The following is a 62,744-nucleotide window of genomic DNA, read 5'->3' on the forward strand; positions in this document are numbered from 1 at the left end:
GACGTGCAGAAGCTTGTCATGCCTCTGCCCCAGCACTGCACCAATGGCGTGATCACTGGCATCACACATTAGCTCAAATGGTAATGTCCAGTCTGGTGCAGAAATAACTGGTGCTGTGACCAGCTTGGCTTTCAGCGTTTCAAATGCCTGCAGACACTCTGTGTCAAACACAAATGGCGTGTCAGCAGCTAGCAGATTGCTCAGAGGTTTTGTGATTTTTGAAAAATCCTTTATAAACCTCCTATAGAATCCTGCATGCCCCAGAAAGCTTCTGATTGCCTTAACATTGGCAGGGGGTGGTAATTTTTCAATTACCTCTATTTTTGCTTGATCCACCTCTATTCCCTTGTTTGAAATTTTATGCCCAAGGACAATCCCTTCAGTCACCATAAAGTGACATTTTTCCCAGTTTAAAACTAGGTTGGTCTCTTGGCATCTTTTCAGAACTAGTTTCAGGTGATCAAGACAGGAGCTGAATGAGTCTCCATATACTGAGAAGTCATCCATGAAGACTTCCAGAAATTTTTCCACCATATCAGAGAAAATAGAGAGCATGCATCTCTGGAAGGTGGCAGGCGCATTACACAGCCCAAATGGCATCCTTCTATAAGCAAACACTCCAGATGGACATGTGAATGCTGTTTTCTCTTGATCCTGGGGATCTACTGCAATCTGGTTATAGCCTGAGTAGCCATCCAAAAAGCAGTAATAATCATGACCTGCCAGTCTTTCTAGCATCTGGTCTATGAATGGTAAAGGAAAATGATCCTTTCTGGTGGCTGTATTGAGCCTTCTGTAGTCAATACACATGCGCCACCCTGTAACTGTTCTTGTAGGAACCAGTTCATTCTTTTCATTATGAACCACTGTCATGCCTCCCTTTTTGGGGACAACTTGGACAGGGCTCACCCAGAGGCTGTCAGAAATAGGATAAATAATCCCCGCCTCCAGTAATTTGGTGACCTCTTTCTGCACCACTTCCTTCATGGCTGGATTTAGCCGCCTCTGTGGTTGAACCACTGGTTTAGCATTATCCTCCAATAAGATTTTGTGCATGCATCTGGCTGGGCTTATGCCCTTAAGGTCACCTATGGACCACCCAAGAGCTGTCTTGTGTGTCCTTAGCACTTGAATAAGTGCTTCCTCTTCCTGTGGATTTAAAGCAGAGCTTATGATCACTGGAAAAGTGTCACCTTCTCCCAGAAATGCATATTTCAGGGATGGTGGTAATGGTTTGAGCTCGGGTTTAGGAGGTTTTTCCTCTTCCAGAGGAAATTTCAGAGGCTCTTTCATTTCCTTTGAATCCTTAAAATCAGGCTGAACATCTTTAAAGATGTCTTCCAACTCTGATTCGAGACTCTCAGCCATGTTGATCTCTTCTACCAAAGAGTCAATAAGATCAACTTTCATGCAGTCTTTTGATGTGTCTGGATGCTGCATGGCTTTGACAGCATTCAACTTAAACTCATCCTCATTGACTCTCAGGGTTATTTCCCCCTGTTGGACATCAATGAGGGTTCGTCCAGTTGCTAGGAAGGGTCTTCCTAGAATGAGAGTAGCACTATTGTGCTCCTCCATTTCCAACACTACAAAGTCAGTGGGAAAGGCGAATGGCCCAACTCTGACAATCATGTCTTCAATCACGCCTGCTGGGTATTTAATGGAGCCATCAGCAAGTTGGAGACATATCCGAGTTGGTTTAACTTCTTCAGTTAAACCAAGCTTTCTGATAGTGGATGCAGGTATTAGGTTGATGCTTGCCCCAAGATCACATAAAGCTGTCTTGGTGCAATTACCTTCTAATGTGCATGGTATCAGAAAACTCCCAGGGTCTTTAAGCTTTTCAGGAAAGCTTTTCAGAATGACTGCACTGCATTCTTTAGTGAGGAGAACTCTTTCAGTTTCTCTCCAATCCTTCTTATGACTCAAGATCTCTTTCATGAACTTGGCATAAGAAGGTATTTGCTCAAGTGCCTCTGCAAATGGAATCTTTATTTCAAGAGTCCTGAGATAATCTGCAAAGCGAGTAAATTGCTTATCCTGCTCCTCTTAGCGGCATTTTTGAGGATAAGGTATCTTGGCTTTATATTCCTCAACCTTAGTTGCTGTAAGTTTATTTCCTACAGAAGTGGTTGAGGAAGCCTTTTTAGATGGGTTGTCATCAGCACTTGTGTGTGTCTGATCCCTCACTGGCAATTGAATGCCATAGCTAGGAGCTGGAGTGGCGTTAGACGCCAGCTTCCCAGTTCTTCCTGGCGTCTGAACGCCAGAACTGTGCTCCTTTTGGGCGTTCAACGCCAGATCCTTGCTTGTTTCTGGCGTTGAACGCCAGTCCTGAGCATGGTCTGGGCGTTCAGCGCCAGCCTTCCACCAAATTTCTGGCGTTTTAGCGCCAGAATTATTTTTCCCTGGGCTCTTACTGTCCTCTGGTAGATTTTGGATGGGTTGCTCATTTCTTGGCTTCTTGCTGCCTTGAGGTGGGGTATTTAATGTTTTCCCACTTCTTAATTGGACTGCTTGGCATTCTTCTGTTATTTGTCTTGACAGCTGCTGCTTTGTTTGCTTCAATTGTTCTTCCATGTTTATATTAGCCATCCTTATCTCTTGTAGTTTATCCTTGAATTCAGCTAATTGCTTTGTTAGAAAATCCAATTGTTGATTGAATTCAGCAGCTTGCTTTGCAGGACTGAGTTCAGCAGTTACTGTTTTAGCCTCTTCTTTCATGGAAGGGTCACTGCTTAAGTACAGATGCTGATTTCTAGCAACTGTATCAATGAGCTCTTGAGCTTCTTCAATTGTCTTTCTCATGTAGATAGATCCACCAGCTGAGCAATCTAAAGAGATCTGAGCTCTTTCTGTAAGCCCATAATAGAAGATGTCTAACTGAACCCACTCTGAAAACATTTCAGAGGGGCATTTTCTTAGCATCTCTCTGTATCTCTCCCAGGCATCATAAAGAGATTCATTATCTCCTTGTTTAAAGCCTTGGATGTCCAGCCTTGGCTGTGTCATCCGTTTTGGAGGGAAGTATTGATTCAGGAATTTTTATGTCAGCTATTTCTATGTCCTTATGCTAGCCTTAGGTTGGTTACTTAACCACCTCTTGACTTGGCCTTTTACAGCAAATGAAAACAGTAATAATCTGTAGACATCCTGATCTACTTCCTTATCATGTACTGTGTCAGCAATTTGTAAAAACTGTGCCAGAAACTCTGTAGGTTCTTCTTGTGGAGGACCGGAATACTAGCAGCTTTGCTGCACCATGATAACGAGCTGAGGATTCAGCTCAAAGCTACTGACTCCAATGGAGGGTATGTAGATACTACTCCCATATGAAGCAGTAGAGGGATTAGCATATGACCCCAGAGTCCTCCTGAACTGTTCATTTCCACTTAGATCCATGATGGAGAAAGGGAGATGATGTAAAATAAAAAATGTATTTTTATTTTTATTTTTTTTATTTATTTCGAAAATAAATTAAAATAAAAAAATAGGTGAAGATTTTCGAAAAAATTGAGGAGAGAGAAAGTGGTCAGGAAGTTTTGAAAAAGATATGAATTGAAAAAGATTTTAAATTTTGAAAAAAAAATCTGAAATTTAAAAATAATTTTCAAAAATTTTTTTTAAAAATAGAGAGAAAAGATATTTTTGAATTTAAGGAGGAGAGAGAAACAATAAGATAGCCCAAGATTTAAAATTTTTAGATCTAATGCTCCTTGTTTTCGAAAATTCTGGAGGAAAAACACCAAGGAACACCAAACATAAAAATTTTAAGATCAAGACGCAAGGAGAACTCAAGAACACTTTGAAGACTCACAAGAACACAAGAACATGAAGAAAGAACACCAAACTTAAAATTTTTAGAAAACCAAACTAAAATTTTCGAAAAACAAAGAAAAATCAACAAGAAAACACCAAACTTAAAGTTTGGCACAAGATTTATTCAAAGAAAAATTATTTTTGAAAAAGATTTTGAAAATAAAATAGCCAATTACTAAGAACATAAGCACCACGCTCTAACTAATTGAGCTATAAATTTAAAGTGTTTTAACAAGGTATAAATAATAAAAGACTCTAAACCAAAAAGACAAATTTTTTTCCTAATCTAAGCAACAAAATAAACCTCAGTTGTCCAAACTCAAACAATCCCCGGCAACGGCGCCAAAAACTTGGTGCACGAAAATTACTTCACACTATGTAATTCCGCACAACTAACCAGCAAGTGCACTGGGTCGTCCAAGTAATACCTTACGTGAGTAAGGGTCGATCCCATGGAGATTGTTGGCTTGAAGCAAGCTATGGTTATCTTGCAACTCTTAGTCAGGATATTAATTAGTGGCTATCAATTGACTTGCAAATGAATAAGAGAGCATGAATTAAAGGTTACTTGTTATGCAGTAAATGAGAATATGTTGAGTTTTGGAGGTGCTTTGCCTTTTGAATCTCTGCTTTCTCTCTATCTTCTTCTTCACGCACGCACGTCCCTCCTATGGCAAGCTGTGTGTTGGAGGATCATCGTTGTCAATGGCTACCATCCTTCCTTTCAGTGAAAATGGTCCAGGTGCGCTGTCACCGCACGGCTAATCATCTGTAGGTTCTCGATCATACCGGAATAGGATTCGCTATCCTTTTGCGTCTGTCACTACGCCCAGCACTCGCGAGTTTGAAGCTCGTTACAGTCATCCAATCCCAAAATCCTACTAGGAATACCACAGACAAGGTTTAGACTTTCTGGATTCTCAAGGACGCTGCCAATGAATTCTAGCTTATACCACGGAGATTCCGATTAAGGAATCTAAGAGATACTCATTCAATCTAATGTAGAACGGAGGTGGTTGTCAGGCACACGTTCATAGGTTGAGAATGGTGATGAGTGTCATGGATCATCACATTCATCATAATAAGGCGCAAATGAATATCTTAGATAGGAACAAACATGATTGAATAGAAAACAGAAATACTGGCATTAACTCATCGAGGCACAGCAGAGCTCCTCACCCCCAATAATGGAGTTTAGAGACTCATGCCATCAAAAAGGTACAAAGTTTTGATCTGAAATGTCATGAGATACAAAATAAATCTCTAAAAGTTGTTTAAATACTAAACTAGTAACCTAGGTTTACAGAAAATGAGTAAACTATGATAGATGGTACAGAAATCCACTTCTGGGGCCCACTTGGTGTGTGCTGGGGATGAGACTAAAGCTTCTCACGTGCATAAGGCTGTTTTGGGCATTCAACGCCAGCTCTGGATCTAATTCTGGCATTGAACTCCAACTCCTAACTTGTTTCTGGCGCTGGACGCCAGACAGCAGCATGGAACTGGCGTTGAACGCCAGTTTACGTCGTCTATCCTTGAGAAAAGTATGGACTATTATATATTGCTGGAAAGCGCCGGATGTCTACTTTCCAACGCAATTGGAAGCGCGCCATTTGGAGTTCTGTAGCTCCAGAAAATCCACTTTGAGTGCAGGGAGGTCAGAATCCAACAGCATCAGCAGTCCTTTTTCAGCCTAAATCAGATTTTTGCTCAGCTCCCTCAATTTCAGCCAGAAAATACCTGAAATTACAGAAAAACACACAAACTCATAGTAAAGTCCAGAAATATGAATTTTTCCTAGAAACTAATGAGAATAAACTAAAAACTAACTAAAATATACTAAAATCTATATGAAATTAACCCCAAAAGGCGTATAAAATACCCGCTCATCAACAACCAATTTTATTTTCTTAAATTCATTAAAGATTCTTTAAATCATTGTTTTCTTAAATTGAATTAATTAAATAAAGTTTCTAAATCAAATCAAAACCAATTCATCCAAATTAGAAGTTCCGAACCAATTTCAAAACCAAAACCAATCTTCATTTCATCCTTAAAACTAATTTTTTAACTTTTTCCAAGACGTCGCAAAACAAAATCATTCAATCAAAATTCAATTACTTTTAAAATTCACTAAAACTCCTCCAAATAAAATTCTTAAGTCAAATTCAAAACATGCCCTTTTCATATTTAAATCAACCTTAAAACATAATACTTTTTCTAAATAATTTAAAATTGTAAAATAATTCTTTTCTAAATAAATCAAACTTAAGACAGTATAATTCTTTCCTTACCAAATCGACCTCAAAACATATACTTTTCTTAAATAAATTAAACTCAAAACATAACTATTTTCTTAATAAATCAAAAATCAAATAGTATAATTTCTCAAATCCAATCTTTTTCTAAATAAAATTTCAAACAAAGTCTTAAATTTTATAACAAAATTTCGACAGCGTCTCCCCAAAAATTCGGACTTTGCCACCTTTTTTGGGTCCCAACCAAACTATTTCCTCAACCTTTTCCAATGACTCAACTCATTTTCAAAACCTTAATAAAACCAATTCAGCAACCACCGGTTTAACAAAATTAATTAATAATTCAATTCAAATAAAAAGTCATATTCTTCCAAATCAGGCTAGACCATTCATAAGACTTGCATAATCACCAAAAATATATTTCTCACATCAATATCCATTTATAACAATTTCAAATTATAAAAATTGAGTTTTTTAGAAAAACCTTCCTCAAAAAGTCAAACCCATAAACCAACGCATCACGAAAATCTTTTATCTCAACCCGAAATCATCGGCAGTTGCAACCACAACTCCAATCACTTTTGCAACAGCAGATACAGCTTTAATTACAATATGAAACCTCGGTTACTAAATCGTAAAATATTAATATCTCAAAAACCTTAAAACATACAACAGAGTACTAACAGCGAGGGTTCCGAGACCAAGATACTTACTAGAACAACAGAACAACGCAACCGCAACTTTGAATCGACCAGGCAGCAGCTTCGACAACTATCTAGAGCGACAGCGGCAACCAAAAACTCCGGTGACTATAACAATTATGCAGTGACGATAATAATTCAGGAATTCAAAAGAACGAAAACCGAACACAAAACTCTTACCAACAGTGTTTCCCGGCGACGATAGTGGCATTCTTCGGTACAGAGGCAGCTTCTTCCTCCCCCATCCATGACTAGCCTTGATGGTGTTGGGAGCTGGCAGCAACGGTGACGGTTTGGACGAGGATGACGATGGCGACACGGACGGTAACTGGGCACATGCATCACTCTCTCTCTTCGCGAACTCTTGCTTCTACCTTACCCATGGACGATGCTGGCTTCCCTCGGCGGCGACAACGACGCGGACTGCAGCAGTAGTGGCGGCGAGCTTCAGCTGCGACAAAGGAACGGCAAAACAACGTCGTTCTTCTTCTTCTCTAGCTCCCTCTTCCGCGTCAGCACCAGCGCCCTCTTCCTCAAAATTACTTTAAAATATTATTTGTTGTATTAAATTACTAATTGGTTTTCAATCAAATACTCTAATTGAAATTATAAGGTAATATAATTAATTTTTTTATCCCTAAAACTTAAAATATTAAATTATAAAAATATAAATTATTTAAATCAAATCATATAAAATTTTTATTATTTTAAAACTACTAACTTTATAATTTAAATATAAAAAATAATTTAATATTTATAAAACTCGATAAAAATTCTAATTTAAATAGTCAAACCTTATTATTTTTAAATTTTTAAAACTTTAAGTTGTAAATAGGAAAATCCTCAATAATTATAGAATTTAGATAAAAATCTTAATTTATTTTAAATTTAATTAATTAAAATTTACTTTAATTATCTTTAATAAAATAATTTTTAAAATTAAGGTTATAAATAAATAAATGATTTAAAATTTGTTCATAATAAATTTTTTCAAAAATTTTGAGTCTTACATAAATTTGTATGAAATAATGGTGGTATAATAGAAAATTATAAATAGTTAATAATATTTACAAGGTTTAATTGGATTCCTGCACCAATTTTTTTTTTCAATTAGGTCCTTCTTTTAGCAGTAATTGGCTTAATTTTATAGGAACTAAACTAAAAATAAAAAAATTGGTACAGAGACCTAAATAAAAGAAAAAAAAGTGTAGGAATTTAATTAAAAAAAATTTGGTGCAAAAATTCAATTAAAAAGAAAAAAAGTATAAGAACCTAATTAAAAATTTTATAAAATTATAGGGACCAACAGAATAAATAAATCTATTTACAAAGATTACCGTGGTAAAAAAGATTTTTTAAGGATGATATTAATTACATTAGAAGAAGAATAATTTAGTATAGTTTTTATTATAACTAAGTATAAACTTCCGAATAAAAATTTAATGATCCTATTAATTACCTTCTTTATATATAATGATTCTAAAGTGATTGCACGAATAAAATTTTAACCCAATGATCTTATTAATTATCCGTTAATAAAATTTAAATTCAACTAAAAATATTATTAGATATTTAAAATTTTAATAAATAATATTATTGATAAATTTTAACTATATTATTAATTATTTTATCATTTATATGCAATAATTTTACATAATTGATAGAAATAATTGTTATGTTAAAGGTATTATTTATTATTAGTAGATTTGAACTTAATTATTATATTATTTTATCATTTATACGCAATAATTTCACATAATTGATAGAAATAATTGTTATGTTAAAGGTATTATTTATTATTAGTAGATTTGTTAACTTAATTATTATATTTTTTACTTAGTTAAAAATAAAAATGAAAACAAATTTAAATTACGAAAAAAATTTCATATTAAAAATTTAAAAATAACATATTCAAAAATAACAGTCGTAATAATATTAATTGAGACAACAATTTAAATTTTTCTAAAATTAATTTAATCAAATACTAATATTAGAACTAAATTATTTAAATAATATTTAAGTTATTCTAATCCTTACACAAATATTACAATCATTTTCGAAACGATATTTTCAAAATGACAACCAACTGAAACAACGTCATTTGTTCAAACATTTAGAATTTGCGCAAATTTTAGATCATCCTCTTGTTAAATAAGCTTTATCATATACTATCCATGTAATAGTCATATTGAGAAACTAATTAATTGATCTTTGTTTCTATTAATGGCATTGTATTAATGCACCACCAGAAGATCGGTAGTTTTTGAAAAAACTTACAATATATATACACACATGTTATAAAATTATTTTTATTGCGAAAAACTTAAAAGAAGAAAATTTAATACAGTACTAATATTTAAAATTGCATATCCAAACTTGACACAAATTTAATAAAATTGAACTTAATTGAGAAAATTCAATCTCATTATTATATACTCCACTTTAAAGATTTTCGAGTAGACATAGAGCATGAAAATGATGGAATTTGAACTTGGCCTGTAAAACTTCTTAGAAGCAATTGCTCAATTAAAAATCGAGTTTCTCTTAAAAAATTAACTTGACCCATATTCCATTAGGTTGGTTATAATATATGAGTAAATCCAATCATCCTTCCATAAAATAGAGTTAATTACCCTTCATTGAACTCTTACATCTATGTAATTAGAACCTGAAACTCTTGCATCTATGTAATTAGAATCTGAATGAGTGAGTACAACTTGAGATGATATTTGATGAATGTGGTGTATTGTAAACATTTTTAGCAAAAGATAATCACGCCTTAATATATGACGAAAAGAATAAGTTTGAGTAAGAATAATTATCAAAAGAATAATAATAGAATGATTACATAAAAAATTGTAATTTGTACCTTAAAAAGATCAATTTTGATGAAAAACGAAGAATACGTTCTTATTCTATAAAATAATCAAAGAAGAATATCAAATTAAAAACTTAAACAAAATGCTTTGGCTATCAAACTTTAGACCCATAAACTACAAAAGAAATAATATATATAACCTTTAATAGTACAAAATTAATTATAGAAATTTATTATTGATATCAATTTCAATTTTTCATTGATTATGTTTGATTAAAATTATATTATGATGATTGATAATTAAAATGATTGATAATTAATATAATTAAAATGATTGATAATTAAAATGATTAATAATTAATATAATTATTTATTAAATAAATGCTAACTTTTATATAATTATAATAAAAATATTTTTTAAAATAAATTTAAAAAAGAGAAATATACATACTAATATCAGAACACACACATTAACATTTTTAAAGTCAAAATACAACCTATTGTAGAATGATATAATGAGTAATACGTACAGAAATCCAAAGTAAAAATTAATTCATTGTGAAAAAAAATGATACTTTCTCTTTTTCTTTCACAAAACCTACATTTTTTACCCTACAAGCTTAAAATAAGCCATATTTAACCCATTTTATGAGAACGCCCTTAGCCTCGACATTAATTATATAGGTGTAGATTAGCGATAATTTTGTGATTTATTCAAATTATAACAACAAGACAAAATATTTATTTTATTATTATAAAAAATATTTTAAATATTTTATCACATGATAAAAATATTTTAATTTTCATAAAATTTTTAATTTAATATTTTTTATAATTTTATTATTAATTATAAAATATTGAAAATAAAATACAAATTTTTGTCGCATTAATAAAATACATATTATTATTATTATTATTATTATTATTATTATTATTATTATTATTATTATTAACACAAAAATTATCACTAATCTGTATGTGGAATGGCATTTTCGTAAAATGGATTATAATGTAGTTTATTTTAAATCTTATAAGATAAGGGAGCGTAAATTTTGTAAATGGAGGAAAAGAAGTGTTATTTAGATATCCATTAATTCTACTACTCTCTTATTTATATTATAAAAGACTTGGAGGATAGTAAAAGAAAAAACTACCAAATTAACAATAGTTTATTAATTCAATTATATATTATATGTTATCAGTGAATTATACAACTATTTAATAACATACATTATTGTAACACCAATAAAGATAAGTACCTTTAAAATATATTACTCAATAAGTATTTAAATAAGAAATTAACTAGAAAAGAATTTAGTTTTTATTCTATCAACTATCAAAACATGAAAAATAAATTTATATGTATACGTTAAAAAATATATATATAATAAGGGGCAAAAAATCACTGCATGATGAATTTATATGAATGACATGTAGCGTGTACTACATTATTTCAAGCTTTGAACGTGGAATTGCTTTTCAATAATGCTCGATTCGTTGCATTTCTTGTATGAAATAGTAGCATCGTTGCATTGTTGTTCAATGTTCATATCCTATTCAAAGTAATTTCAAATTATAAAATTTATATGATTTAAAATGTTTTTATTTCTAATTTAATTTTTTAATTATCCATAAATTAAAGAAATTATTTTTTTTAAGTAGAGATTACGCTAGAACGCAAATAACCTAGGTATTAGGCGATCTGTAATTACATTCCAACTCAAAAAACAATAAATTTGGGTAATTAACGATATTTTTATTTGTTTTTTTTTTTAAAATATATTTTAATTTATTTCAAAAAAATTTCCGAAACACCTAACCACCACTAACATATATATGTTACAAGGCAGCAGCTTAATTTGGTTATTAGAAGTAAACTAATTAAAACTCCACAAACATTCTCAGCCGAAAAAAGATAATAATTCATTGCGAAATTCTCAAGGTTCACCGATGAAACATATGTTTGAAAAACGAGGATAGCATGATATGAAAATTGATTATGGAATTTCATTCTTCTTATCTTTTCAAATAAAATAAATATATTATCATGTACATTATTGAACTTAGGATCTCTGCATACAAAAAAGTGTATACTATTATTGCAAATATTATTATCTCATTAGTATTCAAAGATTTTTTTTCTAAATTTCTATCGTTCATCAGTTTTTTTTGGGTACAGAATAAAAATCAGATAAATTTTTGAATTACTCTTAAAAAAATAGATGTTATAGTGTTGTCAGAAGGTAAATTCAGTCTAGCAATGAGTTCTATAGTATTTTTGTTATGATGTCTAAATTATCTAACTTCTTTTTTAAAGTAAAAAATAAAATATTTAAAATAAAAAATAAATTATGTAAAATTTATTAAATATTATTTATTTATTTTTTTAATAATTTAAATAAAAAATAATAATCACCATAACATTCACCATTCAGTCTACTGCATCAGCGTTACCACGGGCTTCATCCACTCATCCTTTGTCATTCAATCCATCACAGAATTCTAAAATGAACAAAGCCCCTCTCACCTAATATGGTTGTCATGTTCAGTCGTCCCAACAATGAATGAGGACAAAGAATGTGGGTCATTTAAAAAAATCAATAAATTCATTGAAACAATAAATCCAGCAATGATTCATAATAATAAACAATTATGTTATATTACAGATAAATGTAATCCCTTTATATTGATTTAATGATTAGTTTATTAATTCGTTTAAATAAATATTAAAAATTTAAATTATATTTTATGTATATAATATTTTATTAATTAATAATAAATTTTTAAATAAATTTTAATCTATAATAAATTAATCTTAGTCTATTAAATAAATTGAAAGATAATATATAAAAAAAGTTACGAAAAAAATGCTATTTTCATAGTAATAATGATAGTAAAGAATATAGAATAATATAAAAATGTAATGATTAAGGTTGTAGAAAAAAAGTGCATAAATTATTATTATTACTGAATGAAAATGGAAATAGACGAAAGAGAGAGTGTCAAAGATAATTTCCTTTTCGAGTTAAGAATAAACTCTTTGATTACTCCATAAGTGCATATCACAATATATTCTTCTTCCTAACATAATTGATTCTTCTCTTCTATAAAACTCCTGTAACTAATTCTCCAGTTCAGCCTTGAAAAATAATCCCCTATTTTGCACTCTATTTCTTACTTAGCTTACTAACAAAATCCTTCATCCAAGATAGGACTTTTCTGATTTTTATTGGTTTGAGCTCTACTGTTTGCACTAACTCATTTTCATGAGTTGGCCCAATTTTCTCAATTACAGCTTGATCAATAATTGGACTTATTATGGAGCTATCAACTAGCCCACCCTCCAACACAACCTTGTCCTCAAGGTTGATCTCAGGAAAAAATCTCGTCAACTCCTCTAAGTCTTCCCACGTGATCTCGTCCCTGGAAGCCCCTTCCCAATCTACCAAGACTTGAGTTTGCACACCCTCATTAGAAGCCATGGAACGACTATCAAGGATGGCGACTTGTTGGTTTAGAACTATACTTGCAACGCGATATTTTTGTGAAAATCTTTATCGACATTTTTCCTCCATCATGCATTAACAGTGCAATTACCAAAATAGGCTAAGGAATGTCTGTTCTGCGTTAACAGTGCACCAATACCCTTATGGGATGCATCCATATCTACCGTAAAAGGCCTAGAAAAATCTAGTAATGCTAGGACTGGGGTATGAATCATTGCAGCCTTCAACTGCTCGAAGGCTCTATCCACCTCTTCACCCCAATGAAAATTATGTTTTTGAGTAACTCAGTTAAGGGAAGAGCGATTTGTGCATACTTATCCACAAACTTGCGAAAATACCCTGTTAACCCAAGAAAGCCCCTAAGTTGTTTGAGAGAACTTAGCTTTGGCCATACTTGAATTGCTTCTATTTTAGATGGGTCAACTTTCACTCCATCTGCCCCAACAATATGGCCTAAATACTCCACTTGCCTTTGACCAAAGAGGCACTTTGATCTCTTAGCGAACATCTGGTGCTGGGATAAGACAGTGAGGGTAAGCCTGAGGTGGTGCAAGTGGTCCTCCCAAGTCATGCTATAGACAAGAATATCATCAAAGAAAATAGCAACAAACTTTCTCAAATAAGGTTGAAAAACCTTATTTATAGTAGCTTGAAAGATTGAAGGGGCATTAGTGAGAACGAAGGGCATGACTACAAACTCATAATACCCTTGGTGGGTGCGAAAAACCGTCATGTGAACCGAATCCTCATTCATTCAGATTTGGTAGTAACCCGATCTCAAATCAATCTTAGAGAAGTATTCCGCACAAAAGAGTTCATCAAGTATCTCATCAATGGTCAGAATGACAAATTTATCCCGAATGGTAATAGCATTTAATGATCTATAATCGATACAGAATCTCCAACTCCCGTCCTTCTTCTTGAGTAGTAAAACAGGGCTGGAAAACGTACTTTGACTCTCCCAGATTACTCCCGCCTCGAGCATCTCTGCTACCAAAGGTTCAATTTCCTCCTTTTGAAAATGAGGGTACTGATATGGTCAAACACACACCGGTTGTGAACCCGGCAGTAGGGTGATAGCATGGTCTATGTCTCGGTTGGGTGGCAGCTGAGTTAGTTCATTGAAAACCTCTCTGAATTCTTCTAAAACTCATCGTAGTTTTGGCTGCACCAGAGTGTCTCCCTCCTCATCCTCTGTCACCACCTTAAGATAGTAGAGAGTGGTGTCAACCTCCGATGAGAGCATCTTTTGAAATATTTTGTTACTTATAACGTCAGCTTGAATCAATCATTCACCCTGTAGCTTTATTGTAAAACTTGCAAAATTAATGAATAATTAGCCAATAAATTAATTATTATTTAAAAAATTAGAAAGTTAAATTTTATATTTTAATGAAGTAAAAATAATTAAAATATGAGTTTTGAAACTAATTTTAAAGGTTTTGGTCTAAAATTTTGGCGAAACACGTCAAACCGGTTGAACCGGACCCAAACCAAACCCATGGCCCAACTTATAAAAAACAAAATTCAGTCTTCTTCTTCTTCATTATATGAAGAATGCTGAAACCAACGGGGAGGAGAAGGAAAGAAGCTTGAAACCCTAACCTCCCATTCAATTCCACGTAACTTTCAATCCGGAGCTCATAAATTGACGAGCCGTTAGCGGGCACATGTGTGTCTCGAAATTCTCTACAAAATTCATAGATCAATTTGGTAAGAATCTAGTAATTTCTTACTCAGTCACTCTTCCCTAATTTCAAAATTTAAGATTTTGATTTTGAGAAATCATGTGATTTTGATGTCTTATGACCAAACTAGCTTGCGAGAATTGTTGGGTTTTGTTCATTTGAGTCATGGGTGAGGTAAAGAACTCCTAATTCTTGGTAAATTTTCAATTTAGTGAACTCTATATTGATTATAGTGATAATATGTGATATTAGATTGAATTTGGATATTGGTTGGAGTTGATTGATGATGTGGAGCAAGTGATGCTGAGTTGAACTTGTTTGATTGAGAATTTGGAGCTTGGAGCTTGTGGTGAGAAAGACTTTTGAAGGGTTTTGTGGCTTAGGGAGGAATCGGCCAAGGTATGGTTTTGGTTTCTCGTAGATAATATATAATATTTTGTGAAAACATAGATTAGATGACCATAGGATAGGTTAGAAATGTGAAAACATGTTAATGCTAGAAACCTTGATGGAAATGTGAAATTATATTGCGAATAAGTTGATAAATGATGATTTGATTGAGTTGGTTGCAGGAATTGTGTTAATTAAAGTTGTTAATGGGAGTTGATGAATGATTATTGATAAATGTGAGTATTGATGATGAAAGATTGAGTATTGGTTGAGTTATGTGTGTGTGTGTGTGTGTGTGTGTGTGTGTGTGTGTGTGTGTGTGTGTGTGTGTGTGTGTGTGTGTGTGTGTGTGTGTGTGTGTGTGTGTGTGTTTGTTGAATAATGAATGAATTAAGAGTTGTAAATAATTTTGATATTAGAATTGGTTTGACTTATTGGAAATGATTTGAAAAGGGTTTGAAAGGTGGTTTGGTTGGGACTCGAGAAGGGTGGCAAAGTCCGAATTTTAAAGGAGATGTTGCTGAAATTTTTCTAAAAATTAGAGATTTGGTTTAAAGTATTATTTAGACAAGTATGGATAAAAGAATTATATTATTTGACTTTGATTTATAAAGAAAATAAATGCATTATGTTTTGGAACTTGATTTATTAAGAAAAGTATTATGTTGGAGTTTCAATTTATCAAGAAAAGTATTATGTTTTGAGTTTTATTTAGTTAAGAAGAGAATTATGTTTTGAGTATAAATTATTGATAAATGGAATGGGAGGTGTGATGATGATAATTGTTGAATGAATTGAATGATGATGAGGATGAATTTGATATAGAAATATTTTGTGGGGATCGTGGTTATTTATCGCCCACCAGATTTGATAAGAAATTATTTTGTGGGGATCGTGGTTATTTACCACCCATGTGTGTGCTGTTTTCCAATTGAAAACATCTGTGGGGATCGAGGTGGTTTACCGCTCACCAGGTGAGGATCGTGGTACTGTACTGCTCACTAATTTTCAAGAGGACGATGTCCGAATTAGCTACTGGACATGTCGGGTTGGCTATATAATCGACAGATGAGACTCATCAGCTATAGGGCAGGCATACATCATATGCATATGTGTATTTTGTTTGATTGTGCATTAATTGGGCTTGCCTATGTGATTATCATGCTTACCTGCTATATTTGATACCTGCTATATCTGTATCCTACTTGTGTTTATTTTGTTTGTATTGCTTATCTGTGCACCGGAGTTTTGGAGGATTGGAGGAAGGCAGAAATTAGGGCTTAAGTTAGAAAGGAATTAGAAATAAGAACTTTAGATAACCTATCCTGTTTATGGTTTTCAATTTATAAACTTTAAGATTTAAATCTGAGTGTCGGAGTTCTAAGATCACATCTGGCTTTTTCAAGACCTTATATATTATGTACGTGGGCACCATTATTCTTCGAACACGCTTTTTCTTCTTATTCTTCTTCTTCTTACTTACACACTCATCCTGTTGTTGCTGCTGCTTCTTCTTCTTCTCTTCCTTTTTTTTTTATCATCTTTCTCTTTTGTTATTGTCGTCGTGATCACTACCACCACCACCACCTCCTCCTCATCCTCGTCTGATCATCTTCTTCCTCCTTTTTTTCTTTTCTCATTTGATTTATTATTTTTCTTCTTTTTTTTGTTACTCCTTCATTATCGTCACCATCATTATCATCATCGTTACCATTATCGTTATCGTTATCGTTATCGTTATCGTTGTCATCGTCGTTATGGAAGTTATAGTTAAAAATTTCGGTGTTAGAGTGAAGATATTTCGATGTTACCTTTTAGAGATTTATGTGTTATTTTACATATTAGATACACCATCTTCTTCTTATATGTAAATATCACTGTTAATTTTTTTCCGAATTTTTGTACTTGTTCTGTTAATTTCACTGCGTTATCCACAGATTTCTTCACTTATTATCTTTTCTATTTAAAATTTGTGAATCTGCAACTCAAGTCTTCATGAAATAAGTGCTTAGTTCTATCACATCATTTTGTTGGAAATTTGGTATTAAAGTGAAGATATTTCGGTGTTATTTTTTAGAATTTAATGTGTTATTTTCTAGAAGAGATAAGCATTCAATTCAATGAATTGAATGTGTAATATTTTTTAGAAAAATTCAATATTTTTTGTGTCGTGTTACTAATTTTTTGTTGTTAATTCGATGCTATCTTATTTCATTTTATAGAGTCAATGTAATCTTTTAGTATGTAATTTATTTTCTATATTCTGTATCATTATATTTAAATTCTGGTATCACTTTAAACAAATTTTGATGCTATTTTTGTTTCTGGTAGGAATTCAATCTAATAAGTATGAACCCACATTCATTCAACTAAATAAAAGTTCAATATAGAATATACATATTAATTAAAGTCTAATATGAGAAGCAAGAAGAAGTAAAAGCAACTGAAAAGAAAGAAAGAAAAAACGAAGAAAAATAAGAAGAAAAAAAAATGCAATATCAAAGAAGACATTTTTGTGTCTTTATAGCAAATTTCAGTGTCAAAATTAAAAAAATTCTGTGTTATTGGTAAGAAATTTTGGTATATTTTTTTTTGCACAATTCAAAATTCTCCATCATTATCATCATCATCATCATCATCATCACCATTTTCTTCTTCTTTGTTTTATATTATTCTCATAATTCTTATTTCACCCTCTTAACAAGAATTTGTGTCATGATTAAGAAATTTTGGTGTCAAAATTGAAAAACTTATGGTGCTATTTTTTGATAAATTTTGCATAGCTCAAAACTAAACTTCTATGTCACGAATAAACAGTTTTGGTGCTATTTTCTGATAAATTTTGCATAACTCAAAGCTCTTCCTCCTCCTCCTCCTCCTCCTCCTGCATAACTCAAACTCCTCTTCCTCCTTCTCCTCCTCCTTAAAAAATATATAATGCTACAAAATCACCAACACTACAAGAGAAACGTTGAGTACCATCGGATTTACAGGCGGAATAATGAAAATAATCTGCCGATAAATTGATTACTGTTAGATTTTGCGTTGGATTGTATCTGATGGTATAAATCTCGCCAGTAAATATTTACTAGCAGATTTATTTTTTACAATGGTAATTTGTGGCAAAATTAGCGGCGGAATATGATGTTTAAGTTATGATGCCTAAGCATCTGTAATAATTTTTATGTTTTTTTTTATTAGTTTTTATAGTTTTTAAATAAAAAAATTCTTATGTTTATAGTGGAGTTTTAAAACTAATCAAGTATTTGGAGTTTTTTTAGAATTATTATAGATCCAAGTTATATTTTCAAGAAAATTTACAACTAAAGGGAAATCTGTGAATTGCTGTTAATCATGACCTCTTCATACTCAAGTGATCATAACTTGAGATATAGAGGTTCGAATGAGGCACTTCTAGTGGCGTTAGAAAGCTAATATCTATATCTTCAGAATGATATGGATATGTCTATAGTGGACGTTTAGTTTGAGCTGTGCACGACTAGCATCTTTTAATTGCGAAAATCAGCGCCCAAAACACCAAAACTTGAAGCCCAAGCCCATTCCACCTTCCAGGAAGTTCTAAATTCAATCGAAAGATTCAAGATTCAAGATTCAAGATTCAAATGATTAGTTGACATTAACTTCTTCTAAAAAGATAAGATTTGGCTATTAGGATTTATTTTTAGATTAGATTTGAATCATTGTTAAGATTTTATTTGAATTTAAGTAGATAGTTATCTTATATTTCCTAAAGAAAAGATTAGATTTAGATTTTGAAATTGAATTCTAGATAGAACTTAGGATATAAATAGGTAAACAAGGTTCACAAGGAAGACATCTGGGAGAGGATCTTTGGATCCCTCGTGTCTCTCTTCTTCTCTTTTGTTTTTACTTTTATTATGAGCCACTAATTCCTCTGCTAAAAGGTTAGGAGCTCTGTTTATGTTTCTATGGATTATTAATATAAGTTTCTTTTATTTTAAAATTTTGCATTGATCTATTTCATTATTGAGTTATTCATTCTTCATCCTTAAAGGATTAGTAGTATCAAAAGGTATGCTAATCCGATCTTGAATTTGTTTATTGCTTCAATAGAACTAATATTCGAATTATGCTTGAAAACTCTTTCACATGACTTTTGAATCGACTAGACATAGTGATTTTTAAAGTGTGCGACACATACATGATCTTCAATCACTCTAGTTTCGAATACGTGACATATAATTTGGATTAGAACAACTTTTGAAAATTATATTTTCTCATAAGATTCAATTAGACAAACCTAGCTTAGATACGTGACATATAATCTGACCTAAGGACTACTTTTGGATCTTATGAGGAACTGAATCGGATTTGTACTTAACCTCTTCAATTAATTGATTGACCAAGACATTGGCAGTTGGTTAATTGAAGAGAAGCCGAGGAGTCAAGACATTAGAAATTGGTTAATTAAGACTCGTCGTGAAAAGATCTTTGCATGCTTTAGAATAGAAAAACAAGGTTTGATTTTCTTAGGGCTTAAATATCTGCAAAACCCCTTAACATTCCCTATTCCTGAATTATTTTCTAACTTTCTAAGCCCTTTTTCAGTTATACTCTGCAATCCTAATTCTTTCCTCTTATATGTTTTTTCTTTTCTTCAAGATATCCACAATCATCTTGCCAAGATTTGATCGATCTAATTTGAGATTCAATTAGATGTTGCTTGCTCAATCCTTTAATCCCCCTGAGAATGATATCCACTCACCGTTGTATTACTTGAACGATTTGGTGCACTTGCCAGTATTTATGAGCAAATTCAATTTTTGCTCATCAAGTTATGACAATTTGATGTCACTTACCGTGGAATTTTTCCAACGGTAACTGTTGCGCCAAATGTTGAAACTTCGCATTGCGTTACTGTCGGAAAAATCCGACGAAAGCATTAATTTTTATTTTTTAAAAGAATCTGGATAATCATTACTGTTGGAGAATTTTCAACAGAAAAGTCAATTTTTTTTTATTTTCTTCTTCAAACTGCCGACCTAAGGGTGATCAGATCACCGGTGTCAACTACCATTTTTGAACAAGTTGGGTCATCAATTTGGTAAGGTTGCTGACCCCTCTATCATATCTGACTTGATGTAACCTCTTAGCTTAATCTTAATCACAACAACACAACTAGACTTGCATGACTCCAGATAAGGAAAAGAGTATACCTGTCGTGCATTTTGAGATAGAATAAAAGGAGTCATCACAACAGACTAACAAGAATACGCGTTACCAAAATTAGAGTTTAGTACAAATATGTCAGAGCACAAAGCTAATCTAACGTAAATAGACACCAACATGTCGCCAGCTTCAATGGAGCAGCGGCATAGAGATAATAGACAGAGAAACAAGAGAAAGGATAAGAGAAGAGAAAGAGCATTCACAGAAGTGAGGGGGAAGGGTTTTGTGTTTGAAATTTATCCAATTTTACCGTCGGATAAGATATTCGTTGTTGCCTAAGCGCCGCATTTCACTAAAACCTGTTACCGTCGAAAAATCTTGTAGTAAAATCCGACGGTAACATTGGCACTAATAAAATAAAATTTTACGCCACTATTTACCATCAGATTTAGTAACAAAATTTTTACTTTGACGATAATTTTTTCGAGGGACGAATTTTCACTCGTAACTATCGAAAAATCCGACGCTACATCCGCCGTAACGTCTAACGGTAAATCTAACGGTATTCAATATTTTTTTTGTAGTATAGAAAGAGGAGAAGGAAAAAAAATACAGCAATAACAGTACCAATAAAAGAACGACGATGAGAAAAAAAATATGCAAAAAAAATGAACACAAAAAAAAAGAGAAAAAATACAAAATATAAATATTCACGTTAATACAGAATTAGAACGTATAAATATGCTCTTACTAATTTAATTAAACTTGGTTGTAAAAAAAAATTTGAATTTATAACCAGACTATTAATCTATTATATCATTAGTCTATAACTTTGTAAAAATTATTATTATTATTATTATTATTATTATTATTATTATTATTATTATTATTATTATTATCTCTCTCCATTTATTAAAGGTTGATCGTTTATTACTATTTTTCTTATATTATTTTTAATTTTTGTTTTTTTTTAAATAATTGTATATAGTCAAACAAATTTATAATAATAATAATAATAATAATAATAATAATAATAATAATAATAATAATAAGAGAGTTGCTATTTTTACTTACCTAATGATACAATATGTATAAATAAACATAAATCTATTTAATATAATGCAATTATATTCTAGAAGGAAACAAGCATAAGATGTCAGAAATTCATTTACTTTTAAATTTGTTGAAGGTTTGAATGACCAACGGTGTCAACGAAGACCGATTGTGCATCAAATTAAAGGCTACTTCTTTAAAAAAATATTAAAATATTTTCCTTATGAATAAATAAAAAAATGAGTAAACAAAATTAATTACCAGAAGATATAGAATCATTCAAAACAAAATCTCCGAATTAAAACCAAATCTAGAGACCAAAAAAGCAAAAACACCAAACAAACGCCAGTGTTTTTGTGGTTGGTTGTTTGCGAAGGAAGACCAGTAGTGTTAAAAGTTTAAAACGCTTATCAGCTTATAGTATCTTGATACGTACGTGGGTCCGTTTTCACAACCTCCCATCTCTTCAACCTTAATATATAACGTTTCTGTCTCTCTTTGTTTCGCTGTTACACAGCAAAGTACCCAATAACCCACCACACACAAAACAGAACCATAACCAGAACGTGAAATTCATCCATATTCATAACAATTACAAAGCTAAACAACACACATCACACAAAGTTTAATTTTATTATTTCTTTCTTTTTTTCCCTGTATTATTAAGTGCAAAATAAAGAGAGTTAGTTATTGGGAATATGAGAAGGCCACAGCATCATCCACTAAGATGTTGTATGCAGAAAAACCGCACCGACAAAAACATCCACCACCACCCCCCCATGGGAGGGTTACCAGACGATCTCGTCATCTTCATCCTTTCTAAACTTAGTTCCTCGGTTTCTTCTCCTTCGGATTTCATCAACGTTCTCTTGACGTAAGTTCTCGCCAGTCATCGGTCACCACTGTATATATATGTATATTGAAACATTCTTCGTTAAAATTTACATGAATGTGCAGATGCAAAAGATTGAACCGGTTAGCTCTCGATCGACTCGTGTTATCGAAACTCGGCGCCAGGGCCTTCGCTGTGAAACCAAAAAACTGGTCAGATTCCACTGACCGCTTCCTCCGCCGCTGCGTTACCGCCGGCAACGTCGAAGCCTGCTACACTCTCGGAATGGTAAGTCTCCACCAGCCTCAACATTCTAATAAGTCATGACTGAATGAATGAACGGTTTCAATTTTCTCGAGCATTTTGCTCGTGTGTTTGTGTGATTTATAATTTTTGTTTTTTGTTCTTTTTAAGATCCGCTTTTATTGCTTGCAAAAGCGGAAGAGCGGGCTCTCGCTGATGGCGAAGGCGGCGATGAATTCTCATGCGCCGGCGCTTTACTCGCTGGCGGTGATACAGTTCAATGGCAGCGGCGCCTCAAAGAATGACAAGGATCTCCGCGCCGGCGTGGCGCTATGCACGCGTGCTTCGCTCCTCGGCCACATCGACTCGCTCCGGGAGTTAGGCTACTGCCTCCAAGACGGTTACGGTGCGCGGAAGAACGTGGCCGAGGGGCGTCGGTTGCTCGTGGAAGCCCACGCGCGTGAGCTAGCGTTAGTCATACGCGAGGTCACTCGGTCCACCACCCCCTCAAACTCCTCTATGCTGACGTGGCTAACTCGACGGTTACGCAATCTTGCGTGCCATTCAGGGTCGTTTCTTCCGTTACTGGAGGGTTACGGTGGTTACAGCGTAGCTGTTCAACCGGTGAATTGGTTTATGAGGGAGTGGTTTGAGTCCGGTAGAGGGAGGTTGGGTGAGGGGCTGAGGTTGTGCGCGCACGTTGGCTGCGGGCGGCCGGAGACGCGGCCGCATGAGTTCCGGCGCTGTTCGGTTTGCGGGAAGGTGAACTACTGCTCACGGGGGTGCCAGGCGCTTGATTGGAAGCTGCGGCACAAGACGGAGTGCTCCGAGTTTTTACCGTGGGTGGTGGTTGTAGAAAACGACGGTGTTGGTGGGGTTGCTGCAGTTGTTGGCGGAGGTAACGGTGACGTAGTGGCCTAGTGGGTGTAGAACATGTGCGTCGTATGGGGGGAGGGGAGTGGAGATTTAATTTGGTGGAACTGAACCAGAACATAAGAAAGGAAGAGAAACACAGTGGAGACTTCGCTGCGTTAGAGACTCAGGTTCGAAGACAAAGATTGAAAGTTTTAATTTCTGGTAAATCCAGACTAACATAGAATAGAAAAAAATTATCTAAAGACAGCTGAAGCCGGGGCCATTTGTGATTCTTGTTATTTTTTATATAAGGAAAAAATATGCACACATGACACCATAAAGACTTGTTCTAATAGAAACATATATATGGTGGGGATAGAACTCATTGATTATTTGGGATTTTGGGCTGCTTACTCATTCTTTGAAGTCAATGACTAATAATGCCATGTAATTGGGTCTGATAAAAATTGAGTAACAGTGAGCCACACTCAATACATTTTTTTAATTTGATGCAAACATATTTACATTCCACTCAATATCTTTTCACATGGGATGTGTTGTCCGGTATGACTTATATTTTAATACTCAGTTTAATTTTTAAATAATATTTTCAATTAAAAAATCAACTTTGTTAAATATATACTAAAATAAATCACTAAAATTAATCGGTAGTATATAATGCATTTTAAAATATAAAAATTACATTAAAAATAAAATAATAGAGAGATAATAATAATTTAAAATTATTTTATTTAATTTAACATTTATAATTTTATTCACATAACATCTAATATTATATATTTATTTTAGAAGTAATTAATAAATATAAAATAAAATAACTTCGAATTTATTTACACTAGTTTTTATTGTCTTTTAAATATTTTTGTTAAAAATAAGTTCAATTATATATATATATATATATATATATATATATATATATATATATATATATGAGTTTAATTTTGTAAAACATTTTATATAGTTGTACAATCACAACTCAATAGATAAGGTAGTATGTGATTGGATATAAATAGTTTTATATTGAAAGTACATCAAACTTAAATTCTATATTTATACAAAAATACATAGTGGTTAATTTTAATATACAAATAATATTTTGTCAAAAAAATATATTATAAAAATTAAAAATAATTTATTTTGCAAAGAAAAATTTTAAGTAAAATATTGATGTTCTAGTAATTTTAGTTAGTGGTATTTATTATAAAATATATATATATACCATAGGTAAAATTATTATAACACAAATATTTTTGAAATACTTGCACATTTTATTATTTTCCATGGTGAATGAGTGCAACTATAGTTTTTTTTTTTTTTTTTTTTTTTTTTTTCTGCGGAAAAGCTCTACATCTATGTAAAAATTATATGAATGTTATTCAAGTTCCTTCTGTAACACCCTAAGTTATATCCTATCTTTGAGGGTCTTTAAATAAGCTGCCACACTCGATAGAGAAAGAGACTGAACGTAATCGTTATGCAAGGATGGGAGGAAGTACGTGTGAAGAGGAAAACAAGTAGTACTAAAACGATGATAAATATGAAATAATAAAACTTATCCATGAGTACGGTTCAAAATAAAATGCTTAGCGGTAATTAAACAAAGAAAAACAAACTAATACGTTCTAACTAATTTCGTCGAAGAGGCTCCCATATTTGTGTCCTATCCTATCCTTGATTAGGACCCTTCAGTTATTCAGGAATCGAGGTACCAATGGTTTTCCTCCAACACCTTTTCGCGCAGTGAAGATCCGGTTTCGTTGTGCGGGATGAACTAAGACTCGACGGGGTGTCGAAGTGGGGAAATAGGGCATGTATTCCACCTTTGGACTTCCGCAAGGGTTCAATTCCTCCTTTGGATCCTCTTCCATGGTGTCTTCCTCCTGGTCAGGGTTGTTGGATTCCTCCTCCTCTGCCTCGGAATCTGATTCGAGGTGTATCACTTCAGATGACCGTTTCTTGAATGCTGAAGCGCTCTTATCTAGGAAGGTTACGACGGGCAGCTGGGGTTCTCTTTCCACGAACTCTCGACGTAAGTAGATAGTTTGGAGCACGGTAGTAGTGATCGCAACTACCCACGCGTGCTTCGAGGGGTCATACTCAGAAGTTACCTTCGGGGGTACTGCGTCGTCTCAATCCGCTGTGCCATGTTCCTCTGGAGACAGTATGGGAAAAGAAAAGGGATGAGAACTTAAGTCTCAGTAGGAGTGCTATGCAACACCTCCATATCTATCTCCGGCCCACGTGCGGGATTTTAAAAAGGGGTCATACGATATGGCATGTAATATGAACCTGTTGTAAAGCGTAAAACATATAGGTAAAAAAGAAAGAACATAGAAAAAAATAGAAGGATAACATCTTATGTATCATCAACATAATCATAGATAAATAAAAAAAAAAAAACATAAAAATCAAACTTTCATTCATGCTTTCTCTTTTCTTAACTTTTATGGAAGGTATTGAGCTCAAACCGGTATAAAAGGTGGGAGTCCCCTTCCCTTACCAAAGGTTCTTATCCCAAACATTTTGGCGATCACCTTCCCTTACCGAAGGATCATCTCGATCGATCACCTTCCCTTACCGAAGGATCATATCGATATCTTGTCTTTGGGGGTCACCTTCCCTTACCGAAGGATCATTCCCTCAGTTCAATTTACAATCAAGGTTATTTAGACATACACAAGAAGGGAATCATATCAACAAAGATATATTATTATATAAAATTGATGGGATAATCCCCTTCCCTTACCGAAGGTTCTTATCCCAAAGGTTTGCCGATCACCTTCCCTTACCGAAGGATCATCTCGATTATCTTGTCTTTGGGGGTCACCTTCCCTTACCGAAGGATCATTCCCTCAGTTCAATTTACAATCAAGGTTATTTAGAAATACACAAGAAGGGAGTCATATCAACAAAGATATATTATTATATAAAATTGATGGGATAATCCCCTTCCCTTACCGAAGGTTCTTATCCCAAAGGTTTGCCGATCACCTTCCCTTACCGAAGGATCATCTCGATTATCTTGTCTTTGGGGGTCACCTTCCCTTACCGAAGGATCATTCCCTCAGTTCAATTTACAATCAAGGTTATTTTAAGCATACATAAAAAGAGGGTCATACAAGAAGCATTCATGAAGATGGATAAAATTAGGATATACTAAATAATTAAATGTAACATGGTAAAAAGGTATGTACTCTCAACATTAAAGGAACATAAATGATATAATGATATGAAAAGTCATGTAAATGCACAGGATAAAATTAGGATATATTAGATAATTAAATAAAATATAGTAGAAAAGTATGTACTCTCAACATTAAAGAAACATTAATGATATAATGATATGAAAAGTCATGTAAATGCACAGGATAAAATTAGGATAAACTAGATAATTAAATAAAACATGGTAGAAAGGTATGTACTCTCAACATTAAAGAAACATTAATGATATAATGATATGAAAAGTCATGTAAATGCATCGGATAAAATTAGGATATACTAAATAATTAAATAAAACATGGTAGAAAGGTATTTACTCATGAATCAAGAGATTATGAATGACAAAAATAGATAGACATGGTCAATATGGATAAGGGATGAGAAAAAGGTACTTAATGCCATGAGACACATGAAAGATAGTAACCATGCATGGATGGAAGAAAAATAACTAGAGCATACTACATGCCAACATAAAGTGAGAAAGGCATAATTCCCTACTCTTTTTTCTAACGCTTCTTTGAGCTTGCCTCTTGTGTTTGCACACAGAATATATTTTTGTAGAGAGAGAAGGGAGAGGATTTGGTATTTGAGAGGAGTGATTTTCTACCTATAGGTACACCCCTATTTATATACATTTGGGGATAGGGTGGTTGGGATAATTTTAATTTCAAACGGAGGGTGGTTACTAGATTCCTATCCATAAATTTAAAATTCTAAGCCTATCTCCTAACTGATTTTCAACTTTCAAATTTAATTTTGTTTCTAGAAGGGGTGGTTGTTACACCTTCCACTCCACGTCCCACACACTCGTGTACACGCGCCTCATATATAACGTATATAACCTAATCCTTATTTTGCCTGATCAACCTTTCTCAACGTAAACCTTTCCATACAACGTCAACCTTTTTCGCGTTCTTCTTCTTCTCCTCCTCCTCCTCCTCCCTCCTTCTCCTCCCTCATTCTCCTTCTCCTTCTTCTTCTTCTTCTTCTTCTTCTTCTTCTTCTTCTTCTTCTCCTTCTTCTTCTTCTTCTTCTTCTCCTTCTCCTTCTCCTTCTCCTCCTCCTCCTCCTCCTCCTCCTCCTCCTCCTCCTCCTCCTCCTCCTCCTCCTCCTCTTTCTCCTTCTCCTCCTCCTCCTCCTCCTCCTCCTCCTCCTCCTCCTCCTCCTCCTCCTCCTCTTCTTCAATCTAATTAAATTCGTTGCTCTCCTTTATTCTATTTTTCTTCTCTGCATTATGGATTTGGATTGACTTTAACGTAATTAGCTTCATCATTCATCTTCTTCTTCATTTTCTTCTTCGATCTGCACTTCTAAATTGAAACAATAAATGAATCAACTTCAAATCAGTTGAATGAGTACAATTTGGATAATTCTTCCGAAACGTATCAATTTGATGAGGTTTGGATTATTGAATTTTGAATATAATTCAATGGAATAAAATTGCTAATTTTATTTGAAGTGAATTGAATGGACTGAGGTGATCTATATCTGAATTGAATTAAATTGAATTGATAATATGTAACTATGAGTGTGAGTAACTGTGAGTAATTGTGAGTAACTTTTCGGTTTGGTAAGTACTAAAGAGTTGATTCACCATGTGCATGTGTTCGGTTCGGTAAGTAGAAAGGAGTCTAAAAAAAATTAGACGAATATATTCGGTTTTATTCCCTAAGCACTATATAATTGTTTCACCGTAATTAAGATTTTGGTTCACCATACTTAAGATTTCGGTTTACCATGCAGACCAACTTATTGTGGATGAAAAATTTGTCCCAAAGGTGGGAATACTTTTCAAGACACTAGAAGAAGCTGGAAAGTTCTCCAAACATTATTCCAAACTTGCCGGTTTTTCTACCAAAATAGGGAACACGACTCGGGACGGAGACAAGATTAAGAATCAACTAATTGTATGCTCTAGAGAGGGGAGCTGAAAATCAAAGATATCTCCAACTTTGAAGACAAACCCTTCAGCTAGGTTAAATTGTCCGGCTAGAATTTACGTACACATAATGAATGATGTTGGTCTTTGGACAATTTCCAAAGTTATTTTGAATCACTCACATCCTTGTTGTCCAGACCAGGCTGAGATACTCAAACAACACAGGGAGCTTAGCATGTTCATGCGTCGCACCATTGAAACCCACGAGGAAGCCGGAATCAAACCGAGAAAAACTTACCAATCATTTGTGGCAGCAGCTGGCAGCCACCGTGAACTAGGTTTTATAGAAAAAGACGTAAGGAATTACATCACAAGGGAAGTACGGAATATTTCCGAAGAAGACGATGCCAAAGAATTTGGGAAGTACCTAGTTAGAATGAAAGAGAAGAACCAAAATTTCTTCTTTGAGCTCAACCTTGAAGGCGATCACTGCATTAAACATGCATTCTGGGCTGATGCAAGAAGCAGGGCTGCATTTGATTATTTCGGAGATGTGGTTTCATTTGACACCACCTATAATACAAACAGGTATTCGGTTCTTTCAAACATATTTTGGATGTTCAGTGAGTGTATATATTTTGGTGCACCTCATTGTGGTTGTTATTTATGTAGGTACAATTTAGTTTTAGGTTCTTTTATTGGCGTGAATCACCACGGCTAGTCGACACTTCTTGGATGCGCGCTGATGAAAAATGAGGACATCCAATCATTCAAATGACTATTTGAGTGTTGGTTACGTTGCATGGGAGGAAAGGCACCAAAAGGTATTCTTACCGATCAATGCACATCGATTCAAAGGGCAATTGAGCTGTGCATGCTAACAGCAATTCCCTGCTGGTGCATCTGGCACATTATGAAGAAGATTCCAAGTAAATTAAATGGCTACAAGGGGCACATCGATATTGAACAAGAGATGAGCCATGTTGTTTGGAACTCGTACACAAAAGATGCATTTGACAGAAACTGGAACGATTTTCTTACAAAGTATGGCCTCGGAGGCAACAAGTGGCTTTCAGGTAATTGAGGTTTCAATTTGAATTATTTTTACGCTCATATCTTTTTTTCCTAAAGCATGCACTGTTTTTGGTTCACTAGACCTTATAGTTTGGGTTTGGTTTGCAGAGTTGTACGAGGATTGTAAATCCCGCTTAAATCAGTAAATAATTAGTCAATAATTTGAATTTTTATTAGAAAAAACTAAAAATGCAAAACTAATATTAAAATAGGGTAGAGCTCGTCAAAACGAGAATTTTGATATCAATTTCGAAAATTTAGCCCAAAATCGGACCGGAAGGCCGAACCAGTTGAACCGGGGCCCAAACCGGGTCCGTGGGTCCAACCGGACCCATAACTTAAAAGAGACAGCAGCTCCTTCTTCCCCCATTTCATGCAATGAGACCAAATAGATTGGGGGAGGGAAGAAGAGCTCTCAAACCCTCATCCACCTTTGATCCACCATAACTCTTCTGTCCGAGCTCCGATTGCCACACCGTTCGCAGCCACGGGTCCAACGCGTCGAGCTCTACATTTCTGTCGGATCAATTTTACTAGTAAGCTTCATTTTCGTTTCAGAATCTCTACTCCCTTTCTTTGGTGAAATTAAAACCTTATAGTGAAATCTTGCCCAATTTGGTGTTTTAGGTTCGAGTTAGCTTCCGGAGCTTGTTGGACTCGAGTTACTACGTATATGGGTGTGGTAAGGATCACTTAAACCCTAGTTAATTTTGAATTCTTGATGAAAAATTTGAATATGGATATGAATGTGAATTAGGAGTGAATAGAGACATATATAGGCATTGGAATTGAAGAGTGAATATTTGGAGGCTTATTGGTGATCAAGGCTTGGTTTGTGGCTGGTTTATTTGAGCTTGGAGGGGCTGTGTTTTGCTTGTGAGGTTGTCTTGGGTGGAATAAAGTGATTGGCCAATGTATGGTTTAGGTTTCGCGCGTTTAATATTTAAGGTGTTGTGAAAACTTAGGCTAGAAGAATCATAGGTTAAGTTAAATTAGTTAATTGCATTAAATGATTAGTCTTGTGATGTTGTTGGAATAAATTGTGGGTGAACATGTATTGGAATTTATGAGGTGTTGAAGTTGTTGAATGTATACTCTTGAAATTGAGTTAGTGATGGAAATTATGATCATGAATTGTTGGTATTGAATTTGTGTTCTTGAAACCATTAATGAAGGGTTGATATATGTTAATAAAATTTAATTGTTATATGTTGATAAAAGGTTGATATATGTGATGAAGGGTGGTATAGGTAAAGAGTTATTATAAGTAAATGAGGGGTTGTTTATATATGAGGTATATGTTGATATTTATTGATGGTAAAGGTCTGTTGAATTAGTTAAAAGTAATGCTGGTAATGGTTGTTAATGAAATGTGCTGATATGGTATTGATATGCAAGTTTTGATGGTAAGAAACATGAGTTTGATAAAAATGAGGTTTGGATGTGAATTGGTAAAAAGCAAATTTTGATGAACTTTAGAAGTCCATAACTTACTCCTCAAATTTTGGATGGAATTGTGATTTGTTGAAAATGAAAGATGGTTTTATGAGCTTTTGAATGATATCAATTTTGTGAAAAACGGAATTTTGTAGAGAAATTTATGAACGTTAGAAGTTTGGTATATAAATCTGTGTTACAGGGTACCAAAAACAGGTTTGGAGCAGCTTTCTGGGCATTCTGCCAATTTTGGAAAAACGCCCATCCACGAGTATGCATGGCCCATGCGCACGCGTGGACCACGCATACGCGTGGCGTGGCATTTTTACGACGCATGAATGAGAAGCCATGCGTGCGCGTGTGTGCATTATCACGCGTACGCATGATTCACGCGTACGCGTGACTTGCTGTTCGCTCCACGCGTGCGCGTGGCCTACGTGTACACGTGACTACTGCCTGCTGCAAAACCGGTTTTTGGCTGTTTTAAACCAATTTTCCACTTCTAAACCTCCATTTTCTTCCTTTTAAGGCTTAAAGTATGGTACTAGGTACAGTAGATAAATAAAGCTAGGAAAATAAGATAACTTGAGGGTGAAGTAAGTGGTAAATGATGGCTTTTATGCAGAAGATAAGAATATTAAAGAAGTTTAATGCTAAGGCTTGATAATTGATGATGTATTGATAATGAAAATGAAATGACTTATGAATAATGATATCTAAGATACGAGTTTCCCTGGGTAAGAACTGTGGCTTGCCACCACGTGTTCCAGGTTGAATCTCGACACTCTGTTGACCCTACGTCGTAAGGGTGACCGGGCACGTATAAATTTTCGGGTATGGATAGCCCCCATTGAGCGATTACTTGATGTTTGAATGTGAAATCTATGCATAGGCTCTTGGGAATGCGTGACGGGGGACAGTCTAAGGTTTTCGGACTTGTTGGGTTAGCTGGATAACTGACAGATGAGCCTTATCAGCCATAGGACAGACATGCATCATATGCATTTGTTTATTTTGATTGCTATGCATTTTCTGGGTTTGCCTAATTGATATATACCTCCTGCTACCTGTTATACTTGCTACTTGCACTATCTGCTCATTACTTGTGCGTGAACTTGTTTGGTTGCTTGTCTCTACTGAATTATGGATGACGGAGGGATGGAGGAAAGGGTGAAATAGTTTGGTGTTATGTTAGGTTTGAAATTGAGTAAGTTAGGCATATTTAGATTACCTACCCCTATTTATGGCTTCTTTTTAGTAATTAAGTTGGATAACTGAATGGTTCTAGGATTACCTATGGCATTCCCAGGACCTTATCTATTATACGCGTGACACCTTTACCATGCTGAGAACTCCCGGTTCTCATTCCATACTGTGTTGTTGTTTTCAGATGCAGGTCGAGAGGCTCCTCGCTAGGCGTCTGGATCCTTGAAGCGAAGTAGTTCCTGGGTGTATTTTGGGTTTCTGTTTATATAGATGTATATATGTGTTTAGCTTACTCTCCAAGAAACTTGTGTATGCTGCTCCTCATAGAGGTTGAGGGAGAGATAGGAGCTTATTTTGGTATTTTGGTGTATTTTGGGACACCTATGAATATATATATATCTCCTCCGGCCAGCCTTGGCTTTGCAGGCTGAGTCAGGAACTAGTTATGTTGTATACTTGGCCTTCTTTTACTCTGTTACTTGTTTTTATCTTTATCTTTTAAGTTTCTTAGCACGCAAGTAATCGTATCTCTTGAGTGTTGCACTTTTCATTTTGCGATTTTTGTTTACCCGTTTTGTTCATCCTAGTATATTATCTTTTTCCTCTATTATGTATTTATTTTGCTCTTTAGAGGTCCGTAACACCACACTACCTCTGTTCTACGACTTAAGCATAAAACTCTGTGTAGTAGGGTGTTACATTATGGTATCAGAGCAGTTTGTTCCTATAGAGCCTGAGGATGAACTGATTGTGCTTCTGTGCATTCTCTGTGTATGTGTTTATGTGCTATTAGGATATCTAACTGATATATGTGGCATAAACATTCATGAGCATGCATTTGGGACTCAAAGCACTAAACTTGCAATATTGAGACTGATCAACTTGATATCACTTGTTTGGTGTGTATAGGGACTAGATGTCGACTCGCGGATGCGGACGCGGGCGAGGTAGAGGCAGAATAGGCAATGTTATGCCTGAAGCGTCAGGGAATACTCCTAACCCTGTAGACTTCATGGCCGCTTTAGGCAATATGGCAGTAGCAATGCAAGCGACAACTGAAGTCCTGGGAAATCAAATTAATAATGGGAACAATGGCAACAATGGTGATAATGGTCCAATGTCGCTCTCTTCCTTCTTGAAGGTTCACCCTCTGACTTTCAGAGGGACCTCGAATCCTATTGATGCTGATAACTGGATACAGGCTATTGAGCGGGCATTACAGGCTCAGCAAGTTCCTGATGAATAGTGGGTTGAATTTGGAACCTACTAGTTGCATGGTGAAGCTCAACACTGGTGGCAGGGCATGAGGCGCATTCTGCAGCCTGACGGGGTTGTGATCTCTTGGAAGTTGTTCTGAGAGGAATTCTATAAGAAATATTTTTCCACCTCAGTTAGAAATGCCAAAGAACTCGAACTGCTTCAGCTTAAACAGGGCCAGATGACTATTACTGAGTACACCAGTAAATTTAAGGAATTGTGCCGCTTCTCACGCATCTGTCAGGGAGCTCCTGAGGACTTTGCTGAGTGAAAGTGCATAAAGTATGAGGGAGGCCTTCGGAGTGACATTCAGAGCTTTGTAGCACCTATGGAGATTCGGGTGTTTTCTAAGCTTGTGATTAAGAGCAGGGTGGTGGAGGGTTGTGTCAGAAGGGCTGCAACAGAAAAAGGGAGTATGAGGATGTCATTCCAAAGGACCACAGGGAGGAATTTTGCACCTAGGGACAGACAGTTTAAGCGTGGCGGCTTTGTCCCTCAAAATAATCAGGGGCAAGGCAACTTCAGGAGGCCTAATACTAGTGCTAATCAGGGAAGGAGATAGGGGAAGCAGCCACAGCAGGATATGAGTTGCCACAGATGTGGGAAATATCATTCAGGGCCATGCAGGTTTGGGACCGGAGTCTGTTATTCCTATGGGCAGCCGGGACACTTGGCTAACAGTTGCCCAGAGAAGAAGAGGTATGAGACAGGCAGAGTGCAGCAACCAGGAAGAGTATACACTACTTCTTTAGTAGGCGCTGAAGGGTCAGAGACATTGATCAGAGGTAACTGTGAGATGGCGGGTAAAACTTTGAATGCTTTGTTTGATTCTGGAGCTACACACTCTTTTATTGCATTTGAGAAGGCTGATGAGTTAGGATTGAAAATAGTAGTATTGGGGTATGATTTAAAGGTGTATAATGCCACCCACGAGGCTATGGTGACTAGGTTAGGGTGCCCCCAAATTCCTTTTCGAATACAACAGCATGATTTTGTGCATAACTTAATTTTTTTGCCGATGACTGGTCTTGTTCTCATTCTGGGATTGGACTGGTTATCCAAGAATCATGTTCTGCTCGATTGCTCTGCAGAAACAGTACATTTTATGCCAGAAGATACAGAAGGGCCGGTTATAGTGAATAATTACTATCTGAATTTCATGATAGTGAACTGTTCTGGGGCCAAATGTTAGGGAATATTATTGTTAACTACGGGCATTTCGGGTGATGACCAAAGCTTGGAGTAAATCCCGGTTGTGTGTGAGTTTTCGGAGGTGTTCCCTGATGAAATTGATGAATTTCCACCAAAATGAGAGGTTGAGTTTGCTATTGATTTGATACCTGGGGCCGGACCAATCTCGAGTGCTCCTTATAGGATGTCGCCTCTAGAAATAGCCGAATTGAAGTCTCAACTGGAGGATCTGTTGGGTAAAAATTTTATCCGACCAAGTGTATCTCCGTGGGATGCACTAGTATTAGTGGTAAAGAAGAGGGAGTATGCGATTATGTGTGGATTACCGGTAGCTGAATAAGGTTACTGTGAAGAATAAATACCCGTTGCCAAGGATTGATGACCTGATGGACCAGTTACAGGGAGCCGGGTGTGTTCTCTAAGATTGATCTACGATCCGGATACCACCAGATAAGGGTCAGAGATGAGAATATTCCTAAAACTACCTTCGGAGTGACTAATGCTCCGGCAATATTCATGGATTACATGAACAAAATTTTCTATCCATATCTGGATAAGTTTGTTGTTGTGTTTATTGACGACATTCTTATCTATTCTAAGATAGAGGATGAGCATGCTGAACACTTGCGAACAGTGCTACAAATTCTGAAGGATAGGAAGTTGTATGCCAAGCTATCCAAGTGTGAGTTCTGGAAGTCTGAAGTGAAATTTCTTGGCCACGTGGTGAGTAAGCAAGGAATAGCAGTGGATCCTGCTAAGGTTGAGGCAGTGATGAATTGGGAGCGGCCAACTTCAGTGACGAAGATCAGGAGTTTCTTAGGCTTGGCGGGTTATTATCGGAGGTTCATTAAAGGGTTTTCACATCTCGCTTTTGAATGGACTCCTGAGTGCAAGGAGAGTTTCCTTGCCTTAAAGCAAAGATTGACTACCGCCCCTGTATTAGTGTTGCCAGAGCCGAGAGAACCATTCAAGGTATATTGCGATGCATCCTTAAAGGGTTTAGAATGCGTGTTAATGCAGCATCACAAAGTTGTAGCTTATGCCTCACGTCAGTTAAGGCCACATGAAAGAAACTATCCAACTCACGATCTGGAGCTTGCAGCCGTTGTCTTTGCCTTGAAGATTTGGAGGTATTACCTCTATGGTGTGAAATTTCAAGTTTTCTCGGACCATAAGAGCTTGAAGTACCTGTTTGAACAAAAAGAGTTGAATATGCGTCAGAGGAGGTGGATGGAACTTCTGAAGGATTATGACTTTGAGTTGAACTACTATCCGGGAAAGGCGAATGTGGTAGCAAATGCTTTGAGTAGGAAATCCCTATGTACCGCTTGGATGATGCTAAGAGAGGAAGAATTGCTAAAAGCCTTTCAAGGATTAAAACTGGGAATCAGAGAAGAGTTTGGGACTTTATGCCTAAGCCAGTTACAGATCTCAAGTGACTTCAAGGCTGAACTAGTAAAGGCTCATCAGAATGACCAAGAATTATATAAGATTTTGCCGGCAATTGAGAAAGGCAAGCAATAGAGAGTGTCAGAAGATAAAGATGGGTTGTGGAGGTTCAAGGGTTAGATAATTGTGCTAGATGTCGGGGATTTGCGATAGAGCATATTGGAAGAAGCTCACAAGAGCGGGTTCTCCATTCATCCTGGAAGCACCAAGATGTACCAAGACCTAAAGACGATGTTCTGGTGGCCAGGAATAAAGAATGATGTGGCGTTACATGTTTCCAAATGCCTAACTTGTCAGAAAGTCAAGATTGAACACCAAAGACTAGCAGGGACCCTTCAACCTTTGGAGATTCCACAGTAGAAATGGGAGAGAATTGCTATGGATTTTGTGTTGGGTTTACCAAGGACTCGGACAGGTTGTGATGCTATCTGAGTGGTTGTAGATCGACTGACCAAGTCAGCCCATTTCCTGCCTATTCGGATAAGTTGCACTATGAAGAAATTGGCGCGGTTATACATAAAGGAGATTGTGAGATTACATGACGTACCTTCCACCATTATATCTGATAGAGATCCTCGCTTTACATCACGGTTCTAGGGAGCTTTTCAGCGAGCTTTTGGCACTCAATTAAGTCTAAGTACTGCATACCATCCTCAGACGGATGGCCAATCAGAAAGAACAATCCAAACCTTAGAAAACATGTTAAGAGCTTGTGTTTTGGACCAGCCGGCGAGCTGTGATCGATATATGCCTCTGGCGGAATTTGCTTATAACATTAGCTATCATGCGAGTATTGGAATGGCTCCATATGAGACTTTGTATGGAAGGAAATGTCAGTCTCCGTTATGTTGGTATGAAGCAGGAGAAAAGAGCCTGATAGGACCTGAAATGATAAGTGAAACCACTGAGCAAATAAAGAAAATCCGAAGTCGAATGCTTGAAGCTCAAAGCCGTCAAAAGAGCTATGCTGACCGAAGGCGAAAGCCTTTAGAATTTGAGGAAGGAGAGCACGTTTTCCTAAAGGTTACTCCAACCACTGGAATTGGGAGATCCATCAAAACTAAAAAGTTAAATCCCATTACATTGGGCCATTTGAGATTTGGAAGAGAATTGGACCAGTGGTGTATAGGATCACTTTACCACCCCATCTTTCGAACCTGTATGACGTGTTCCACGTATCACAGTTTTGAAAATACACTTTTGATCCTAGTCATGTCCTAGAACCGAAATCAGTTCAAGTGAGAGAAGATCTACGAGAAGCTGATGAGCGGATAATTTATACGCTTTTTGGCATTATTTTTAGTATGTTTTCAGTAGATTTTAGTTAGTTTTTATTATATTTTTATTAGTTTTTATTTAAAATTCACTTTTCTGGACTTTACTATGAGTTTGTGTGTTTTTCTGTGATTTCAGGTATTTTCTGGCTGAAATTGAGGGACCTGAGCAAAAATCTGATTCAGAGGCTGAAAAAGGACTGCAGATGCTATTAGATTCTGACCTCCCTGCACTCAAAGTGGATTTGCTGGAGCTACAAAAGTCCAATTGGCGCGCTCTCAATTGTGTTGGAAAGTAGACATCCTGGGCTTTCCAGCAATATATAATAGTTCATACTTTGCCCAAGATTTGATGGCCCAAACTGGCGGTCCAAGTCAGCTTAAGAATTCTGGCGTTTAACGCCAGAACTGGCATAAAAGCTGGAGTTAAACGCCCAAACTGGCACAAAAACTGGCATTTAACTCCAAGAAAAGTCTCTACACATGAAAGCTTCAATGCTCAGCCCAATCACACACCAAGTGGGTCCTGAAAGTGGATTTTTACACTAAACACCCTAGCTTACTCATTTTCTGTAACCCTAGGTCACTAGTTTACTATAAGAACTATTTTTAGTAATTCATCTTGTATCTCATGATATTCTACACATTTCATATTGTATCTTCTACGGTATGAGTCTCTAAACCCCATTGTTGGGGTAAAGAGCTCTGCTGTGTTTCGGTGAATTAATGCAATTACTACTGTTTTCCATTCTATCACGTTTGCTTCTATTCTAAGATATTCATTCGCACTTCAACCTGATGAATATGATGATCCGTGACAATCATCATCATTCTCACCTATGAACGCGTGCCTGACAACCACTTCCGTTCTACATGCAATCAAGCTTGAATGTGTATCTCTTGGGTTTCTAATCTAAGATTAGAACCTTCGTGGTACAGGCTAGAATTATTGGCAGCCATTCCTGAGGTCCGAAAAGTCTAAACCTTGTCTGTGGTATTCCGAGTAGGATCTGGGAAGGATGACTATGACGAGCTTCAAACTCGCGAGTGTTGGGCGTGTGACAGACGCAAAAGGATTAATGGATCCTATTCCAGCATGATCGAGAATCGACAGATGATTAGCCGTGCGGTGACAGCGTGCGTAGAACATTTTTACTGAGAGGACGGGAAGTAGCCATTGACAACGGTGATGCCCAGCATAAAGCTTGCCATGGAAGGAGCCTTGCGTGTGTGAAGAAGAAGATAGTAGGAAAGCAGAGATTCAGGGGACAGAGCATCTCCAAAACCTCAACCTATTCTTCATTACTGCATAACAAGTATTTATTCATGTTCTTTTACTTTTTACAATTAAATCTGAGAATTATTGATATCCTGACTAAGAGTTACAAGATAACTGGTGCACGAAATTGTGATCATTCATTCCTTGGTAACGGCGCTAAAAACTTAATACGCATGTTCATAATTTTAGTTCTTTTTCACAATTTCGATACAACTAACCAGCAAGTACATTGGGTCGTCCAAGTAATAAACCTTACGTGAGTAAGGGTCGATCCCACGGAGATTGTCGGCTTGAAGCATACTATGGTCACCTTGTAAATCTCAGTCAGGCGGATTCAAAAGGTTATAGAGTTTTAATAATTAAAAGATAAATAAAACATAAACTAGGATAGAGATACTTATGTAATTCATTGGTGAGAATTTCAGATAAGCATATAGAGAAGCTTTCGTTCCTCTGAACCTCTGCTTTCCTACTGTCTTCATCCAATCATTCCTACTCCTTTCCATGGCAAGCTTTATATAGGGCATCACCATTGTCAATGGATACATCCCATCCTCTCTGTGAAAATGGTCCAATGCGCTGTCACTGCATGGCTAATCATCTGTCGGTTCTCGATCATACTGGAATAGGATTTACTATCCTTTTGCGTCTGTCACTACGCCCAGCACTCGCGAGTTTGAAGCTCGTCACAGCCATCCCTTCGCAGATCCTACTCGAAATACCACAGACAAGGTTTAGACTTTCCAGATCTCAGGAATATCCATCCATGGGTTCTAACTTATACCACGAAGACTCTAATATCTCAGACTCTGTCCCCTGTATTAGATATCTAAGAGATACTCATTCTAGCTTGTTTGCATGTAGAATGGAGGTGTTTGTCAGGCACGCGTTCATAAGTGAGAATGATGATGAGCATCACATAATCATCACATTCATCATGTTCTTGTGTGCGAATGGATATCTTAGAATAGGAATAAGCTTGAATTGAATAGAAAAACAATAGAACTTTGCATTAATCTGTGAGGAACAACAGAGCTCCACACCTTAATCTATGGTGTGTAGAAACTCTACCGTTGAAAATACATAAGTGATAAGGTCCAGGCATGGCCGAATGGCCAGCCTCCTAAACATGATCAAAGGATCAAAAGATAATCCAAAGATAAAACTCAGGATGTAAATACAATAGTAAAAAGTCCTATTTATGCTAAACTAGTTATTAGGGTTTACAGAAATGAGTAAATGATGCAGAAATCCACTTCTGGGGCCCACTTGGTGCGTGCTTGGGCTGAGCATTGAGCTTTTACACGTGTAGAGGCTTCTCTTGGAGTTGAACGCCAGTTTGTAACCTGTTTCTGGCGTTTAACTCCACTTTGCAACCTGTTTCTGGCGTTTAACTCCACTTTGCAGCATGGAACTGGCGTTGAACGCCAGTTTGCATCGTCTAAACTCGGGCAAAGTTTGGACTATTATATATTGCTAGAAAGCCCTGGATGTCTACTTTCCAACGCAATTAAGAGCGCGCCATTTAGAGTTCTGTAGCTCCAGAAAATCCACTTTGAGTGCAGGGAGGTCAGAATCCAACACCATCTGCAGTTCTTCTTCAACCTCTGAATCTGATTTTTGCTCAGTTCCCTCAATTTCAGCCAGAAAATACCTGAAATCACAGAAAAATACATAAACTCATAGTAAAGTCCAGAAATGTGAATTTTAATTAAAAACTAATAAAAATATAATAAAAACTAACTAAATCATACTAAAAACTATGTAAAAATAATGCCAAAAAGCGTATAAATTATCCGCTCATCACAACACCAAACTTAAATTGTTGCTTGTCCCCAAGCAACTGAAAATCAAATAGGATAAAAAAAAGAGAATATACTATAAATTCCAAAATATCAATGAAACTTAGCTCCAATCAAATGAGCGGGACTTGTAGCTTTTTGCCTCTTGAATAGTTTTGGCATCTCACTTTATCCATTGAAGTTCAGAATGATTGGCATCTATAGGAACTCAGAGTTCAGATAGTGTTATTGATTCTCCTAGTTCAGTATGTTGATTCTTGAACACAGCTACTTTATGAGTCTTGGCCGTTGCCCTAAGCACTTTGTTTTCCAGTATTACCACCGGATACATAAATGCCACAGACACATAACTGGGTGAACCTTTTCAGATTGTGACTCAGCTTTGCTAAAGTCCCCAATTAGAGGTGTCCAGGGTTCTTAAGCACACTCTGTTTTTGCTTTGGATCTTGACTTTAACCGCTCAGTCTCAAGTTTTCACTTGACACCTTCACGCCACAAGCACATGGTTAGGGACAGCTTGGTTTAGCCGCTTAGGCCAGGATTTTATTCCTTTAGGCCCTCCTATCCACTGATGCTCAAAGCCTTGGATCCTTTTTATTACCCTTGCCTTTTGGTTTTAAGGGCTATTGGCTTTTTGCTCTTGCCTTTTGGTTTTAAGAGCTTTTGGCTTTTTCTGCTTGCTTTTTCTTTTTTTTTTCGTCATTTTTCTTTTCTCTTTTTTTTTTCTGCAAGCTTTTGTATTCACTGCTTTTTCTTGCTTCAAGAATCATTTTTATGATTTTTCAGATTATCAAATAACATTTCTCTTTTTTCATCATTCTTTCAAGAGCCAACATATTTAACATTCATAAACATCAACTTCAAAAGACATATGCACTGTTCAAGCATTCATTCAGAAAACAAAAAGTGTTGCCACCACATCAAAATAATTAAACTGGTTTCAAGGATGAATTCGAAACCATGTACTTCTTGTTCTTTTGTAATTAAAACATTTTTCATTCAAGAGAGGTGATGGATTCATATTTATAACTTTAAGGCATAGACAATTTGACACTAATGATCATATAGTAAAGGCACAAACATAAATAACACATAATGCTCAAAAACTGAAAAGCAGAAAATAAATAGACAAGGAGATTAAGGAATGAGTCCACCTTAGTGAGGGTGGCGTCTTCCTCTTCTTGAAGAACCAATGGTGCTCTTGAGCTCCTCTATGTCTCTTCCTTGTCTTTCTTGCACCTCCCTCAAAGCTCTTTGATCTTCTCTAATTTCATGGAGGATGATGGAATGCTCTTGGTGCTCCATCCTTAGTTGTCCCATGTTGGAGCTTAATTCTCCTAGGAAAGTGTTGATTTGCTCCCAATAGTTTTGTGGAGGAAAGTGCATCCCCTGAGGCATCTCAGGGATTTTATGGTGGAGAATTTCCTCATGCTCTTGCTGAGGTCCAAGATCTTTTATTTGCTCCATCCTTTTCTTAGTGATGGGCTTGTCATCTTCAATGAGGATGTCTCCCTCTATGTCAATTCCAGCCGAATTATAGAGGTGGCAAATAAGGTGAGAAAAGGCTAACCTTGCCAAAGTGGAGGACTTGTCAGCCACCTTGTAGAGTTCTTGAGGTATAATCTCATGAACTTCCACCTCTTCTCCAATCATGATACTATGGATCATGATGGCCCGGTCTATAGTAACTTTAGACCGGTTACTAGTAGGAATGATTGAGCGTTGAATGAACTCTAGCCATCCCCTAGCCACTAGTTTGAGGTCATGCCTTCTTAATTGAACCGGCTTGCCTCTTGAGTCAATTTTCCATTGAGCTCCTTCCTCACATATGTCTATGAGGACTTGGTCCAACCTTTGATCAAAGTTGACCCTTCTTGTGTAGGGGCGTGCGTTTTCTTCCATCATTGGCAAGTTGAACGCCAGCCTTACATTTTCCGGACTGAAATCTAAGTATTTCCCCCGAAGCACGGTAAGCCAATGCTTTGGATTCGGGTTCACACTTTGATCATGGTTCCTAGTGATCCATGCGTTTGCATAGAACTCTTGAACCATTAGGATCCCGACTTGTTGAATGGGTTTGGTGAGAACTTCCCAACCTCTTCTTTGGATCTCAAGTCGGATCTCCGGATACTCATTCTTTTTGAGCTTGAAAGGAACCTCAGGGATCACTTTCTTCTTGGCCACAACTTCATAGAAGTGGTCTTGATGGACCTTTGAGATGAATCTCTCCATCTCCCATGACTCAGAAGTGGAAGCAATTGCCTTCCCTTTCCTCTTTCTAGAGGTTTCTCTGGTCTTAGGTGCCATAAATGGTTATGGAAAAACAAAAATCTATGCTTTCACCACATCAAACTTAAAATGTTTTCTCGTCCCCGAGCAAAAGAAGAAAGAAAGAAAGAGAAGAAGAAGAGAAATGGAGGAGAGGGAGAAAGAGGTGTTTTCGGCCAAGGGTGAATATAGGGTTGTGTTGTGTGAAAATGAAGAAGGAATGAGGGGTTTATATAGGAGTGAGGGGAGGGTGAAGTTTCGGCCATTAGGGTTGGGTTTGGGAGGGAAATTAGTTTGAATTTGAAGGTAGGTGGGGTTTTGGGGAAGAGAGGATGGATGTGAGTGGTGAAGAGGTGATGGGGAAGAGTGATTGAGTTGATTGATGAAGGGTATTTGGGGAAGAGAATCATGAAAAGGTGTGAAGAGGAGAGAGAAGATGATGTGGGGACCCTGTGGGGTCCACAGGTCTTGAGGGGATCCTGTGGGGTCCACAGATCAAGTGAAGTAAAGGACTTAACATCCCTGCTCCAATTAGGCGTGTAAAACGTTCTTGCTGTGCAATCCTGGCATTTAACGCCAAACTGCTGCCTGTTTCTGGCGTTAAACGCCCAAATGTAGCTTGTTTCTGGCGTTTAACACCAGGTAGATGCTTGGTTCTGGCGTTAAACGCCAGCTTGGTGCTTGTTTCTGGCGTTAAACGCCAGATAGATGCTTGGTTCTGGCGTTCAAATGCCAGACTACTCTCCTCCAGGGTGTGCTATTTTTAATGCTGTTTTTCATTTTGATTTTTATTTTCAGTAGTTATTGTGACTCCACATAATCATCAACCTAAAGAAATCATAAAATAACAATGGAAAATAAATAAATATAATTAGATAACATTGGGTTGCCTCCCAACAAGCGCTTCTTTAATGTCAATAGCTTGACAATGAGCTCTCATGGAGCCTCATAGATAATCAGAGCAAGGTTGGAACCTCCCAACACCAAACTTAGAGTTTGACTATGGGGGCTTTGGTTGACTCTGCAGTGAGAGAAGCTTTTCATGCTTCCTCTCCATGGTTACAGAAGGAGATCCTTGAGTTTTAAACACAAGGTTGTCGTCATTCAGTTGAAGGATCAATTCTCCTCTATCCACATCAATCACAGCTCTTGCTGTGGCTAGGAAGGGTCTTCCAAGGATGATGGATTCATTCTCATCCTTCCCAGTGTCTAGGATTATGAAATCAGCAGGGATGTAAAGGCCTTTAACCTTTACTAGCACGTCCTCTACTTGTCCATAAGCCTGTTTTCTTGAGTTGTCTGCCATCTCTAATGAGATTCTGGCAGCTTGCACCTCGAAGATTCCCAGTTTCTCCATTACAGAGAGTGGCATGAGGTTTATCCCTGACCCAAGGTCACATAGAGCCTTCTCAAAGGTCATGGTGCCTATGGTACAAGGTATTAAGAATTTTCCAGGATCCTGTTTCTTCTGAGGCAATGTCAGTTGATCCAGATCACTCAGTTCATTGATGAGCAAGGGAGGTTTATCTTCCCAAGTCTCATTACCAAATAATTTGGCATTCATCTTTATGATTGCACCAAGGTACTTGGCAACTTGCTCTTCAGTGACATCTTCATTCTCTTCAGAAGAAGAATACTCATCAGAGCTCATGAATGGCATAAGGAGGTTCAATGAAATCTCTATGGTCTCTAGATGAGCCTCAGATTCCTTTGGTTCCTCAGAGGAAAACTCCTTGTTGATCACTGGACGTCCCAGGAGGTCTTTCTCACTGGGATTCACGTCCTCTCCCTCCCTTGTAGGTTCGGCCATGATGGTTAAATCAATGGCCTTGCACTCTCTTTTTGGATTCTCTTCTGTATTGCTCGGGAGAGTACTAGGAGGAGTTTCAGTGACTCTTTTACTCAGCTGGCCCACTTGTGCCTCCAATTTTCTAATGGAGGACCTTGTTTCATTCATGAAACTTAAAGTGGCCTTAGATAGATCAGAGACTATATTTGCTAAGCTAGATGGATTCTGCTCAAAATTCTCTGTCTGTTGCTGAGTGGATGATGGAAAAGGCTTGCTATTGCTAAACCTGTTTCTTCCACCATTATTAAAGCCTTGTTGAGGATTTTTTTGATCCTTCCATGAGAAATTTAGATGATTCCTCCATGAGGGATTATAGGTGTTTCCATAGGGTTCACCCATGTAATTCACCTCTGCTATTGCAGGGTTCTCAGGATCATAAGCTTCTTCTTCAGAAGATGCCTCTTTAGTATTGTTGGATGATTCCTTCAATCCATTCAAACTCTGAGAGATCATATTGACTTGCTGAGTCAATATTTTATTCTGAGCCAATATGGCATTCAGAGTATCAATTTCAAGAACTCCCTTCCTCATAGGCGTCCCATTATTCACAGGGTTCCTTTCAGAAGTGTACATGAACTGGTTATTTGCAACCATGTCAATGAGTTTTTGAGCTTCTACAGGTGTTTTCTTTAGGTGAATGGATCCACCTGCAGAATGGTCCAGTGACATCTTTGATAGCTCAGACAGACCATCATAGAATATATCCAGGATGGTTCATTCTGAAAGCATGTCAGAAGGACACTTTTTGGTCAGTTCCTTGTATCTCTCCCAAGCTTCATAGAGGGATTCACCTTCCTTTTGTCTGAAGGTTTGAACATCCACTCTAAGCTTACTAAGATTTTGAGGAGGAAAGGACTTGGCTAAGAAAGCCGTGACCAGCTTATCCCAAGAGTTCAGGCTATCCTAAGGTTGAGAGTCCAACCATATTCTAGCTCTGTCTCTTACAGCAAATGGGAAAAGCATAAGCCTGTAGACCTCGGGATCAACCCCATTGGTCTTAACAGTATCACAGATCTGCAAGAACTCAGTTAAGAACTGAAAAGGATCTTCAGATGGAAGTCCATGAAACTTGCAATTCTGTTGCATCAGAGAAACTAATTGAGGTTTAAGCTCAAAGTTGTTTGCTCCAGTGGCAGGAATTGAGATGCTTCTTCCATGAAAATTGGAATTTGGTGCAGTAAAGTCACCAAGCATCTTCCTTGCATTGTTATTATTTTCGGCCATGTCTCCTTCTTTTTCGAAAATTTCTGTCAGATTTTCTCCAGAGAGTTGTGCTTTAGCTTCCCTTAGCTTCCTCTTCAGAGTTCTTTCAGGTTCAGGATCGGCTTCAACAAGAATGTTCTTGTCCTTGTTCCTGCTCATCTAATTAGAATCTGAGCTTCACTCAAAAAACTATGAGGTATTATTGCTTCTTGTCTAGTTGCTTGGGGACAAGCAACAGTTTAAGTTTGGTGTTGTGATGAGCGGATATTTTATACGCTTTTTGGGGTTAATTTCATGTAGTTTTTAGTATGTTTTAGTTAGTTTTTAGTATATTTTCATTAGTTTCTAGGAAAAATTCATATTTCTGGACTTTACTATGAGTTTGTGTGTTTTTCTGTAATTTCAGGTATTTTCTGGCTGAAATTGAGGGAGCTGAGCAAAAATCTGATTCAGGCTGAAAAAGGACTGCTGATGTTGTTGGATTCTGACCTCTCTGCACTCAGAATGGATTTTCTGGAGCTACAGAAGTCCAATTGGCACGCTCCCAATTGCGTTAGAAAGTAGACATCCAGGGCTTTCCAGCAATATATAATAGTCTATACTTTGCTCAAGGATAGACGGCGTAAACTGGCGTTCAACGCCAGTTCCATGTTGCAGTCTGGCGTTAAACGCCAGAAACAGGTTACAAGTTGGAGTTAAACGCCCAAAACAGGTTATAACCTGGCGTTTAACTCCAGAAACAGCCTAGGCACGTGTAAATCTTAAGTCTCAGCCCCAGCACACACCAAATGGGCCCCAAAAGTGGATTTCTGCACTATCTATCATAGTTTACTCATTCTCTGCAAACCTAGATTACTAGCTCACTATTTAAACAACTTTTAGAGGATTATTTTGGACCTCATGACATTTTAGATCTGAACTTTGTACTCTTTGACGGCATGAGTCTCTAAACTCCATTGTTGGGGGTGAGGAGCTCTGCTATGTCTCGATGAATTAATGCAATTATTTCTGTTTTCTATTCAAACATGCTTGTTTCTATCTAAGATGTTCATTCGCACTTCAATATGATGGATGTGATGATCCGTGACACTCATTACCATTCTCAACCTATGAACGCATACCTGACAACCACCTCCGTTCTACCTTCGATTGAATGAGTATCTCTTGGATTCCTTAATCAGAATCTTCGTGGTATAAGCTAGAATCCATTGGCAGCATTCTTGAGAATCTGGAAAGTCTAAACCTTGTCTATGGTATTCCGAGTAGGATTCAAGGATTGAATGACTGTGACGAGCTTCAAACTCACAAGGGTTGGGCGTAGTGACAGACACAAAAGGATCAATGGATCCTATTCCAACATGAGTGAGAACCGACAGATGATTAGCCGTGCAGTGACAGCGTACCTGGACCATTTTCACTGAGAGGACAGATGGTATCCATTGACAATGGTGATCCACCAACACACAACTTGCCATAGGAAGAACCTTGCATGCGTGAAGAAGAAGACAGGGAGAAAGCAGAGATTCAGAAGACAAAGCATCTCCAAAACTCCAACATATTCTCCATTACTGAATAACAAGTATTTAATTCATGCTCTTTTATTTTTCGCAATCCAAACTGATAATTATAATTGATATCCTGACTAAGAATTACAAAATAACTATAGATTGCTTCAAGCCAACAATCTCTGTGGGATTCGACCCTTACTCACGTAAGGTATTACTTGGACGACCCAGTGCACTTGCTGGTTAGTGGTATGAGTTGTGAAAAGTGTGATTTACAATTCGTGCACCAAATTTGTGATGAGCGGATATTTTATACGCTTTTTGGGGTTAATTTCATGTAGTTTTTAGTATGTTTTAGTTAGTTTTTAGTATATTTTCATTAGTTTCTAGGCAAAATTCATATTTCTGGACTTTACTATGAGTTTGTGTGTTTTTCTGTAATTTCAGGTATTTTCTGGCTAAAATTGAGGGAGCTGAGCAAAAATCTGATTCAGGCTGAAAAAGGATTGCTGATGTTGTTGGATTCTGACCTCTCTGCACTCGGAATAGATTTTCTGGAGCTACAGAAGTCCAATTGGCGCGCTCCCAATTGCGTTGGAAAGTAGACATCCAGGGCTTTCCAGAAAAATATAATATTCCATACTTTACTCAAGGATAGATGACGTAAACTGGCGTTCAACACCAGTTCTATGTTGTAGTCTGGCGTTAAACGCCAGAAACAGGTTACAAGTTGGAATTAAACGCCCAAAACAGGTTACAACCTGGCGTTTAACTCCAGAAACAGCCTAAGCACGTGTAAAGCTTAAGTCTCAGCCCTAGCACACACCAAATGGGCCCCAGAAGTGGATTTTTGCACTATCTATCATAGTTTACTCATTCTCTGCAAACCTAGATTACTAGCTTACTATTTAAACAACTTTTAGAGGATTATTTTGGATCTCATGACATTTTAGATCTGAACTTTGTACTCTTTGATAGCATGAGTCTCTAAACTCCATTGTTGGGGTGAGGAGCTCTGCTGTGTCTCGATGAATTAATGCAATTATTTCTGTTTTCTATTCAAACACGCTTGTTTCTATCTAAGATGTTCATTCGCACTTCAATATGATGGATGTGATGATCCGTGACACTCATCACCATTCTCAACCTATGAACGCGTGCCTGACAACCACCTCCGTTCTACCTTCGATTGAATGAGTATCTCTTGGATTCCTTAATCAGAATCTTCGTGGTATAAGCTAGAATCCATTGGCAGCATTCTTGAGAATCCGGAAAGTCTAAACCTTGTCTGTGGTATTCTGAGTAGGATTCAGGGATTGAATGACTGTGACGAGCTTCAAACTCACAAGGGTTGGGCGTAGTGACGCAAAAGGATCAATGGATCCTAATCCAGCATGAGTGAGAACCGACAGATGATTAGCCGTGTGGTGACAGTGTACCTGGACCATTTTCACTGAGAGGACGGATGGTATCCATTGACAACGGTGATCCAACAACACACAGCTTGCCATAGGAAGAACCTTGCGTTCGTGAAGAAGAAGACAGGGAGAAAGCAGAGATTCAGAAGACAAAGCATCTCCAAAACTCCAACATATTCTCCATTACTGCATAACAAGTATTTAATTCATGCTCTTTTATTTTTCGCAATCCAAACTGATAATTATAATTGATATCTTGACTAAGAATTACAAAATAACCATAGATTGCTTCAAGCCAACAATCTCCGTGGGATTCGACCTTTACTCATGTAAGGTATTACTTGGACGACCCAGTGCACTTGCTGGTTAGTGGTACGAGTTGTGAAAAGTATGATTTACAATTCGTGCACCAAATCGTTCATTCCTTGGTAACTGCGCTAAAAACTTAATACGCATGTTCATAATTTTAGTTCTTTTTCACAATTTTGATACAACTAACCAGCAAGTGCACTGGGTCGTCCAAGTAATAAACCTTACGTGAGTAAGGGTCGATCCCACAGAGATTGTCGGCTTGAAGCAAGCTATGGTCACCTTGTAAATCTCAGTCAGGCAGATTCAAAAGGTTATAGAGTTTTAATAATTAAAAGATAAATAAAACATAAACTAGGATAGAGATACTTATGTAATTCATTGGTGAGAATTTCAGATAAGCATATAGAGATGCTTTCGTTCCTCTGAACCTCTGCTTTCCTGCTGTCTTCATCGAATCATTCCTACTCCCTTCCATGGCAAGGTTTATGTAGGGCATCACCGTTGTCAATGGCTACATCCCATCCTCTCTGTGAAAATGGTCCAATGCGTTGTCACTGCATGGCTAATCATCTGTCGGTTCTCGATCATACTGGAATAGGATTTACTATCCTTTTGCGTCTGTCACTATGCCCAGCACTCGCGAGTTTGAAGCCCGTCATAGCCATCCCTTCCCAGATCCTACTCGGAATACCACAGACAAGGTTTAGACTTTCCGGAGAGGTGTTGGGGAAGAGTGATTGAGTTGATTGGTGAAGGGTATTTGGGGAAGAGAGTTATGAAAAGGTGTGAAGAGGAGAGAGAAGAAGATGTGGGGACCCTGTGGGGTCCACAGGTCCTGAGGGAATCCTGTGGGATCCACAGATCCTGTGGTGATCCTGTGGGGTCCACAGATCCTGAGGTGTCAAGGGTTTTTCATCCCTGCACCTTTTAGACGTGTAAAACGCCCTATACATGCAATCCTGGCGTTTAACGCCAGACTGTTGCTTATTTCTGGCGTTAAACGCCACTTCCATGCTTTGTTCTGGCGTTTAACACCAGGTAGATGCTGGTTTCTGGCGTTAAACGCCAGCTTGGTGCCTGTTTCTGGTGTTAAACGCCAGACAGATGCTTGTTTCTGGCGTTTAAATGCCAGACTGCTCTCCTCCAGGGTGTGCTATTTTTTTCTGTTGTTTTTCATTTTGTTTTTGATTTTTCAGTAGTTTTTGTGACTTTACATTATCATCAACCTAATAAAACACGAAATAACAATAGAAAATAAATAAATATAATTAGATAACATTGGGTTGCCTCCCAACAAGCACTTCTTTAATGTCAATAGCTTGACAGTGAGCTCTCATGGAGCCTCATAGATGTTTAGAGCATTGTTGGAACCTCCCAACACCAAACTTAGAGTTTGAATGTGGGGGTTCAACACCAAACTTAGAGTTTGGTTGTGGCCTCCCAACACCAAACTTAGAGTTTGACTATGGGGGCTTTGGTTGACTCTGCAGTGAGAGAAGCTTTTCATGCTTCCTCTCCATGGTTACAGAAGGAGATCCTTGAGTTTTAAACACAAGGTTGTCATCATTCAGTTGAAGGATCAATTCTCCTCTATCCACATCAATCACAGCTCTTGCTGTGGCTAGGAAGGGTCTTCCAAGGATGATGGATTCATTCTCATCCTTCCCAGTGTCTAGGATTATGAAATCAGCAGGGATGTAAAGGCCTTTAACCTTTACTAGCACGTCCTCTACTTGTCCATAAGCCTGTTTTCTTGAGTTGTCTGCCATCTCTAATGAGATTCTGGCAGCTTGCACCTCGAAGATTCCCAGTTTCTCCATTACAGAGAGTGGCATGAGGTTTATCCCTGACCCAAGGTCACATAGAGCCTTCTCAAAGGTCATGGTGCCTATGGTACAAGGTATTAAGAATTTTCCAGGATCCTGTTTCTTCTGAGGCAATGTCAGTTGATCCAGATCACTCAGTTCATTGATGAGCAAGGGAGGTTTATCTTCCCAAGTCTCATTACCAAATAATTTGGCATTCATCTTTATGATTGCACCAAGGTACTTGGCAACTTGCTCTTCAGTGACATCTTCATTCTCTTCAGAAGAAGAATACTCATCAGAGCTCATGAATGGCATAAGGAGGTTCAATGAAATCTCTATGGTCTCTAGATGAGCCTCAGATTCCTTTGGTTCCTCAGAGGAAAACTCCTTGTTGATCACTGGACGTCCCAGGAGGTCTTTCTCACTGGGATTCACGTCCTCTCCCTCCCTTGTAGGTTCGGCCATGATGGTTAAATCAATGGCCTTGCACTCTCTTTTTGGATTCTCTTCTGTATTGCTCGGGAGAGTACTAGGAGGAGTTTCAGTGACTCTTTTACTCAGCTGGCCCACTTGTGCCTCCAATTTTCTAATGGAGGACCTTGTTTCATTCATGAAACTTAAAGTGGCCTTAGATAGATCAGAGACTATATTTGCTAAGCTAGATGGATTCTTCTCAGAATTCTCTGTCTGTTGCTGAGTGGATGATGGAAAAGGCTTACTATTGCTAAACCTGTTTCTTCCACCATTATTAAAGCCTTGTTGAGGCTTTTGTTGATCCTTCCATGAGAAATTTGGATGATTCCTCCATGAGGGATTATAGGTGTTTCCATAGGGTTCACTCTTGTAATTCACCTCTGCTATTGCAGTGTTCTCAGGATCATAAGCTTCTTCTTCAGAAGATGCCTTTTTAGTATTGTTGGATGATTCCTTCAATCCATTCAGACTCTGAGAGATCATATTGACTTGCTGAGTCAATATTTTATTCTAAGCCAATATGGCATTCAGAGTATCAATTTCAAGAACTCCCTTCCTCATAGGCGTCCCATTATTCACAGGATTCCTTTCAGAAGTGTACATGAACTGGTTATTTGCAACCATGTCAATGAGTTCTTGAGCTTTTGCAGGCGTTTTCTTTAGGTGAATGGATCCACCTTCAGAATGGTCCAGTGACATCTTTGATAGCTCAGACAGACCATCATAGAATATATCCAGGATGGACCATTCTGAAAGCATGTCAGAAGGACACTTTTTGGTCAGTTTCTTGTATCTCTCCCAAGCTTCATAGAGGGATTCACCTTCCTTTTGTCTGAAGGTTTGAACATCCACTCTAAGATTACTAAGCTTTTGAGGAGGAAAGAACTTGGCTAAGAAAGCCGTGACCAGTTTATCCCAAGAGTTCAGGCTATCCTTAGGTTGAGAGTCCAACCATATTCTAGCTCTGTCTCTTACAGCAAATGGGAAAAGCATAAGCCTGTAGACCTCGGGATCAACCCTATTGGTCTTAACAGTATCACAGATATGCAAGAACTCAGTTAAGAACTGAAAAGGATCTTCAGATGAAAGTCCATGAAACTTGCAGTTCTGTTGCATCAGAGAAACTAATTGAGGTTTAAGCTCAAAGTTGTTTGCTCCAATGGCAGGAATTGAGATGCTTCTTCCATGTAAATTGGAATTTGGTGCAATAAAGTCACCAAGCATCTTCCTTGCATTGTTATTATTTTCGGCCATGTCTCCTTCTTTTTCGAAAATTTCTGTCAGATTTTCTCCAGAGAGTTGTGCTTTAGCTTCCCTTAGCTTCCTCTTCAAAGTTCTTTCAGGTTCAGGATCGGCTTCAACAAGAATGTTCTTGTCCTTATTCCTGCTCATATGAAAAAGAAGAGAACACAAAAGAAAATATGGAATCCTCTATGTCATAGTATAGAGATTCCTTATGCAAGTATAAGAAGAGAAGAATGTAAGAAGGAGAAGAGAAAAAACTCGAACACAGAGAGGAAGATGGTGTTCGAATTTTGGGTGGAAGAGAAGTATTAGTAGATGAATAAATAATTAGAAGGAGATGAGAGAATGAATTTCGAATATAAAAATAAAAAATATTTTTGTTTTTAATTTAAAATTAAAAATTAAAATTCAAAAATTTAAAAAAGAAAAATTAAATTAAATTAAATTAAAATCAATTAGTTAATTAAAAAGGAATTTTGAAAAAGATGAAGGTGATTTTCGAAAATTAGAAAGAGAGAGTTAGTTAGGTAGTTTTGAAAAAGATAAGAATCAAACAAAAAGATAGGATTAGTTTGAAAAAGATTTGAAAATCAATTTTTGAAAAGATAAGAGGTTAGAAAAGAAGTTAGAAAAGATTTTGAAATTGATTTTGAAAAGATGTGATTGAAACTTATTTTGAAAAAGATTTGAAAAAGAAATTTAAAAAGATTTGATTTTGAAATCAAAGTTGATTACTTGACTAACAAGAAACTAAAAGGTATGATTTAAAATTTTAAAGATTGAACCTTTCTTACTAGGCAAGTAACAAACTTAAAATTTTAGAATCAATCACATTAAATGCTAATAAGATTTTCGAAAATTATGAAAAAGATTTTTGAAAATTAATTTTGAAAATTTCAAAAATTATGAAAGAAAAATGAGAAAGATTTGATTTTTGAAAAAGATTTGAAAAAGATAGAATTTTTAAATTAAAAATTTGATTTGACTCATAAGAAACAACTAGATTTTAAAAATTTTTGAAGAAGTCAACTCAAATTTTCGAATTTGATGAGAAGAAAAAGGGAAAGATATATATATATATATTTTTTGAATTTTTAATGATGAAAGAGAAAAACACAAAATTGACACATAACATAGAAATTATGAATCAAAACAACTAATGCATGCAAGAACACTTTGAATGTCAAGATGAACACCAAGAACACTTTGAAGATCAAGATGAACATCAAGACTTATTTTTGAAAATTTTTAAGAAAAGAAAAACATGCAAGACACCAAACTTAGAATTTTTTTAATATTTAGACACTAACAAATTAAAATTGCATATGGAAAATAAGAAAAGATGCAAAACAAGAAATTTTAAAGATCAAACAAGGAGACTTACCAAGAACAACTTGAAGATCATGAAGAACACCATGCATGAGTTTTCGAAAAATGCAAGAAAATTATAAAAAAATGTAATTGACACCAAACTTAAAAATTGACACAAGACTCAAACAAGAAACACAAAATTATTTTTGGTTATATGATTTTATAATTTTTTTTGGATTTTCGAAAATTGTTTTGGAAAAACGACAAAGAAGAAATTTTTTTGTATTTTTCAAAAATAAGAAATAAAAATCTTAAAATTAAAATAAAATTACCTAATCTGATCAACAAGATGAACCGTCAGTTGTCCAAACTCGAACAATCCCCGACAACGGTGCCAAAAACTTGGTGCACGAAATCGTGATCGTTCATTCCTTGGTAACGGTGCTAAAAACTTAATACGCACGTTCATAATTTTAGTTCTTTTTCACAATTTCGATACAACTAACCAGCAAGTGCATTGGGTCGTCCAAGTAATAAACCTTACGTGAGTAAGGGTTGATCCCACAGAGATTGCCGGCTTGAAGCACGCTATGGTCACCTTGTAAATCTCAGTCAGGCGGATTCAAAAGGTTATAGAGTTTTGATAATTAAAAGATAAATAAAACATAAACTAGGATAGAGATACTTATGTAATTCATTGGTGAGAATTTCAGATAAGCATATAGAGATGCTTTCGTTCCTCTGAACCTCTGCATTCCTGCTGTCTTCATCCAATCATTCCTACTCCTTTCCATGGCAAGCTTTATGTAGGGCATTACCGTTGTCAATGGCTACATCCCATCCTCTCTGTGAAAATGGTCCAATGCGCTGTCACTGCATGGCTAATCATCTGTCGGTTCTCGATCATACTGGAATAGGATTTACTATCCTTTTGCGTCTGTCACTACGCCCAGCACTCGCGAGTTTGAAGCTCGTCACAGCCATCCCTTCCCAGATCCTACTCGGAATACCACAGACAAGGTTTAGACTTTCCGGATCTCAGGAATAGCCATCCATGGGTTCTAACTTATACCACGAAGACTCTAATATCTCGAACTCGGTCCCCTGTATTAGATATCTAAGAGATACTCATTCTAGCTTGTTTGCATGTAGAACGGAGGTGTTTGTCAGGCACGCGTTCATAAGTGAGAATGATGATGAGCGTCATATAATCATCACATTTATCATGTTCTTGTGTGCGAATGGATATCTTAGAATAGGAATAAGCTTGAATTGAATAGAAAAACAATAGTACTTTGCATTAATATGTGAGGAACAGCAGAGCTCCACACCTTAATCTATGGTGTGTAGAAACTCTACCGTTCAAAATACATAAGTGATAAGGTCCAGGCATGACCAAATGGCCAGCCCCCTAAACATGATCAAAGGATCAAAAGATAATCCAAAGATAAAACTCAGGATGTAAATATAATAGTAAAAAGTCCTATTTATGCTAAACTAGTTACTAGGTTTACAGAAATGAGTAAATGATGCAGAAATCCACTTCTGGGGCCCACTTGGTGTGTGCTTGGGCTGAGCATTGAGCTTTACACGTGTAGAGGCTTCTCTTGGAGTTGAACGCCAGTTTGTAACCTATTTCTGGCGTTTAACTCCACTTTGCAACCTGTTTCTGGCGTTTAACTCCAGAATGCAGCATGGAACTGGCGTTGAACACCAGTTTTCATCATCTAAACTCGGGAAAAGTATGGACTATTATATATTGCTGGAAAGCTCTAGATGTCTACTTTCCAACGCAATTAAGAGCGTGCCATTTGGAGTTCTGTAGCTCCAGAAAATTCACTTTGAGTGCAGGGAGGTCAGAATCCAACAGCATCTGCAGTCCTTCTTCAACTTCTGAATCTGATTTTTGCTCAGGTCCCTCTTCAGCCAGAAAATACTTGAAATCACAGAAAAACACATAAACTCATAGTAAAGTCCAGAAATGTGAATTTTAATTAAAAACTAATAAAAATATACTAAAAACTAACTAAATCATACTAAAAACTATGTAAAAACAATGCCAAAAAGCGTATAAATTATCCGCTCGTCAATAACCATAGCTTGCTTCAAGCCGGCAATCTCCGTGGAATCGACCCTTACTCACGTAAGGTATTACTTGGACGACCCAGTGCACTTGCTGGTTAGTTGTGCGGAGTTGCAAAAGTGTGATTGTAATTTCGTGCACCAAGTTTTTGGCGCCGTTGCCGGGGATTGTTCGAGTTTGGACAACTGACGGTTTATCTTGTTGCTTAGATTAGGAATATTTTATTTTTGTTGGTTTAGAGTCTTTTATTTGAGTTTAGTTTCATATTTTAAGTTTGGTGTCAATTGCATGCTTTTACTTTCTTTTAATTTTTTGAATTTGCATACTCTTAGTTGTTTCTTGATCTTTAAAAATTCTAAGTTTGGTGTCTTCTTTGTGTTTTCTTTTAATTTTTCGAAAATTTGTGTTCAATTTTCTAAAAATTTTAAGTTTGGTGTGTTTTTGTGCTTTTATTTACTTAAAATTTTTTTCAAAAATTTGTTCTTAGTGTTCATCTTGACATTCAAAGTGTTCTTGGTGTTCATCTTGACATTCAAAGTTTTCTTGTTTGTTCTCTTTGTTTTGATCTAAAATTTCTAAGCTTAGTGTCGTTTTGTTGTTTTTCTCTTTCCTCATTAAAATTTAAAAATAAAAAAATACCTTTTCCTTATTTTACTCATAATTTTCGAAAGTTAGCATTAAAGTAGTCAAAGATTTTCAAAATCAAATCTTTTCTTTTTAATCAAGTCAAAATTCTAATTTCAAAAATTGATCTTTTCAAATCTTTTTCAATATATATATATATATATATATATATATATATATATATATATATATATATATATATATATATATATAATCTATTTTCAATTCATATCAATTCTCTTTTCTCTATCATGGACATAAGTGGAAATGAACAGTCCAGAAGGACTCTGGGATCATATGCCAACCCCATTACAGCTGCATATGGGAGTAGCATCTATATACCTCCCATCAAAGCAAGCAGTTTTGAGCTAAATCCTCAGCTCATTATCATGGTGCAGCAAAATTGCCAGTATTCCGGTCTTCCACAGGAAGAACCTACTGAGTTTCTAGCACAGTTTTTACAAATTGCTGACACAGTACGTGATAAAGAAGTGGATCAGGATGTCTACAGATTATTACTATTTCCATTTGCTGTAAAAGATCAAGCTAAGAGGTGGTTAAATAACCAACCCACAGCAAGCATAAAAACATGGAGACAGTTATCAGACAAATTCCTGAATCAATTTTACCCTCCAAAAAGGATGACACAGCTAAGGCTGGACATCCAAGGCTTTAAACAAGAGGATCATGAATCCCTTTATCCTATGAGAGGTATAGAGGGATGCTAAGAAAATGCCCCTCTGAAATGTTTTCAGAGTGGGTACAGTTAGACATCTTCTACTATGGGCTTACAGAAAGAGCTCAAATGTCTCTAGACCACTCAACTAGTAGATCTATACACATGAGAAAGACAATTGAAGAGACTCAAGAACTCATAGAAACAGTTGCTAGAAATCAACATCTGTACTCAAGCAATGAGCCCTCCAAAGAAAAAGAAGCTATGGTAGCAACTACTAATCATAATCCTCAAGAACAGATTGTTGAACTAAATCAGCAATTACTTCTAATGACAAAACAATTAGCAGAATTCAAGGAGATTCTCCAAGACACTAAAAATGATAACAAGAATATAGAAGCACAATTATATCAGACAAGACAGCAGCTATCTAAACAGATAACAGAAGAATGACAAGCTGTTCAACTAAGGAGCGGGAAGACGTTGAATAATTCAGTTCAAAGTAGCAAAAAGTCAAGAAAGGAACAAATGACAGAGGATTATCAAACCACTGCCCAAAATTCCTCTGAGGACAGCAAGAGCTCAGAGAGGAATAATTTTGGCGTTCAAACGCCAGAAAAGGGAGAAAAGTTGGCGTTAAACGCCCATTCCTTGCCCAGTTATGGCGTTCAAACGCCAGAAAAGGGTGGGAAGCTGGCATTAAACGCCCATCCTGCACCCAATCCTGGCGTTCAAACGCCAATGAGGGATCAGACACCTGCAAGTGCTGATAGTAACCCCTCTAAGAAGGCTTCTCCAACCACTTCTGTAGGGAATAAACCTGTAGCAACTAAGGTTGAAGAGTATAAGGCCAAGATGCATTATCCTCAGAAACTCCGCCAAACGGAACAGGATAAACATTTGCCCAATTTGCAGACTATCTTAGGACTCTTGAGATAAAGATCCCGTTTGCAGAGGCACTTGAGCAAATACCCTCTTATTCTAAGTTCATGAAAGAGATCCTAAGTCATAAGAAGGATTGAAAATAAACTGAAAAAGTGTTTCTCACAGAAGAATGCAGTGCAGTCATTCTGAAAAGCTTACCAGAAAAGCTTCAAGATCCAGGAAGCTTTATGATACCATGCACATTAGAGGGTGCTTGTACTAATACAGCTCTATGTGACCTTGGAGCAAGTATCAACCTAATACCTGCATCTACTATTAGAAAGCTTGGGTTGACTGAAGAAGTCAAACTAACCCGAATATGTCTTCAACTTGCTGATGGCTCCATTAAATATCCATCAGGCATAATTGAGGACATGATTGTCAAGGTTGGGCCATTTGCCTTTCCCACTGACTTTGTAGTGCTGGAAATGAAGGAGCACAAGAGTGCAACTCTCATTCTAGGAAGACCTTTCCTAGCAACTGGACGAACTCTTATTGATGTACAAAAAGGGGAAGTGACTCTGAGAGTCAATGAGGATGAGTTCAAGTTAAATGCTGTCAAAGCTATGCAGCATCCAAACACATCAAATGACGGCATGAACACTAATATTATTGACTCTTTGATGGAAGAGATCAATATGACTGAGAGTCTTGAATCAGAGCTAGAGGACATCTTTAAAGATGTTCAGCCTGATCTGGAGAAACCAGAGGAAATAAAAGAACCTCTAAAAATCCCTCAAGAAGAGGAGAAACCTCCTAAACCTGAGCTCAAACCACTACCACCATCCCTGTAATATGCATTTCTGGGAGAGGGTGACACTTTCCCAGTGATCATAAACTCTGCTTTAAATCCACAAGAAGAGAAAGCACTAATTCAAGTGCTAAGGACACACAAGACAGCTCTTGGGTGGTCCATAAGTGATCTTAAGGGCATTAGCCCAGCAAGATGCATGCACAAGATCCTATTGGAAGATGATGCTAAGCCAGTGGTTCAACCACAGAGGCGGCTAAATCCAGCCATGAAGGAGGTGGTGCAAAAAGAGGTCACTAAGTTACTAGAGGCTGGGATTATTTATCCTATTTCTGATACCCCTGGGTGAGCCCTGTCCAAGTTGTCCCCAAGAAGGGAGGCATGACAGTAGTTCATAATGAAATGAATGAACTGGTTCCCACAAGAACAGTTACAGGGTGGCGTATGTGTATTGACTACAGAAGGCTCAATACAGCCACCAGAAAGGATCATTTTCCTTTACCATTCATAGACCAGATGCTAGAGAGACTAGCAGGCCATGAATACTACTGCTTTTTGGATGGTTATTCAAGCTACAACCAAATTGCAGTGGATCCTCAAGACCAAGAGAAAACAGCATCCACATGTACATTTGGAGTATTTGCTTATAGAAGAATGCCTTTTGGTCTGTGCAATGCACCTGCAACCTTTCAGAGGTGTATGCTCTCTATCATCTCTGATATGGTAGAGAAGTTCCTGGAAGTCTTCATGGATGACTTCTCAGTATTTGGAGACTCATTCAGCTCCTGTCTTGATCATCTAGCACTTGTCCTGAAAAGGAGCCAAGAGACTAACCTGGTCTTAAACTGGGAAAAATGTCACTTTATGGTGACTGAAGGAATTGTCCTTGGGCACAAAATTTCAAGCAAGGGAATAGAGGTGGATCAAGCCAAGGTAGAGGTGATTGAAAAATTACCACCACCTGCCAATGTTAAGGCAATCAGAAGTTTTCTGGGGCATGCAGGATTCTATAGGAGGTTCATAAAGGATTTTTCAAAAATTGCAAAACCTCTAAGCAACCTGCTAGCTGCTGACACACTATTTGTGTTTGACACAGAGTGTCTGCAGGCGTTTGAAACCCTGAAAGCCAAGCTGGTCACAGTACCAGTCATCTCTGCACCTGACTGGACATTACCATTCGAATTAATGTGTGATGCCAGTGACCATGCCATTGGTGCAGTGTTGGGACAAAGGCATAACAAGCTTCTGCATGTCATTTACTATGCCAGTCGTGTTCTAAATGATGCACAGAAGAATTACACAACCACAGAAAAAGAGCTGCTAGCAGTGGTTTATGCCATTGACAAGTTTAGATCCTATTTAGTAGGATCAAAAGTGATTGTGTACACTGACCATACTGCTCTTAAATATTTACTCACAAAGCAGGATTCAAAACCCAGCTCATAAGATGGGTGTTTCTTCTGCAAGAGTTTGATATAGAAATAAGAGACAGAAAAGGGACAGAGAACCAGGTAGCTGATCATCTGTCCCAGATAGAACCAGTAGCTAGGGCGTCCCTCCCTTCTACTGAGATCTCTGAGACCTTTCCAGATGAGCAACTCTTTGCCATTCATGAAGCACCATGGTTTGCAGACATTGTAAATTATAAAGCTGTGAGGTTCATACCCCAGGAGTACAGCAGGGTGCAAAAGAAAAAACTAATTTCTGATGCAAAGTACTACTTGTGGGATGAACCATATCTCTTTAAGAGATGTGCAGATGGAATGATCCGCAGATGCGACCCTAGAGAGGAGGCACAGAAGATCCTGTGGCATTGCCATAGATCACAGTATGGAGGACACTTCGGAAGTGAGCGCACAGCCACTAAAGTCCTCCAATGTGGCTTCTACTGGCCTACTCTCTATAGAGATGCCCGAGAGTTTGTGCGTAACTGTGACAGTTGCCAAAGAGCTGGCAACTTACCTCATGGTTACGCCATGCCTCAACAAGGGATCTTAGAGATTGAGTTGTTTGACGTATGGGGTATTGACTTCATGGGTCCTTTCCCACCATCATACTCAAACACTTACATTCTGGTGGCAGTAGACTACGTATCAAAATGGGTGGAGACAATTGCCACACCCACTAATGATACCAAGACTGTGCTGAAGTTCCTCCAGAAACATATTTTTAGCAGATTTGGTGTTCCCAAAGTACTAATCAGTGATGGGGGCACCCATTTCTGCAATAAATAACTTTACTCTGCCATGGTCCAATATGGAATTAGCCACAAAGTAGCAACTCCGTATCATCCACAGACAAATGGGCAGGCTGAAGTCTCTAATAGAGAGCTAAAAAGAATCCTGGAACGGACTGTAATTGCCCGTAGAAAGGATTGGGCAAAGAGCTTGGATGATGCTCTGTGGGCATACAGAACAACATTCAAGACTCCTATAGGAACCTCTCCATACCAGCTTGTGTATGGCAAGGCCTGTCATCTGCCCGTAGAACTGGAACATAAAGCTTATTGGGCAACCAGATTCCTAAACCTGGATGCTAAGTTAGCTGGTGAGAAAAGATTGCTCCAGCTAAATGAGCTAGAGGAGTTCATACTCAATGCTTTTGAAAATGCAAAAATTTATAAGAAAAAAGAAAAAAAATGGCATGACAAGAAATTGTCATCCAGAGTCTTTGAGCCAGGACAAAAAGTTCTGCTGTTCAACTCTAGGCTTAGATTATTCCCTGGGAAATTAAAATCCCGGTGGAGGGGACCATATGTGATTATAGGAGTGTCACCATATGGATATGTTGAGCTTCAAGATATTGATTCTGACAAAAAGTTCATTGTTAATGGACAAAGAATCAAACATTATCTTAAAAGCAATTTTGAGCAAGAATGCTCAAAACTGAGGCTTGAATGAAGCTCAGTAAAGGTCCAGCTAAAGACAATAAAGAAGCGCTTGCTGGGAGGCAACCCAGCCATTAGCAGGTTATTTGTTTTAAATAATACTTGTAGAAATTTGATATACACTTTCTTCAAAGGTTAATCATCAAAATTGAAGAAATTCACAGCGTTACAGAAGGATTCAGTGCAAAAAGCAGAGAAAAGGAGCTTGCTGACAAGAAAACGCCAGTAAAGGGCATTTTGGGCATTAAACGCCAGAATGGGTACCATTCTGGGTGTTTAACGCCAGTAAAGGTACCATTTTGGGCGTTAAACGCCAGAATTGGTACCATTCTAGGCATTTAACGCCAGAATTGCAGCATCCTGGGCGTTCAGCAAAACGCCCAGTGATAAAGGGGTTTCTGGCGTTTAACGCTAGCCAGGGTACCTGGCTGGGCGTTCAATGCCCATAATGGCCAACAATTGGGCGTTAAACGCCAGAATGGATACCATTCTGAGCGTTTAACGCCAGAAAGGCAGGGGGAGGAGATTTTGTTTCCAAATTCAATTTTTTTTTCAAATTTTCATGTTTTAACTCATAATTTTCTGCATAAACATGTTTCAAACTTTCATTATTCACCCTCAATTTTCAAAAATTCAACAATTCTCTAAATCTCTTTTTCAATTTTCTTTCAAATCCTTCCCAAATCTTCTGCAAAAATTCAAGTATCTTTTCAATTTCTTTTCAAATCTTTTCAAACCCATCATATCATCTCTTATTTCTTAGATGCATAACCAAATTATCAGATTTAACCTCTTTATATCTTTTTCAATTGAAAATCTCATCTTTTTCATATCATGATTTTATTTTCTTCCATCAATCATATTTCTATGGCATATCTCTTTCAAAATTTTCGAAATCCCTCCCCTCCTCTTATAAATACACATTCGGCCATCCCCTCCTCTCCACCATTCGAATTTGCCTCTTCTCCTCTCTCTCCCCTTTCCTTTCTTTTGCTTGAGGGCAA

General features: G+C 36.9%; 2 protein-coding genes and 2 non-coding genes across 4 annotated transcripts; all 4 read left to right on the forward strand.

Moving 5' to 3' along the window:
- Positions 1–21,643: 21,643 nt before the first annotated feature.
- Positions 21,644–23,850, forward strand: LOC107631713 (F-box protein At5g50450-like). The gene is made up of 3 exons (XM_088501478.1): positions 21,644–22,258; positions 22,342–22,504; positions 22,631–23,850. Exons 1-3 carry the CDS (start codon positions 22,083–22,085, stop codon positions 23,378–23,380), a joined length of 1,089 nt encoding a protein of 362 aa, XP_088357604.1. The 5' UTR covers positions 21,644–22,082; the 3' UTR covers positions 23,381–23,850.
- A 10,140-nt stretch (positions 23,851–33,990) lies between these two features.
- Positions 33,991–34,599, forward strand: LOC107608500 (uncharacterized). The gene has a single exon (XM_016310274.1). It carries the CDS (start codon positions 33,991–33,993, stop codon positions 34,597–34,599), a length of 609 nt encoding a protein of 202 aa, XP_016165760.1.
- A 10,643-nt stretch (positions 34,600–45,242) lies between these two features.
- On the forward strand, positions 45,243–45,350 carry LOC148577084 (small nucleolar RNA R71). Its single transcript, XR_015904561.1, has one exon. It is a non-coding gene; the product is annotated as a small nucleolar RNA R71 (small nucleolar RNA).
- Positions 45,351–51,992: 6,642 nt separating this feature from the next.
- Positions 51,993–52,100, forward strand: LOC148577085 (small nucleolar RNA R71). Its single transcript, XR_015904346.1, has one exon. It is a non-coding gene; the product is annotated as a small nucleolar RNA R71 (small nucleolar RNA).
- Positions 52,101–62,744: the final 10,644 nt, after the last annotated feature.

Source organism: Arachis ipaensis, chromosome B1, assembly GCF_059453495.1.
Source record: "Arachis ipaensis isolate K30076 ecotype BB chromosome B1, ASM5945349v1, whole genome shotgun sequence".
Classification (NCBI taxonomy): Eukaryota; Viridiplantae; Streptophyta; class Magnoliopsida; order Fabales; family Fabaceae; genus Arachis; species Arachis ipaensis.

What these genes read in the sequence shown, in the direction of transcription:
- LOC107631713 (XM_088501478.1), top strand. Translation starts at nt 22,083, where the DNA reads ATGAGAAGGCCACAGCATCATCCACTAAGATGTTGTATGCAGAAAAAC. An exon ending in TTCATCAACGTTCTCTTGAC is followed by an intron (nt 22,259 to 22,341) that starts GTAAGTTCTCGC and finishes ATGAATGTGCAG; the next exon opens with ATGCAAAAGATTGAACCGGT. An exon ending in CCTGCTACACTCTCGGAATG is followed by an intron (nt 22,505 to 22,630) that starts GTAAGTCTCCAC and finishes GTTCTTTTTAAG; the next exon opens with ATCCGCTTTTATTGCTTGCA.
- LOC107608500 (XM_016310274.1), top strand. Translation starts at nt 33,991, where the DNA reads ATGAGTTGCCACAGATGTGGGAAATATCATTCAGGGCCATGCAGGTTT.